The sequence below is a fragment of the Akebia trifoliata genome, chromosome 2 (genome assembly GCF_017979445.1).
Source record: "Akebia trifoliata isolate Shusen 1 chromosome 2, ASM1797944v1, whole genome shotgun sequence".
NCBI lineage: Eukaryota > Viridiplantae > Streptophyta > Magnoliopsida > Ranunculales > Lardizabalaceae > Akebia > Akebia trifoliata.
In genome coordinates, this window is record NC_141376.1 from 32049753 (window position 1) to 32121841 (window position 72089).

Consider the following 72089-nt stretch of genomic DNA (forward strand, 5'->3'; position numbering starts at 1 on the left):
ATGCATGACAAAGGAGATTCACTCTTTTGTTTGTAAAATCCAATGTCACACCAATTATAATGTTCCATGGAAGATTTAAGATATAGATGAGATCATGTTTTCATATGCTAAGGTGTCAGGTGAGGCGTTGGGATCTTCAATGCCTTGAAGCGTAAGTCTCATGCACATGAAATTTTTAAATAAATAATATGAAATATATAAATCGTTCATATTAAAAAAAATAGGATAACCAACACATATTTCTAATCTTTAAAATTCGAAGTTCCAATCCACACAATCATATTCAAGTTTTAATTCTTTATAATTAAGATTCAATAGTCAATACCCAATGTTAATCATTTCCACTATCCACCGTCTTAAAAAGTTCACGTCCACCGTTAAAAAACAATCTTAAGACCCAATCACTCTCAATCTTACACTTACAATAACCTAATTTTTTAGTATGAGAAGCATAGGTATATAATTACACTTAAATAGAAATAGAAATAAGTTTAAAATAAATTCTATTTACAACTAAAGCTTAGGCCTCAACAAAAAAAATAAAATTGTACACCTCAGTCATGCCTCGGCTGAGGCGTACGCCTTTTTAGTGCTTCATAACGCCTTAACAACGCCTCAGTCTACCTCCTCAGCACGGTTTTGATACGCCTCATATTGAGGTCCACCTCGAGGCTTCTGCTCTGAAAACATTGGATGAGATTATATAATGTATAAGATTTTCTTATATCCTTTAGAATTTGCTAGGTAGTAACTATTCCCTTTACTTTATATATAATTAAAATCTACTAAGATTCTTTTAATATAATCCAGAAGATACAGATTTCAATCCTTCTCAACTTAGTAAAAATAAATTCTCGTAACCCTAATTAAAGTTGAAACACAAACTAAGAGGGATGATGCAATTAACGATTATCGACATCAGAAAAGCAAACAGCCATTTACTCCATTTTTTCAATGTAACAAATTCTTTTTTTGTTTTTACATGCCATGCCCCTGTTTACTGTGATTTGGATATCAGATATGGAGAGGATAATAGATCTGTCCATGGTTAGCTTATACACGCATGTTGGATTTCTAGAGGCCCCTAACAAAATAACCAAAAGTAAAAGAAAAATGTAATTTACAATGAACAAGAGACATCAGACAAGCTACTCAAATCCAATATAAAGATTTACTAGGCATCATATCCATATAGTGCACTAAATCTTTAATTCTCTTGTCTTGATATAAGCAACCAATGTCACTAAATAGAGGAGCCATTCAAACCAACCAGTACAAAGAAAGTGCTTTATGTTTGGTACTTTTACACTTCTCTCAAATGCATCAAGAAAACTAATCTCTTGTAGTCAAGAGAATTAAGCCTAGATCCTACTATCCATTTATTTAAAGAGAAGAAGTGCAGATGATGAGGAATCATTTTTTAGTTCAATTTCCCTTTTCGACTCCACAAGTTCTTCCTTTTGTTTGCAAGTAAATGCCTGAGAAGGAATGGTTATTGTGAGATCAAGATTCAAATCGGGCACGATGTATCTGCCACCACTCACCAAGCTGCCTTTGTTGGATATCAGATCGTTGATACAATGGGATTTAACATGTTCATGACACATCTTACGAGCCTTGTTCTTCAAACCAGATGATGCGGTACTAGCAGTAGAGACCTGTTGAATTTGTGGATAGGGTAGTTTTTGGCTCAACCGATGGTTATCGGGATCAATACCCATTTTTATTAGCTTTCTCCTCATATGAGAATTCCAGTAGTTCTTCACCTCGTTGTCTGTACGTCCGGGCAATCTCCCAGCTATCAATGACCACCTGAAACCAACACACCTTACATGAATTATTACTATTAGTATGACAATATTATTTGCACAAAACATTATAATTTTTTTACATTATCAAGGAAATGGTAAGCATGCTTGAAAAAATGATGTTTTTTTTTTTTTCCTTTATTGCTAATCAAGAAAAAATGATGTTGAAATCTCAAGTGCAATATCAAAGCAAATGAAAAAATTAAAAAACAATTTTGTGCGCCCAAGAAAATATGATAATAATCAAAATAAAACATAAATCAAATGAGAAAAAAAAAATATGACACAAAATTTAGATGGTTCAACAAGATTGCCTTTATTGACATGAAATTAAGGTTGCAACCACTAGATTTCTCTTCTCTTAGAGAAATTAGAGAGATAGAAAATCCTTCATAAAAACCCTTAAACAGTTTGCTATGAATGTATAAATTGGAGGAAGTTGAAATAGCCCATGGGAAATTTTGTTCCAAAATTGAGTAAAAAGAGACACCCCAAAAATAATTAGGTTGGGGGCTCCGCCACTGAACCCCCAACCTTTACTGCGGGTCAAACTGTCCCCCTATAGCCCCCCAACCAGCTCAGCACAGATATGGATCTGTGGTATCTCCTCCTTGGTTTACAACCCCTTTCTTCCAATATAATATACCACCAAAGAATACAAAGCACCACAATGTGAAAAAATCCTATATTTGCCGGTCCAAGGCCGTCGAATTTCGTAAAATTTGATGGATCAAGGTGTCAAAATTTTCATTGTCAAATTTTATTTTTCGACGGATCAAAATCAACAAATTAATGGAGGATGGGAGAAATTTGTTGGCTCTAAGCTGTTAAATTGGGAAACATAAAAAAATTTCAATGGCCATTGGCTATCGAAATTCGGTTTCTAAAATTTGTGGGCTTTGGCCTGTCGAATTTTCTTGTCAAATTTTTAATTTTTCACATGGTGCACATACCTAACACCTAATATATTTTCAATAAGCTCTCGAAATTTAATTAAGCAGGAAGAGGGGGGGGGGGGGGGGGGGGGGGCATATCTAAAAAACAGTAAAAACTAAAAACTAATTAGGGAAAAAGGAACACCAAAAGAAGGTACCTAAAAATAATTAAAATCCTCAAAGGTCAGTCCAAACTCTTTAGAAAATGTGTGATGCTAGATTAATGCAAATTCCAAGCTTTTCAACAACTTTTGGAAACCTAGAAAAATTTCCCTTTAAGAAGCTGCAATCCTATGGAAATAGGTTTAGATTAAAAATTTGGAGAGTAATGCACAAGACTTTCGATGATAGTATTTGGTTCTTTATTAATTGCCTTTCCAGCACAATTGGGTCCTATTTACTTTGGTTTCTTCAGCTGTAGTACTTAAAAAGAAGAATTAATGATATTAGATTGATGATTCTTTTAATTGAATAGAGGAATCTTAAGTAGAAATAAACTCTAATATATAATTAAAAGGTGCCACTTAACTAATTAAGATGGTAAAAAACTTGAGAAGAATATCTCGTAGTCTCGTTCAATAATGATACCTAGATGACTCGAAACCAAACTAGTCATGAAAAAAAAATGTCCTAATAAAAATCTTTACAACTGTAACGACGAGATATTCTTTAATTTGATAAAGTTAGAGTTATTAAGAGAATTAAGGTGGAAAAGATGTTGCGTACCGATTTCCTAAGAGGGCATGGAGCCTGATGATAAGGTCTTCTTCGTCCTCGGAAAAGTTGCCTAGTTTAAGGTCTGGTCTTAGATAATTTGTCCATCTCAATCTGCAACTTTTACCACATCGAAGTAAACCTAATCGACAAATTAAAATTAAAATTAATGTTAGTTTTTGTTTCTAATGATAATGAACATATTTTAAGATGGGTAGATATATATATTTGTTAAATTACAAACCTGCAGCACGAGGGAGAGATCGCCAACAACCTTCACCATGGATTTGAATGTAATTAATGAGCTTTTGATCTTCTTGCTTCGACCAAGCTCCTTTGTTCTTATCTTGTTCATCACAACAGGGTTTCCTCATTGAAAAATCTTAATTTCTCATATACACAACACACAACACACAACAAAGAGGGAATATATATTTATATAAGAGAGAGAGAGAGAGTCCTACAAACTAAAATGGGGATGGGTGATGGCTAGTAGATGAGAGTTAATAGGCTTTTATTGAGAGTGGGTACATATGACAGTTGACTTGGACCGACGGTTTGCTCGTGTTGTTTGGGTGAGACAGATAGGGTTAGTTACAGGTAAATGTAATAAGTCTCCTGTTTTTCTACCAAAGAGAGAGGGAGGGGTTCACTAATCACTCCCAGATGAGATATGAGAATTTAAAAGAGTCAAACTAGCCTTACTAACTTAGCAAGATTTCAAATTTTACCAAGGGTTGTAGAACTTACATGAATCTGGATCATCATATTGGAAGTCAAACACCACAGACCTCTAGATTTCATGGAAAAATTGTAGAGGACTCAATAAGGAAGCACCACAGTTCAAAGTTCTTAGAATTTCTTCCTCTACATACCTATGGCATCAGATCGTGTATACTGAATGCCACTAGTTGATACAGTCAAGAAACTTTCCTTAGTAACTTAGTAAGAAAAGTGTGTTTCAATTTAAAAAGAATCAGTGATGATGCTTGTACCACGCTCTTAACGGTGTGCGTGGTGGGTACTTCACCACTCTTAATAACACGTGTTCCATACCTATTCACATTAAAGGCATTCGCCTCAACTATTTTCAAGTATTTGCGACACCTCTTAATATTTTGAAATCGATGGCATATGACCCCCTTGATTTTGGTCTTTCCATATATAAACTAACAAAAAGTGATCTCAAACTCATCATCATCCACAGTTTCGTTGCCATCATGCTCATGATCATCATCAGCATCATCAAGATCATGATCATTATTAACATCATCCATGACAATTCTTGCCGGCCTCATTATAATCACCACCACCATTAAAAAATAACCACAATGCCCTCTCATCCTCCTCATCATCATTAAGTGATCTCAATTCCACTACATTTTTCAATTGTTCTTCATCACGGTATTTGGGCTTTGCCTAGTCCATAGACCATATTCATGCCCAAGGATTAGTCCTGGGGCACGTGCAACAACCGCACATCACACACACCATGCGTCCTCGCGGGTGGCCTCCTGAGGAATTAATGTTCATACTGGGTATCAAACTCACAACCTACGAGCATTAATCGCTCATAGGTCCGAAATTGTCATTGAGCAAACCCCTCGAGGTTCACAAACCATCTTCTAATGCTAGTAGTTTTCATCCACATTATCATACAATCCTCGAGCTTGAATTTTTTTTGTGAATATGGGTCCATAGATTTAACGATGTATTCTATGATGAATAAAAAGAAACAGTCAACAAATACAAGAAAATTTTGACTATACCAATGGCCACAGATGACGGTGGAGGGGAGATTCATTATATATATTCAAAATATTACAATATGAATATATATAAATAAATAAATCCTATTCGAGGTAAAAAAAAAATCTATTGAGATGACCTTGATTGTGTGCAAAACTCTTTAATGCTAAGTCATCAAATTTTCAACAAATTAAGAGTTAATTGAATGAAAAAATACATATTATTTTTCTTTTATTTATAACATTATCGTTACATGACATTAATTTTCTTTAATTCCTACCACGACATTACATTTGAGCTCGGAAGTCGGGATTTTCGTTAGACATCTTTGATTTTGAACTTTATCATGCTCTGTTGTGTATGTGAACACCTTTGTGATGCTCGCTTAGTGATTTGATCAAACATCTATTGAATATTACACCAAACACCTTCTATGTCATATCTTCCAAGATCTTATTTGATAATGACAATGAAGGACAAACCCAACTAATAGTAACAAATGCAAAAAAGATAAAAAATATACAAAGAAAAAGTAAGAACACAATATCTACAACACGAGATTTTACGTGGTTCACCCAACGACTACATCCACGGAGGTATAAGCATTGGAGCTCAATTTCATTATGAAAAAAATGGAGTAAATTGATACAAGGAAACACCTTTATCACTTAGCTTCACATTTTTTAGATTTCTATCTTCTCAAACCTTTCAACCTCCTCCCTCTTGGATTTTCTCTCTTTTTCTACTCTCTTTTCTAGAAAAAACTTAGACTTACAACAAAAGAAAAATAAAATCATTTTTAGAAGCACCACATAAATAGGCCATTTACATAAGTTACAAGCCCAACCCAAATTACCTTAGACCGACTCAAAAACATACATACTTGGATCAGGCCAAATTGATTTTGAGCCATAACTTCAACAATCTCCACCTTGGTGAAAAAAAAAAAAAACAACCTTTCAATGCTTGGAAACATTAGAATCTCGACGTGTTTATAACACCTCCACCTTGATGAGAAATCTCTTATCTTTATGCACCTCAAGTGGGGAGGTGCCCTCTAATCTTAACAAGCAATGAAATTAAATAAGGTTAAATAATGCTCAAACTCATCCCTTGTAACCAGTTTAGTGAGATCTCTTTTGCTTGCCACTAGTGCAAAGTGTACTTCATCTTCCCATCCAAACCTTTGAGGTGGTTTGATGGTCCTTCTTGGCCTTTCATTTGCTAAGCTAGAAAACTCATCATGAACCCTCTCTTGTTCTTGTTCATCCCCACCGGATATGCTACCCTCTTCAAATTGAATTTGAAGTTTTTTCCCTCGTAGTTTTCTTTGTGATAGTAGGAATTTCGGCAACATTATCACCAACAAATGATTTCTCACTATCATTTTTCTTGGCTTCTCCCTTGGGTATGGAACTTTTATCATCTATACTAAAGATTTTATTCTTTTTTACCATATCTCAAAGCTTGAATCCTTTCACTCTCTTCTCAAATTCGAGGAAGATGGGCTCAAGTGACTTTAATTGTAATTTGTTTCTCTCATCACTAGGAATAAGAATATATGTATTGCATCTGAACATCTTTAATGTAGAGTATTCCACTTCTTTTTTTGCCCATACTTCTTCGACAAATTTAAACTCAAGTAACTTTGATACTAATTGATTAACCAAATAGTAAGTATGGTTAATAGATTCTGCCCAAAATTGGTCGGGCAATCCCGCATGTAGTCTCATGCATATTTTTTTCATAAGAGTTCTATTTATCTTCTCAATTGTACCATTTTGTTGAGGATTTTTCTTCACGAAGTAGTGCATTATGATGTTTTCTTCTTTACAACACTTCGAGAACTTTTCATCTTTGTACTTAACTCATTATCGTTTTTTAAATATTTGATGTTTTTTCCTGTTTGATTTTCTACTTCGGCCTTTATTTTATAAATTTGGCAAAGACATCAATTTGTCCTTCATAAAATAGATTCAAATCTTGCTTGAAAAAATATCCATGAAAGTAAAAAAGTAGCGAACTCCACCTTTTGATTTAGTGAGTGTGGGTCCTACACATTGAAATGAATGTAGTCTAGCAACCCCTTACTCTTAATTTCTTTGTTTGCAATCTTGAACGACACTTTATTTTATTTTTTCATCACACAAAACTTGTAAAATTCTAGCTTACATACTCCAACAATTGTCATCAATGTAACTCTTGCATTACTCTTTTGCTCATATAACTAAGTCTTAAATGTGAAGGTTGAATTTCATCATTTGCTAGAATTTTTCTCCGTGGATATTACAACTCTACCTAGAATTTTCCTTGGAACTTGATTCGATTTTCTTCCCTTCTTTTACCTTCGCTTTGTATTTTCTACAATATCTTTTGTAATGTCCCTTCTTCCTGCAATAGTAGCAATCCGTTTCTTTCTTTCTTCTAGATTTGGATCTGGGATTTTTCCTTTCTGATTTTCCTTTCTCTTTTGTTCGGACTCGTTCACTTGAAGTCTTTGCAATGAGTTATTCCCCTTGAACATCCTTCTCACCTGATTTGTTCATTATCACGTGAGAGATAAGGTCTTGAACCATCTCCTCAAACTTGAGATCTTCTTGCCAAACATAAGTGTAGTCCGAAATTTGAAAATGATCTCAACAAGAGCAATGTTTTTTCTTTTTCTTCAAACTTCACTTCTATTTTCAACAAATCACTAAAGTAATTATTGAACGTGATCATGTGGTCTATGATGTCTTTCCCCTCCTCTATTCTTAGACCATAGAGTTGGTCCTTAAGGAATAATGTTGGACAAAGTCTTTCCCATGTAAAGCTTATCAAGTTTGTCCCATTTTCCTTTAGTGTTCTTTTCTTCCATGACGCTATACATGACTTCATCAAAATTGTACAACTCAATGGAACTAATAGCCTTCAAATCCTCTCCTCTCATATCTCATTGGACATAATCTTCGATTTCGCTTCAATGCCCCAAATACAATTATGAAGCCCTTATTGGATAAGAATATTTTTCATCTTCCTTTGCCACAATGTAAAGTTACTTTTTCACCAAATGGGTTCACCTCAAACTTTATCCCACTAGATCTTCTGAGCATTGTGTCATTTTCTACCATTGCAAACCCCCTAGATAATCTAGGCTTTGATCCCACTTGTTGTATATGTGAATACCTTTGTGAAGCTCATTTAATAATTTGATCAAACACCAATTGGGTATTTCACCAAATACTTTATATGCGACAACTTCCAAAATCTTGTTTGATAATGGTAATTAAGAACAAATCTAACTAATAGTAAAAAAATGCAAAGAAGATAAATAATCACATAAAGAAAAAGTAAGAACACAATACCCACAACACAAGATTACGTTTACGAAGGTATGAACATTAAAACTCGATTTCACTATGAAGAGAACGGGGTAAATCGATACAAAGAAACACCTCTATCACTTAGCTTCACCTTCTTATAGATCTCAATCTTTCCAAACCTTTCAACTTCTTCTCTTTGAGTTTTCTCTCTTTCTCTAGAAAAGACTTAGACTTGAAGTTAGATTTACAACAAAAATAAATAAAATATTTTTTAGAAACATCACATAAATGGACTATTTACATAAGTTACAAGTCTAACCAAATTATCTTGGACAGATCAAAAAACACACATTTGGACCGGTCCTACTTAATGTTGGGCCATAACTCCAACATGCTATTGTGCAACTGATACCATCACCTGACTCCCAGTCAAGGAAAAGTGCATATCCTTCTTGACATAGATTATCTGGTCTCCTCTTGGGGAAGTCGGTGATTGTCTGACTCCCCTAAAATTATATGATAATCATTTAATGTGTTTAAGGCTTGCACATTGCCGCATGATTTTAAATCTCATCTAAGACTGAGATGACTCGCCCAAGTCATCTCGGTATCGTTTGTGAACGAGATGAATAGACATGGCGTCTCACATTTATAGAATCTCATGAGATAAACGAGTTGATTGGAACGACATTTTGAAGATCTTGACCAAGTCAATCGAGATTTTGTATGTTTTAATGAAATAAGTTTTTTTTTTTTTTTTAATATTTCTTATCTAAATAAAATATGATTTTATAATAAAACATCTAATCTATCCTATTTTATAATTTTTTTTTAATTGTCATATAAATTCATATGAATATTATAAGTTGGGTTAAATGGTTTATCTTGTTCGAATCAACTTGGTCTTGTCATGGACAACACATCATACCGAGATTTGAAACCATGCATTGCCCACTCCTTTCATTCTTTGCACTAGCCTACTGAGAGTGGCCTTGGACTTTGAATGGCCTCCGTCCTCTCAGTTATGAGACCTGAATTTCAAGATTTTTTTCAACCAAATGATTTTACTCATTCAAATTTCAAGGTAACAATTTTTCATGTTGAGCCAACCCTCATGTTTTCTAGGGTTTCTAGTGGAGAAAAAGTTTCTAAAATTAGATTACCCAAAATTGCTTAGCCAAACCTAGTATGGGGAAGATATCTATTGTCTTTGTTGAATTTTTGTGTGGAGAAATCTTACTTTGAGGAGTTTTTATTTCTTGAAATTTTTTCTCTAACCTACTTTTGGTCTTGAAATTAGAGTAGATCACACCAGGGCATTTTGGTTATTTTTAAGAAAATTTGATTTTTTGATTTTTTATTTTTATTTATTAAGAAAATGTCTCGTGTGTTCCTATACAAATGTTTCCTTTTCAGTCTCCTTGAGTAAGTTTTGGTCATTTTTGAGAAAAAAATTTGGTTTTTTTTAATATCAATCCAAAGGTTCATGATTTCTAGTATTAGATAAGGGTTTTCTTTTGCGTAGAAGGGTGTTCTAAAGGATCACAAAGAGATATAAAGATGATAATTAAAGTTAGTTAGGACTCCATTGTCATCCGATCTAATCAAACTAGACCAAGTGATTAAATAGTTATGCTCATTTGATTAAGATTTTAGGCTAATCAACCAAGTTAAAAATTGGATTTAATTTGATTAGAAATTAGAGATTTTATTTGATGACTTACTAATCAAATTGTGATAAATTTATGGGTCCAACTCAAAACCAATTGACAATGAGTGAAGAGACCAAGAGCTTATAAGGTGGGAGACAAGACGTGTCCGATGTGGGATTAAACTCAACACACCCCCGCATGTGTGAGCCAAGTTGGGCCAAAGCACGTAGAGATATGAATTGGGTGACGTGAAGGAGAGAAAGGCCCACTTTGATACGATGATAAATTTGAGGGTCCAACCCAAAACCAATTGGCAATGAGTAGAGCAGCCCAGGAGCTTATAATGAGGGAGACAAGGCAACACATGTCCGATGTGGGATTAAACTCAACAAACTGGGAGGAAATAATTGTTGTAGGAGAGAGATACTCTTGACCTTTCTGGACTCTGATAAAAATAAATTCTTAATTTCTCTAGAGTTTGGTTAAGAGATAATCTCTTAACCTCTCCTCATTTTGGGATGGAGAAACACATCACTTATTCATTCTTTCTAATTTCATCATATTAATTTTTAAAAAGTTAAGATTTTTGTGTTTACTTGTTAAAAGTTAATCTAAACAACTTTTTAACTATTAAAAGGAAAATAATTAATTTGTTTTAAGTGTATGCAAACGGGGCCTTATACCTAGATTGAAAGGCTACAAGAAATACATTATCATATTATGTTGAAGCTATGGTTGGAACTCACTGTGCATTTTCTTTTGGGAAAAAAAATAAAAAAATTAGATTCATGTGGTCCATGATGGGTTCAGTGAAAGTGGGTAGGAACCGTACACATTTTTTCACTCGTATCTTGATGAAAAGCATCTATGATTCCCACACACACTTCCACCTCATGAGGAAAGTAAGATATAAGGCACAATTTTTTAGCTCATTTCAGAATTATTTCTTTAACACACCTTGAATGGATTGAAAGCTATTTTTCTCATGGGAATCACACAATTCTAAAACCGCACAATTGGATTACTGATGGACCAATAGATTGAGAGAGAGAGAGAGAGAGAGTTCTAAGATCACCAATTCCAAGTGTTTGCACTTAATGGATTTTGAAAACCCACAATTGACATCTTATCTAATAGTTTGCTAGTATTATGATCTCCATTTAGTAAAGAAATAAAATTAGTAATTATTAGAATTAATATATAATATCCTATCTAATAGGATTAAATTGTATTTGATTAATTTATTTTTAATCTTATCTTCAGGAAGTAGACTATAAATAAAGATCTAAGAATTTAGACGAATGATAATCTGACTAAAAATTTTTCGTAGATATTTTCCTTGTGAATCCCAAAGAAAAAGATCTATGGTTCTATGCAGTTGCCATGTCGATCGTGTGAAAATTTTCGTTTCAAAATATCGTGACTCATTAAAGATTGAGGGAAGAGAGGAAATATTTGAAAAAAAAAAAAAAAATTTCTTCTTATTTTCAGGTTCGTAACATCTGGATTGAAAGGATGTAAATCAAGAACTAATCTATTGGACGACAACAACATTATTAATTCTTTGAGGTAAGGATTTCCATTCCTTTACGGAAATGGGTCCTACCATCTATCCAAACACCCTCAACTCCACAAAAACAAAATCAATCCAAAAAAATTAAAAAAATAACTCTATTGGAATTTGACCAGTTGTTTGGGGTTCCATCAAATTAAGAAATCTTCTAAATTATATAGTCAAGCATTGATATTAAGATTTGAGTCACATCCAATATCAATTGAAAACAAAATATCGTTTCAAGAAGAAAGTTACGTCTGGAGGTGTCACGGTGCTCTTAGTCTTAGATTGCTTTTCTTTTCTATTTTTAATGTCGGATATCCATTATTATCTTTTACATCTTTTTGTTGGTTTGATAGATCGGAGCCAAAATCTCCCACTTTTCAAGAGATTAACTTCTTAATTTGATATTTTGAAGGTCGAAGATCTTTTCTAGACCTATGAAAGTTAATGACTTTCGAGGAATTTCCACAGTGATCAGCTTTGAGTGCAATGGCAGTACTGTGAATTACATGTATTTTGGATATGATGAAAAGAGGAATTTACAACTCATATGTTGAGAGACCTGAAAATTATCAGGATAATAAAAGTTCCAAAATATTTAATTTTCTACTATGGTTAAAATTGATACTTCTCCCTATTTAGCAAAACCACTTTTTTATCAACCACTATTACGCAATATTGTGAACCAGTAAGAAGCGAACTACCCACCACGTATTTCAAAATATTAGAGATACCCATGTTTTGAAAAATATAGAATCCCTCAAGGTTCATGTCAATACTAGAGAAATCCCTGTATTTTCAAATTAATTACACACCCCCAAACAGAGTTCGTTTTAGAGTGGCGAACACTGAACAACCTGAATTCGAAGAAAACATAAAAAATTAAAACTGAGGGTGTTTTAAAAGGATAGTTGAGATCTGTTTGTTATTAAATTAGGTTGCATGATTCTACAATGGTATTGCAGTATTACAAATAGATGTCTTGAAATTGATTGAGAATTCCCAATAAGATGTTTTAATTTTATTCACTGAACCATTAGGATTATAGAAATGTTTTATCTTTTTGTTTAATTTAAAAAAAAAGGAGAATTACAATAGGAAACTGAGTAGGCCAGCAACTTGGGTGGACCAAACACGAGTACGATGGGTCCAACCCAAAATTGGGTCAGCTTTAGGCACAATTATCTGGGGCTTGGGAACAAAATTTTGACCAAATCAAATTGGCATGGGTTTGGGCATAGACATTGGATTGTCCGAACCCAATTTAATATGGTTAAAGTTTATAAATATCTTTGTTTCTTGCTCATTCACAACTTTAGTTAACCATCATCATCTTTTTTAAGACAGATAATTGTAAATTTTATATTTTTTACATACTACTTATCTTTATATAACTAATTATTACAAAATAATCTAGTATTAATTAGGAATTAGCCAACAAAATCAACCCAACTTGGGTCGGGCTTCAGTTGAGCATTTTCTGCCTGAGGTCAGGTTGGGCACAGGTTGGTATTTATCAAGTGTGGGTTGGGTACAGGTTTATCCCCAACCAGCCCGAATTGCAGCCCTACGTAGGGGTGGTATTAGGCTAGATTAATGTTTGACAACCCTAGTAGAGAGAAACCACCTTAGGGTTCATGAGATAGCCAAAACCACACCTCAGGAAGTGGATCCCCCCTTACAGGCCACCATCAGGAATTTATACCAGAAATTATCAGGTGCGGGTGGTGGTGGGAATTGCACGAGCCCTAAGGATTAGACATGTGCTCTAAGAGAGGCCAGGATACTTCAGTTTTTAAAAAAAAAAAAGATAATACTAGAGAAGTAGTGTTGTGTGCAAAAGCTGAGAATTTAAAACTTAGGTTTAAGAGGGATGTTGAAAATTAAATCTAAAAGTTTTAAACTTTATAATTATAGATAGTTTTGGAAGAAGTATCTAGTGCGCAAGTATTTATATAGGAAATGGAGAATGTTAATTTGTTGAATTTCTCTCTTGGAAATAAAAATATGTATGATTTCCAGAATCCAAGTCAAGGTCATAGTGAAATAACTAAAGCCGTCTTAGAAATGTTTTGACACTCATATATATATTAGATTAGGCATCTTTCCTTGAAACAGTAAAATAACAAGGTTGAACTTTGAAGTGTTTTTATAACGTGACAATTGAGGGGTGCCAATAGAAACTCTCTTGTTTTTTCTTTTCTAGATTACTATATTTTGGGTTTAGGATTTTATACAAGTTTAATCATAATTGTAGACAACTACTGAAATTGTTTGATCGAGTGTTATAATGTTCTGTAACATTGAGAGTATAATTTGAGCCAAACCTTTGTAATATTTGAAGAGTGTGTTTTAATCTTTAATTAGGGTATGATAAATACTTCAAGAAATAGGAGTGTAATAAGTAAAAGTTGCGGTGCCAATAGCAGCTCTCAAAAGGAATTATAATCTTTATAGAACGTTTCTGGTTAATGTAAAGCTTTCTTTCCTTCATTTCAAACAATGGGTACAAAATCGATAAAAGAAACAGTAATCAAGAAATAAATGTGGTGTTGGAAGCTACATAACCGTTAGAAGAAGCTGAGACAGAAGTGCACCTGATGTTTGTAATTCCATTTCTTCGGAGGGAATTTGGGTCTACTCCAGCCTTATGAGCTGCAATGACACCTATACCTTCCCAATAGTTTGCAACTTTGATCTGAAAAAGTGATTCTCATTTCTTTAAGACACATATTTGTTAAGAATTAAATACTAGAAGCTAAGGATCTCAGATAGGAAGTGTAGGCAAATTATATAATGCATACCGCTTCAATTCCGAGCTTATCAGGTGTATCACCAAGTACTGTTTCGTTTTCCTCCACAGCAATTATCAGAGGCTGTAAAAAAATTCAGTGTTTTTTTCCCTTTTTTGGAAAGAACTAAGGAGAAAAAGAGGAAAAAAATAATTGACTGCAAACTGATAACATAACCCTTCGGGTTTTGGTATATATTTGAGATACCCCTGGATTTCAAAGTGGTGGCATACCCCTTGACTGCAGTATTCTATAATAGACTCTCATAAAATGACTGGAACACTCTTATTTTCCACCTCGTGCCAAAACCCTTGACCCCCCTCCAAAAAAAAACCCGATAGTCTTCAATTTTGATATTCTGAGCAAGGGCTAATGACCACCAGAGAAATCAATGGGAAGAAAATAATAAAATCCTAGCTTATACCAGAGAAATCAACGGTTGAAGACAATGGATTTGGGGAAATTTTAATTTATTAATATATATATATATATATATATATATATGGGAACGGATTAAGGGACATATGAAAAAACATATGTAAAAACAATGTAACATTAATAAATTTTCAAAATATGGGTTAGAAGTTTCAGATTGAGCTGCTTTTTTGTGAGGATGATCTCTATGATGGGAAGATCATTCGGAAAAAAAAATCAGTCCAATCTGAAACTTCTAACCCCATTAAAAGTGATTTAGAATGTGGACCATCGATTTTTTGCCAATAATTTGTAAATCACTTTTGATGGATTTAGAAGTTTCAGATTGAGCTGATTTTTTGTGAGGATAATCTTCTCATCATAGTGACCATCCTTGCAAAAAATTAGCTCAATCCAAAATCTCTAATCCATATTACCATTGTTTTTACATATGTCCCATGAACCGCCCCCATATATATATATATATATAGTCTTTTTTTTTTTTTTTTTTTTTTGGGGGGGGGGGTTCAGAGGAGGGGAGCATTTTGACTTCTTTTTTTCTTTTCTTTATATATATATACCAAGTGTTTTTTGGTTGAAGTCTTGAACAGAAGCACACTCATTAGTCTCTAGCAGAAGACCTTAATGAAGGAGTACATTATCAGTTTGAAAATCCGAATATGCACACCAAGAACCCGGCAGGGTATGTCAAAACTACCTTTCTTATGGGTATACTCCACTTGAACTAACGACCTCTTAGTAGCATCACACTATGTAAACTATTTGTGTGTGTTCAGCCTGATTATGCTTCTAAGAATGAGGTCTTAGTCCCATAGCTCAATTGGTTGGACACATTGCAAAGCAACTTTGAGGTCGTGGGTTCAAGTCCAGCTTACCTATCTGAAAAAACAAAAAAAATCTTTCTAAGAATGAAGGGAAGAACAATGGCAATAGCATCTAAGGCATTTTTACCTTTCTTCTTGGGCTCCTTGCAAAGGCAAGAGTACCGTCCCCTCCACAAGTATCAATAGGAAGAATTACACTGTCAACGTCACTGGCCAGTATGCAACCTTGATCTGAAGACCCAGAGTTCCTAACTACATACTGAGGTGCCCTGCTTAACCCAGCAAGTACACATGGCAAGAACGTGTATCCTATCTGTTGCACCACAAATAAATATATAAACTTGGAGAGATCATATTTGTGCATACATTTCCCAAAAGAGAAACTTTCCTAGAGATATATTACACTTGATACTTCACAAAGCTTGGAATCTCGTGTCAGATACATGTGTTTGCACAAAATATTGCACATGACACGACACATCATTTAAAAGGAAGTTTTCATCTTCAGACAAGCAAGAAATGAAACAATAAAGACATGCATACCGACACGATAATAGAGTAAACAAAACCTATAAATTTCTGTTCTTTACATGGTTTATATAATGTATCGAGGGGCTCATTTCAGTAATATATAGTCTCAAACTGGGTTCCCACCTAATAAGGTGTGGATCCCCATGCCTATTAGGTTATGTATTGTTTCACATTTCTGTGTATGAGCCATGCGACTACCAAAAAGTTAAGAAAAAAAACTTAGAAATTCATTGATCAGATAAAAACATGTTAGTTCTTGGTGCCATGCTCCGTAGGATACAACTCCTTTAGATTTACAGTATCCAAGTGAAATCTCCATGCACATGTAACCTCTCTAAAGTTCTCAATAGTTTTTCTTGAGCATTCAGAGTCACGTCAACGAGGGGGTGTCTCTCATCTTTCTTTTCATCATCTACACCTTATACCAAATATGTAGTCAGCAATGTGAAGCTCATTCTTCCATCTAGAGCCATATCTTCAGTCAAGGCATGTGTCTTCATATCTTTTCTTACTACCTTTATCCATTTCAATTTCAACCTTCCTCTCTACCTTTTAAAGCCTTAGTTGCACCAGAATGCTCTTTCACCCTAGTACAACTATTGGCCTTTGTTGTTCATACCCTTACCATCTCGAACAACTTTCCTAAACTTTATTTCCTGTTGAGACAACTAAATTTCCATGAATGTACCCATTTTCCCCTTTGGTTTGGTAGACACATGACGAACAAATAATAATCAAGTACTAATTCAATGGGGGTATTAGAAAATCCAAAATTTCGGCTGCAACACCATATGGGATTCAACAAGCCCTTACTCAATTCGTCTTAATAGGGTTGCACACCCATTAGAGACCTTTGAACCAATTCCTCTAGAAAGAGCCCAGGGATAAGCTCCTAAAATAATAAGATTAGACCACCATTAATTCGACAATGTTCACTCTTGCAAGAACAAAATCTCAAGTTCCAAGAATTTGGTCATAACAATATTCTCTTTTACAAAATAACAACAATGTTATGATCTGCAAGCAATCATCAACAATTTCAACCTTTGTAAAAAAGAAACAAAAAGAAGAAAACAAGGAAATATATTAGTTGTAGTATTTCTGGTATAAAAAAAAAAAACTTTTCCTCTTTGTCCTCCATTTAGAAATCAAGGTTTCAGAACTTGGTTTTCTTTTTGGTTAAAAACCTTACCTATACTTTTTTCCTTTTAGAGATCAAGGTATCCAGGCCTCTTAGAGCACTCAACTAATCATAGGGAAGTGCAGTCCCCTCCCCCATGCACACCATGCAATTTCTCCAATAAATCCCTGAGGTGGCTGCTAAGGGGGATTCGAACTCAAGACCTCCACTTCCTGAGGCGTGGTCTGGCTTTTTAGGGGGTTATTTGAAAGTTTGAATGGATATTTGGAGTGCCAAAATCTTGCTCCCAAGATTATTTGACTTCCTTTGAGATAATAGTTGTTATTTGAAAATTTGAACGATTTTTTTATATCTTGTCAAGCAACTGTCATTATTTGAGTTCTTTGATGAACTAGCTGTCATGCGCTGATGGGACCAGGAATAATGATCAAATAAGTAGCCTTGTTAGACTATACTAATAAATTAAGAAGGTTAGAAAAGTCCAATTCGTCTAATTGAATTTATACAGGAAAGTCCCAAAGGACCCTTAAATGTTTAGATACATGGTAACATGAATACAGAACAATCACCAAATGAGGTATGAATCAACCGCTTTCTAGAATGAATAAATGTTTGCAAGTAACTAGCATATATAAAATTCAATGTGTTAACTCTGGTTTCTATAAATAAAAAATTCCACTCACCTCCTCAGCGGCCGATCTTGGGCATAATGATGAAGTTAAAGGAGGAGGTGTCAGTGCAGGTGAATGTGCGCAAGGGATCTGGAACTCCTTAACTACCAAATGGCTTATAACTGCCTCTACTCCAGCCAACAAATCTATACCCTGCAGCGTAAATTGCATTGAGTAATATCTCAGGTTTAAGGTAGCAAATGCTACGAATGACATCTGGCCTGATCTTCACCATTTCCAGGGTTGCCATGCCAGGGATCATTCTTCTGAAGTTTTAATAGGTTGCATGGAACTTCTCTAGGTATGAGGTAAATTCAACGATGGGTTTTGTTAACATGTGCCCCAAGCTTACACGTTAAGGTGCATTAAATACACCTTGGAAACCAGCTTTTGAGGGTACTTTTGGAAGAAGAAAAAAAATTTGAGGGCCTTTTTGGTAGGAAATTAAATTTTCAAGGTGTATTTAATGCACCTTAACATCTGCTCTTAGAACAAAACCCTTCAATGATAAGGCCAATTTAAATGCAACATGATACGTAGCTTATGATGGGAAGACATTTAAAAAGTCACAACCCAAGCCATATTTTTAAATATACTTCAACTACAATGAGTTGGGTTAAGATCATATTTGAAATGGGAAACTACTAAGGTAGGATAGAACTGAAGCATAATGTAGACAATAGACAGTACCTTCCCCTGCCGATAGTCATCCATTTCTTCAATATCATCATCCGGAAACCGTCCCACAACTGCAACAGCATCCACTTGGGAATAGTTGACTAAAGTGTTTACAGCTCTCAGTAGTGAATCAGGGTGCTTAATCCTCCCTGTAGATTTCCCACATTTTGGATCAACCCACATCTCAACCTGCAAAGATGTTGAATCTTAAGCCATCATAGTAAGTAATCCTGCTCTTATTGTCCAGAGCCCATGTGTGCAGCTCAAGCTATCTGCAATCATGTAAAATGTAGCATGGAAATTATGAAGAAAAATAGAGTAATGCGGGATGAAGTAGCTGAAGACATTAAGAGAGCAACAAAAGAGCACCTTGGGGAATGTGAACTAGAAAAGTTTGCCACAATTGTGATAGCAAAGCTTTCTCTCTCATAATCATATTTGCCTACATTAGCAAGTATTGAACTCGATTGATCTTGTTTTATTGCTCTTAATATTTGTTCTTTATGCCAATAATAATTAACTAGTATACTTTCATTCTTGCTTTGTATTACTTAAATAGCAATGCATGTCACTAACATTTTTCTAAGACTTCCATAACATTTTCATAGTTTTCTAATTTTCAATGGAATATTATTATTTGAACGGGGAACAAACAATATAACAATATTGAAGTTCAAAAGAGTGTATTAGAGGATGATGCTATGTAATGACTAATATGATTACCGTAGGAAAGGATGAACTGAGGGTATTAGAATCATTTTAGAAAGGGAGTCTTTTTTTTCCCAGTCCTTGGCCTCGTCGTGATTGTACACTAAGTTGGATGACTCTCCCATATATACCCCTTAAGGAGGATATTTTTAGTAAGGCAGCAGGGGATGACACATGGCACCTAGGGATCCGAGTGGATCTAGGAAATTCAAGCCAACTAGCTCGTACGAGTCCGAGTGATTGGGCAAGTTCAGTTGATTCGGTCCCAACCTCAACTATGTGTTTAGATGTTGGTAGGTCGGGGTGTTATTAGGTCCAACACGCGTGGTAGAGCCACTCAATCAATCCAAATCCCTAAGAATCAGGGATTGGTGATCAGGGTCTAGATAGTGGTTTCTAGAGCCCTTATTGCATAAACTATACGGGTAAATTATATACTAAATCCCCCTATTAGATATAGTTCATTGTTAGTCCATAATAATTGTTGTTTTCCATAAAATGATATATTTTGATAACTAATTATTATTATTTTCGTGTAATAGAAAAATGTTGTAAATTTTCATAAACAAATCAGGAACCGGCAGAGTTCTCCTTGATTACAAAGCTTCCACTTTTAAACAAAAACTAAAAGAAAAACAAGAGAGAAAATTCTTAAATTTCTAAATATCCCTAAACTCTGGTCTGGTCTCCTATTTATAGAGACCAGATTAGAGTTTCTAGGGTTCGGGATCCTTTTGTAAACACAAAAACTTCCAAACCTTAATTCAATAAGAATTATAATCAACCCCAAAACTTATGCACAAATCTCGAGGTTTCTTTCACCGACATCACCGCGCCGCCCATGTTGACAAAGGCGCCGCGGTCCATGTGGGCCCAATTGACCTGGGTCTTGGTCAGTTGACTTCTTTTGAATCGTTGATCGCAATGGCTTCTTCAAATTTTCTGATTTGTTTTTGAAAATTTACGACATTTTCCTGTTACACGAAAATAACAATAATTAGTTTCCAAAATATATCATTTTATGGAAAGCAATGATTATTATGGACAAACAATGCATTATGTCTAATAAGGAGATTTAGTGTGTAGTTCATCCGTAACGTTTATGCAATAAGGGCTTTAGAAACTATTTTCTAGACCCTGATCACACCCCCAAACCTAGATTTTGCTAATCCCGAGCAAAAATAAAGTAAGAATTAAACCACTTTCGTAGGTTACACAATTGCATTTAACGGATGCAACAAGCCCTTAAACCCCTAGGTTACCCCTAGAGGACGAGTTTGACTCGTGAGGGTTTGCCATGAATATATCCACAAAATTCTAACATTTTACAGAAATATCAAAATCAAATTATGTAAGACTAACATAACGACATTTCACAAATCAATCAAAGGTCCTTTACGTTTGAACCCATTCCTCACTTTAGAAAAAATTTCAAAAATAACTTGAGTGCTTGTGCCATTTTCTGATTTTTCTTTTAAAAAACATATTTTTCAGGAACAAGATTTCACCTAATAACTACTAAGAATGGTCGGTTTTACATAAGTTCTAACTCGAAACTAAGCATCCTGTTTGGAATTGTAAGAGGTGTGGATGTTAACTTTAATACCTCTAAAGGGCTTTATCTGTGATATTCTAGCTTACTCACATTTTTACCATTGACGGCTATCAAACTACTGAAAACACTTTATTTGGTTTCATTGGACTCTTTTCTTTTTGCACTTTTTCAGTTCTAGCCTTTTTGCTTTACTTTGATCTTTTTCACATCTTTCTGCTTTTTATTTTTTCAACTTTTTCACACATCACCATTTTTCTGGTGTCTTTTTTACAAAAAGCAGGTAACCAATCTAATCCTATAGTTGCTACCTAAGTCATACTAACCCAGTTTTATTTTTCCTCTAACCAACCAACCAAAGGACAAGGAAGTCATAGTTCACTAGACTAGGTTTCCCCTAACACTCTAAACAGAGAAGAGGGTCAACTCTTATTCAATAAAATCTTATTTTTCCAATATTCAATCAGAAGTGTCGTGAATTTTTCAAAGTAATCTTTTAATTTTCTTGATGAAGAATAAAAAGAACGCATGTTCAAAATTTTTTAGGACATGAGCTTGAGATTTAAAATTCATATGTAAACACTACATACAAGGAGTTTGAAGACAATATTTTGAAAATGTTAAATATTTTATTTTTTTATTTTTCTATTTTTTTGTAAACTTGTAAACTTAACAATACATTTGCAATACAATTTTGAGCTAACCCAATACCCCCAAACCTAAACGAAATATTGTCCTCAATACTAAACAATAAAGAAAAAGAGACAAGGATAGATCACACCTGAAACGATTTAGCATTAATCGGCATTGATGTCACAACTTATCTGCAAATATTGAATAGCTATAACATATGATCGACGAGGAATTGCAGAAAAAGAAATCCTACCTATGAAAAAAAAAGCATCATAACTAGAAATTAAAAATATCCTAACCTAAAAAAATACATTCAAATCAGAATCTAAACTCGTAGCCGCTTGTGCACTTGCACGTGCCTTCTGTTCCTCAATATAGACCATTATCTATCTCTGCTGCCCAATCAACAAGTGTTGACTGGTTTGCAGATCCCTGTAGCGTTGGTTGACTTTCTTGAGTCCCTTAAAAATTTTCTCAAAGACAATGCAATGCCCATTTTGAGGTATTTGATCAAGTCATGAAATGTCCTCGAAGTCCGATCTTCGTACTCGGTCCTTCTCAGGTTGTTCTTCCTCAAATTCTTCTCCTGGGGGACCCATAGCCATGGGGGCTATCGTGCTCATCCTCATTGATTCCTGGGGCCCAAAAGCTCTGCACGCAAGTCTTTAAAGTTTTTTTTCCCTTAAAGGGTGGAAGTCACTCTAGGCCACCATGATCAAACTAGACATCAGGACACCCATCCATCGTTGGAAAATACGATAGACGAGATGAGGCTATGCAAACAATCGGCTCTGATTGGTCATCACATCGACCAATGTCTCTATAAGCAAATGTACCAAACAAAATGTCCGATCACATGTCTGAATGACGTGCATGATGTCAAGATGCTTGGTATACATCTTTGTCGAGTGTTGTATATCGAGCACCTTGGTTGTGATCCAGTGTCAACATAGGTATTGTTTTTCGTAAAAACACTTGGATTTCAATGTAAATATCTTGCTTGAAGAGGTCGAGGCTTGTGATGTAGTAATCAAACCCAAAATCGGGCTCACACACGCCATTTTCCACCGATTCGATTCCTAAGATCGCATTGATATCGGAAACATCGATCGTGAACAAAATACCACGAAAATTGATGGTAATCGAAGGAGTGGAGGAATCGACAGAGACATACGAGACATAAAATCCCCGTACTAGTTCTTTTCTAAATTTTTCATCCCCTTCATAAAATAATTGACTCCAACCACGCGCGAGGAGTTCATCGCGAAACCACGAGCCTTGGGGAGTGTCAAATGCATCATAATAAACCTCTTCGAAAAAGATTGATCGGACTTTTGGGGCCATGGCTCGAAAGAGGTAGAAGAGGAAATGTTTTGCCGAAAAGATGCAGTCTGAGGGCCCTAAGATCACCGCGGTGCCGTGAATGGGTAAGGCAGCGCGGTGGTACTGTTGATGATGGTGGTACTGAAACCGGAGATAGGAGATAGGTCGGTTTGCACAAAGAATTTGATTGAGCCAATTGGATTTGATTTTTGACAATCGGATTTGTGTCGACCGAATTGTTGAGAATGGAGTGAAAATTGAAATGGAGACTTGGAGAAGATGAAAAAATGAGAAAGAAATTAGGTTTGGGTTCTTTTAAAAGGGTGCACAATTTTCCAGGAAAATAAATTTTCTAACTTAGAAAATCCTTGGAAAATAAATTTTCCAAGAAAATTTCAAGATGAGAAAAAAAAAATCTAGGAAAATTTTTTAATAAAATTTTACAAAATTTTTACCCTTTTTAACCCTTAATAGTGAGTCCAGATTGAGAAAATAAAGTGAAAAATTGGTCTTATGTGGCTACAAAAATACTTTACGAGCCTTTTAATCAAGGGTTGTCTCCCCAAAAACACTAAGTTTATTGTCTTCCGCCAGACAAAGACATAAGTCTAATCTTGGTACACAAGATCACTCAAAAACAAATTTTTTTCTTGGGACGTTGGGAGAGGAAGGTAAGGTTTGTGAGATAAACTACGTATGTACCTTGCTGTACTAGGAAGATAGACTACGTTTGTTCTAGACGAAGAGGTGATTTAAGAATGCCTTTGCTCAGCATCGTGCACCACCTCTCATCTAGGGATTAAATTGGTTGATTTCGATTTTAGAGAACTGGGTTGGAGGCTCAAGTTATCCCTTTGAAACAGTTAGGAGTTGTTTAGACTATAAAATCCCAAAAAGCACGTATAAATTCCTCCCTACTATCTATGTGCATCCTTAGTGTATATTAAGTAGGAGATCGTAGAAAAATCCGTTTGAACCATTTGATCCTGAGATCACAAGATCTTATCCACTTCATAGGATTATAAGAGAAATCAATTCCTCACCTACTCCTCAGACACTCGAGAGGATCAATGAACTCTACATGAGTTATTCACCCCTATTACAACCATCCCCTCCTTCTTGTATTGCCTTGCCAGCAACCAATGTGGCACAATTCAAAATTAGGGCAACTACCATCAATATGCTCCCTAAGTTTCATGGGTTCGAAAGTGAACAACCTTAGAACCATCTCAACAAATTTCTAACCCTATGTCAAACTTTTAAAAATGGCAACTTAAACGAAAAGAATATCAAGTTGAGGTTGTTCTCCCACTCTCTAGAAGATCATGTCGTAGCATGGTTAAACTTTTTGACCTCAAACTCAATCATCACATGGGACGAGTTATCAAGAAAATTCATGACCAAGTTCTTTCCAATAGGAAAAACAAAACAATTCAAGAATGTCATTAGGAACTTCAAAGGGAAACCCATTGAAGAATTTTCCCAAACCAAGGAAAGATTTAATGACCTTCTGGTGAAATGTCCACATCACGGGACAGATAAAGCCCAACTGGTCAACTTCTTTTATCGAGGTCTTCCGTCAACCCAACGTATTCTTTTGGAGTCTATGCATAAAGGAAAATTCATGAATCAGACTCTGAATCAAACTTACGAGTTCTTTGTGAAACTCGCTGAGAGTGCTCGAAACTGAAGCACTAACTTAAAAGATTTTGATAAAGGTGACTTGGGAGCCAAGAAACTAGGCATGTACGAGATCAAAAGTGATCCTGATCTCAAAAACTTAATGACTAGCCTGGTTAATAGTATGCAAAATTTGAACAAAAAGTTTGATGCTTTCAGTATCAATGCTAACTAACAAGAGGCTACCCCAATTTTGCAAGTCACCACAGAGATACCTCCTACATGTCTCCTATGTGAAAGCTTCGACCACCCCATTGAGAGCTGTCCAAGTCTACCCATAGTAAAGGCAGAACAAGCTAATACTATTGGGTCAAATAACACTTTTAGGAAACACACTCCCAACTCTTACAGTCAGACATACCTCCCGAATAATAGGTTCCACCCCAACTTTTCATATCATCAGAACAAACCTATCCAATAGGGTGATGCTCCAGGTTTCTAGAAAAGTTACAACAGGCAGCCTTACTCCAATGCGAACCTATCTTTGTATCCGCAACCATCTTACTCTTTACCCCACAATTTTGATCAAAGGGCGATTGTCGTCGACCCTATAACCAACTACTCTCCCCTAGTTGCTCAAAAAATCTCTTCATTAGAATCAATGATAGCAAAGTTGTTAAAGCAACAACAACAAATTATGCAACAGCAGATACAGACCAACCAGAACCAATCACAAATCAATCAAATTAATGCGCAAGCAATTAACGAACTTAAGGTTCAGTTAAGTCAACTAGCTCTCTCCTCGGGAAGAGAAACAAAGGGCAATTTCCAAGCCAAACAATGCCCAACCCAAGAGGAACTGCTCCAAAAGGGCAATATGAAATTGCAAGTCAACCTGGTCCTTCTAACGACTCTGTTTAAGCAGTCCACACACTACGTTCTGGTAAATTAGTGGATAACCAGGTGCACATGCCCAATGAGGTCTTGACATAAGAGAAAACCCATAGTGCCCCTCCTACAGAAGAAGAGGACCAACCTAACGAACTTAAAGTTCAGTTAGGCCAACTAGCTCTATCTCTCGGGGAGAGAAACAAAGGGCAATTTCCAAGCTAAACAATGCCCAACCCAAGAGGATCTGCTCCAAAAGGGCAATATGAAATTGCAAGTCAACCTGGTCCTTCTAACGACTCTGTTTAAGCAGTCCACACACTACGTTCTGGTAAATTAGTGGATAACCAAGTGCACATGCCCAATGAGGTCTTGACATAAGAGAAAACCCATAGTGCCCCTCCTACAGAAGAAGAGGACCAACCTAACGAACTTAAAGTTCAGTTAGGCCAACTAGCTCTATCTCTCGGGGAGAGAAACAAAGGGCAATTTCCAAGCTAAACAATGCCCAACCCAAGAGGATCTGCTCCAAAAGGGAAATATGAAATTGCAAGTCAACTTGGTCATTCTAACGACTATTCAAGCAGTCCACACATTACGTTCTGGTAAATTAGTGGATAACCAGGTGCACATGCCCAATGAGGTCCCAACACGAGAAAACCCAAAGTGCACCTCCTACAAAAAAAGATGACCAACAAAAGAAATTACTCCACTACTAGAAAATCAAATAACCATTCCCAAGGTCCCCTTTCCACATAGACTAGTAGACAACAAAAAAGGAAAACAATTAGAATGGATTCTAGAAGCCTTCAAGAACGTTCATATTAACATCCATTTTCTGGACGCAATCCGTCAAATCCCTTCCTATGCCAAATTTCTCAAGGATTGCACTACGGTGAAAAGGAAAACCCCTATGTCGAGAGAGGCTGTGATGACAGCTCAATCTTCTTGTCTGATCCAACAGACTATTGTACATAAATTCAATGACCCTGGTTGTCCTACAATTTCTGTGCATATCGAGAAAACAATGATCGAGAAATGTCTATTAGATCTAGGAGCCAATGTGAATCTTCTCCCTTTTTCTATTTACAAAAAACTAGGTTTGGGGGAACTCAAACTTACAGATATCACTTTAAGTTTAGCAGACTAATCTGTTAAGGTTTCCAAGGGAATAGTGGAAGATGTAATCATCAAAGTAAAAGACTTATATTTTCCTGCCGATTTTGTAGTTCTTGACATTAAACTTGTCATTAACCCAAATAACCCTATTTTGGTCATCTTGGGCCGACCCTTCTTAGCCACATCTGATATTGCTATCAGATGTCAGAATGGGATCATGAAATTGGCTTTTGGAGACATGAAAGTGAAAATGAATGTCTTCCACAACAAGTTCTAACCACTGATACGGATGATCTGGAAGAGATCAATATGATTGACACTTTGGTCAACAACACATTTAAAGAAAAGGAAAAAACTACCCGCTAGAAGAGTATTTAGGCCAATTCGACCTTAATTTTGATGAAGAACAATCCATTAGGGAGGTAAACTCCCTCTTAGAATCCATCCATGAGATGGATTTTCAAAAATGGCAACCTAAAATCGAGAGTCTCCCCACCCCTTCATTTCCACCTTTAGTTGGAGAGACTCCCAAGCCTGAATTGAAACAGTTGCCCGACATGCTAAAATATGTGTTCCTAGGGAAGGCTGAAACCTTCCCCGTTATCATCTCGCCCGATTTAGAAAAGTCACAAGAAATCTAGTTACTAGACATTCTGCGCGAACAGAGAAGTTATTGGTTGGACCATAGCTGATATCAAGGGCATCAGTCCTTCTGTGGTCATGCACCAAACACACCTAGAGGAAAATTCCAAACCTTCGAGAGAACCACAGAGGAAACTAAATCCGGTCTTAAAAGAGGTAGTCCAAGGAGAAATTTTCAAATTGCTAGATGTGGGAATTATATACCCCATCTCAGATAGCAAATGGGTGAGTCCAGTTTAGATGGTTCCCAAGAAATCTGGCATCACAGTCGTGACCAATAAGGACAATGAACTTATACCTACATGCATCCAAATTGGATGGCAAGTTTGTATCGACTATAGGAAGTTGAACTCTATGACACGTAAAGATTACTTCCCTCTCCCATTCATTGATCAGATGTTAAAACACCTAGCCAGACATGCCTATTATTGTTTTCTTGATGGATACTCAGGGTACAATTAGATCTCGATAGCCTCTAAAGACCAAGAAAAAATCACGTTCACGTGTCCCTTTAGGACTTTGCCTATTGACGCATGCCCTTTGGGCTTTGCAATACTCCTACGACCTTTCAAAGAGGTATGTTGAACATTTTTTCCGATATGGTAGAAAATTTTCTTGAAGTCTTCATGGATGACTTTGCGGTTTTCGAATCCAGCTTTGACGATTGTTTAAATCACCTAAAATTAATTTTAGCTAGACGCCGCGAGAAGAATCTTGTGCTAAATTGGGAGAAGTGCCATTTCATGGTCACTACCTAGATCGTGTTGAGACACATTGTATCCCACAAGGGGATTGAGGTAAATAAGGCAAAAACGACCTTATCGCTAATCTACCTCCCCCTAAAACTTTGAAGGAAGTCCGTTCTTTCTTGGGGCATGTAGGTTTTTACAGGCATTTCATTAAGGATTTTGAAAAGATTTTCAAACCCCTGTGCGACTTACTCACTAAAGACGTCACTTTTGACCTCTCAGCAGCCTGTTTAAATGTGTTTGACAAGCTCAAAACTGAGTTGACCACAACTCCCATCATCCAGCCACCCAACTGGGACCTTCCCTTTGAGGTGATGTGTGATGCATTGGACTACACAATAGGAGTTGTTCTGCGGCAATGAGTTGACAAACTCCCCCATGTCATTCAGTACGCAAGCAAGGCGTTAAATGATGCCCAACTCAACTACTCCACCATTGAGAAAGAACTACTAGCAGTAGTTTTTGCTCTGGATAAATTACGCTCCTATTTGATAGGATCCAAGGTAGTAATCTTCACTGACTATGCAGCACTGAAACACTACTTGCCAAGAAAGATGCAAAAGCAAAAATCTGATGGATCCTCCTACTTTAAGAATTTGATCTCGAAATTCGAGATAAGAAAGGATGCGAGAATGTGATTGCTGACCCCCTATCCAGACTAGTAATTGAAACAAGTTCTGACTCCCTCCCCATCTCCGAGAATTTTTTAGATGAACATATAATGGCAAACTCTAATCTGGACACACCATGGTATGCTGACATTGTCAACTACCTGGTGATAGGGCAAACACCTATGTCATGGAATAAACAAGAAAGAATGAGATTTTTCGCCCAAGCTAAATGATTTTTCTATGATGATCCGTACTTATTTAAGTACTACCCAGATCAAATAATTCGCCGGTGTGTTTCTAACAACAATCAAAAAGTATTCTCGAGTTTTGCCATAACTACTCTTGTGGTGGTCACTTTGGAGGTAAGAAAACAACAGCAAAAGTACTGCAATGCAGTTTCTACAGGCCAACGTTTTGTCATAATGCCCATCTTTTCATAAAATCTTGTGATCGATGCCAACGTTTAGGTAAGATTAGCAAAAGAAACGAAATGCCTCAACAACCAATTTTGATTATCGAAATCTTTGATGTTTGGGGTATTTACTTCATGGGACCCTTCCCCATTTCACACGGATTCTAATATATCTTAGTCGCAGTCAACTACGTGTCTAAATAGGTTGAAGCAACAGCGTGCCGAACCAACGAACATAAGGTCGTTATTTAATTCCTCAAAAACACCATGTTTGCACGCTTTGGTATTCCTCGTGCCATCATTAATGACGGAGACAAGCATTTTTGCAATCGAGTCTTTGAAAGCCTAATGCGTAAATATGCCAGTACTCACAAGGTCACCACTCCATATCACCCACAAACAAATGGGCAAGTAGAAATCTCTAATCGCGAAGTGAAATCCATTCTTGAAAAAATGGTGAACCCTTCTAGAAAAGATTGGCCTTTGTGTTTAACTGATGCCTTGTGGGCTTATAGAACGGCTTTCAAAACTCCGATTGACATGTCCCCCTATCGTTTCATCTTCGGTAAAGCTTGTCACATTCCGGTCGAACTTGAACACCGAGCCTATTGGGCTGTCAAACATTTAAACTTCGATCTTGCCAAGGCAGGGGAGTACAGAAAACTTCAACTCCCCGAGTTAGAAGAATAGCATAACGACGCATATGATAGTGCTAAATTGTACAAGAATCGTACAAAAGCCTGGCATGACAAGCATATTCAGAGGAAATCCTTCCATTTAGGTCAAAAGGTGTTACTTTACAATTCTCGCATCCATCTCTTCCCTGGAAAATTGAAATCTTGATGGACAAGACCCTTTGTGGTCCATAACATTCATCCCCATGGCAATATTAAGATTCTCAATCCCGCAGATGACAGTATTTTCCAAGCCAATAATCAAAGGCTCAAACTTTTCCTTTATCTCCCAACATCCCAAGAAAAATATTCATATTTGAGTGATCCTGTGTACCAGGATTAGATTCACGTCGTTGTCTGGTAGAAGACAATAAACTTAGCGCTTTTCAGGAGGCAACCCTTTATTAGAAGGCTCGCAAAGTATTTTTGCAGCCACATAGGACCAATTTTTCACTTCATTTTTTCAATCTAGACTCACCATTAAGGGTTAAAAAGGGTAAAAGTTTTGCAAAATTTCATTAGAAAATTTTTCTAGAAAAAAATTTTCATCTTGAAATTTTCCTGAAAATTTTATTTTCCAAAGATTTTCCAAGTTAGAAAATTTATTTTCCTGGAAAATTGTGCACCATTTTAAAAAAACCCTAAGCTAATCTCTTTCTCATTATTTCATCTTCTCCAAGCCTCCATCTCCATTTTCACTATATTCTCGACCAACACAAATCCGACTGTCAAAAATCAAATCCGATTGGCTTAATCAAATTCTTCGTGCAAAACGACTTACCTCTGATCTCTGCACAACCATCACCAACAGTACCACCACGCCGCCCTACCCATTCACGGCACCGCAGTGATCTTATGGCCCACAAACTCCATCTTTTCGGTTAAGATTTTCCTCTTGCACCTTTTTCGAGCCACAGCCCCAAAAATCCAATCAATATTTTTCAAAAAGATTTATCATGATGCATTTGACACTCCCCAAGGCTCTTGGTTTCGCGATGAACTCCTTGCGCGTGGTTGGAGTGGATTATTTTATGAAGGGGATGAAAAATTTAGAGATGAACTAATACAGGGATTTTATGGCTCGTATGTCTCCGTCGATTCCTCCGCTTCTTCAATCACCATCAATTTTCGTGGCATTTTATTCACGATCGATGATTCTAATATCAACGCGATCTTAGGAGTCGAACCGGTGGAAAATGGCGTGTGTGAGCCCGATTTTGGGTTCAATTACTACATCACAAGCTTTGGCCTCTCCAAGCAAGATATTTACATCAAAAATGGCGGGTTGAAATCCAAGTGCCTTTACGAAAATCAATACCTATGTTGCGCTGGATCATAAACAATGTTCTTGGTACACAACACTTGACGGAGATGCATACCAAGCATCTTTACATCATACACGTCGTTCAAACATGCGACCAGACATTTTGTCTGGTACGTTTGCTTATGGAGACATTGGTCGATGTGATGACCAATCAGAGCCGATTGTTTGTAAAGTCTCATCTTGTCTATCGCATTCTCCAACGACGGATGGGTGTCCCGATATCTGATTTGATCACACAGGGTGGCCTAGAATGACTTCCACCCTTTAAGGGAAAAAGAGCTTTAAAGACCTGTGTGTAGGGCTTTTGGGCCCTGGGCATCAACGAGGATGAGCACGACAGCCCACATGGTTATGGGCTCCCAGGAGAAGAATTTGAGGAAGAACCTGAAGAGGACTGGAACACTGAGTCCGGACTTCGAGGATATTTCATGGCTTGATCAAATACCTTAGAAAGGGCATCGTACTATCTTTGGAAAAGTTTTTAAGGGACTCAAGAAGGTCAACCAACATTACACGGATCTGCAAATCGGTCAACACTTGTTAATTGAGCAACAGAGACAAATAATGGCTTATATTGAGGAACAAAAGGCACGTGCAAGTGCACAAGCAACCGTGAGTTTAGATTCTGATTAGGATGTATTTTTTAAAATTATAATGTTTTTAATTTCTAGTTAGGATGCTTTTTTTTGAAGGTAGGATTTCTTTTTCTGCAATTCCCTGTCGATCATATGTTATAACTATTCAATATTTGCAGATAAGTTATAACATCAATGCCGATTAATGTTAAATTGTTTCAGGTGTGATCTATCATTGTCTCTCTTTCTTTATTGCTTCATATTGAGGACAATATTTCGTTTATGTTTGGGGGTATTAGGTTAGCTCAAAATGTATTATTAAGTTTACAAGTTTACAAAAAAATTGAAAAATCAAAAAAATAAAATATTTAACACTTTCAAAATATTGTCTTCAAACTCCTTGTATGTAGTGTTTACATATGAATTTCAAATCCCAGGCTCATGTCCTAAAAATTTTTGAGCATGCGTTCTTTCTATTCCAATCAAAAGATTACTTTGAAAAATTCACGACATTTCTGATTGAATATTGGAAAAATAAGATTTTATGGAACAAGAGTTGACCCTCTTCTCTATCTAGAGTGTTAGGGGAAACCTAGTCTAGTGAACTATGACTTCCTTGTCCTTTGGTTGGCTGATTAGAAGAAAAATAAAACTGGGTTAATATGACTTGAACAGCAACCATAGAATTAGATAAGGTACCTTGAAAAGGACTACCTATTTTTTATAAAAATAACATCAGAAAATGGTGATGTATGAAAAAGTTGAAAAAATAAAAAGTAAAAAAGATGTGAAAAAGATCAAAATAAAATAAAAAAGGCTAGAACTGAAAAAGTAAAAAAAGAAAATAGTCCAATGAGACCAAATAAAGTGTTTTCAATAATGTGAAAGCCGTAAATGGTAAAAACGTGAGTAAGCTGGAATATCACAGATAAAACCTCTAAAAGGTATTAAAGTTAACATCCACACTTCTCACAATCCCAGATAGGTTAGTTTCGAGTTAGAACTTATGTAGAACCGACCATTCTTAGCAGCTAGTAGGTGAAATCTTGTTCCTTAAAAAGATGTTTTTTAAAAGAAAAAGCAGAAAATTGCACAAGCACTCAAGTTATTTTTGAATTTTTTTCTAAAGTAAGGAATGAGCTCAAACGTAAAAGAACTTTGACTAATTTGTGAAATATCGTTATGTTGGCCTTACATACTTTGATTTTGATATTTTTGTAAAATGTTAGAATTTTATGAGTATATTCACTACAAACCTTCACGAGTCAAACTCGTCTACTAGGGGTAACCTAGGGGTTTAAGGGCTTGCTACATCCATTAAATACAGTCGTGTAACCTACAAAAGTGGTTTAGTTCTTACTTTATTTTTTCTCGGGACTAGCAAAATCTAGGTTTTGGGGTGTGATCAGGGTCTAGAAAGTGGTTTCTAAAGCCCTTATTGCATAAACGTTACGGATAAACTATACACTAAATCCCTTTATTAGACATAATGCATTGTCTGTCCATAATAATCGTTGTTTTCCATAAAATGATATATTTTGGAAACTAATTATTTTTATTTTCGTGTAACAGGAAAACGTCATAAATTTCCAAAAACAAATCAGAAAATTCGAAAAAGCCACTGTGATCAAGGATCCAAAAGAAGTCAACTACCAAGACCCAAGTCAATTGGGCCCACATGGACCGCGGCGCCTTGGTCAACATGGGCAGCGCAGTGATGTCGATGAAAGAAACCTCAAGATTTGTGCAGAAGTTTAGCAACTAAATATAATTCATATTGAATTAGGGTTTGAAAGCTTTTGTGTTTACAGAAGGATCTCGAACCCTATAAACCCTAATCTGATCTCTATAAATAGGAAACCAAACTAGAATTTAAGGATATCTAAAAATTTAAGAATTTTCTCTCTTGTTTTTCTTTTAGTTTTTTTTAAAAGTGGAAGCTTTGTAATCAATGAGAACTCTATTGGTTCTAAAAGCAAGATCAATAAAGAAAATTTTATGTTCTCTCATCTTCATGCTCTCTTTCTTTTACTTTTATTTTATTATTCTTGCAATGACTATCAGCTAAACTCTCCATAAGATTGGTCGAGGAAGCCTGAGCAAGTTTCTGTTAATCTATCCCTATTGTTTTCATAAGAATGCTTTATCGTTCTATTGTGAGAAATCTTAAGTAAATATTATCAAAAACAATATTACTTGTTCTACAGTTTGATGGTTTACACTTTGATAAGTTCAAGATAAATCATACTTCCCAGAGAACATTTAATATTAATCTTATAATATTGACTTAATAAGTTAATCACATAATTTGCAATCCTTTTTTAATATAAATGATTAATCTTCCGATCCACAAACATTATTTTTGTTTAGATCAGACCGATCTAAACTCTTCCTTAGTGATCTAAATATTTTATTTTAGTATTTTTTTGGATAGTTTTGTTTTCAAAAACTGTTTTTAACTTAGTAAATCTGAATTAGGTTTGAAGTATAAGGAATATTAAATCAGCGTTGTCTCTGTGGATTGATCCTTGCTTGCCAAGATTTATTTTTGTTCATTATTTTATCATCAATCTACACCGAACAATTGGAATGAGTCAAAAACAGTTAGAATCTTGATAAAGAAAAATCCTAAAAAAAAAGATTGAATAAGGAAAGGATCTTGATTAGATACATTCCTAATCAAGATCCACCTTCTAAATTGGATAAGGATCAAATTGGGAACGAGATTCAAGGGAATATTAGGACTTAACCTCTATAAATACATGGATTAAGACACCAAAAGGTACTCATTCTCACTCCCCCCTTCCCCCCCCCCCCCCCTCCCCACACACTATTATTCCGTCATTTTTATTACTTGTCTGGCTTGGACGTTGGAGAGGTCGTGTTGCAAGCACACTTAGGAGCACAGGAGGTGAGGATTGTAAGCCATCCTCACAAATGTCAAAGTACTGCAAGTTTTTGCTTCTACACCCCTTAAAATTGATATCCTCACTATCAATCAAGTCTTTTATGCTAGTTTTCTAGAAGCATTCCACCTTTGGAAAATTCCATATTGTTGAGTTGCTAGACAATGTGAACGACGTTAGAGGTATTCAATACCCCTAGTAAAACCTATAGATGTCCAGTTGAATCTCAAAGTTGGCTTACCAACTCTTCCAACTCAGTTGTAGATGATATTAAAAAATTGTAAACTCAGAAAAAATTGGCATTTTGCAATACAAGTGGGATACCTACTTACCAATAACCACATTTGGTAAGCACCTCCGACCTAAGGTATTCCAAAAGATAACTTTGTTTGGACAATTTTATTAGTAGGTCATAGCCACCAAAAATTGAACAGCTAAAATGAGGAGAGAAAAATGAAATAATAAATGTATCCTCTGTTGTCAAAAGTTGCGCCTAGACCATCCAAGCGCCTTACCCACTTAAAGCACGGTTTCAAAACCCAAGGATAATAAAATGACAATTTTATGAAATAATTTTGTATAAATTGTGTTTTAAAGAGTATTTATGAAATTTTAAATATAAATGGTCTCAAATGTTTAGCTAATTTATGAGATGTCACAAATTAAAAAAACTAGTAGGTGGCATGTGCAAACATATTGCAAAGTTTAGGTTTTATGAATGATTAAAATTTCTTCAAAAAATCATTTTTTTTATTTTAAATTAGATAATCTTATATTTCCATCTTTTATCATTTAATATATTGTAAAGGTCTTTCTTGTCATTTAAAGTATTAACTAAGGCTATTTTAAAGATAACGTAATAAATGATATTTCTATTATTTAAAAAAAAGTAAAAACTAACAAATGTGGTTATAAGGTCCTGGGATCGTAATTTTATTCATTTTGACAAAGAGACCTTGATAATAATACCTTAGATGTAAAGTTGGGGGTATTTTTTGTCTTCCAAATTTTGGCGTCAACAAACACCTATTCAGCCTTCTTTTATTATGACAATAAAGATGAGGGGGGCATCAAATTACTTCAATATTTGTGGTTACATGATTGATTATTAATGCTATTCAATAATCCATATGCAAATGTTGTAGAATTTGATTAATTTGTTGTGCGACTTAATCTAAGTGTAATGAACATAGATTTATATAATTCAGAAAATAATAATATAAATGAAAGAAGATGTATAAATTGATGATTACCTGTAAAGGGGAATCAGTGACAATATATTCAAGAATAGGCAAACCTAGAGAAGCCCTTGTTGCATCAGCCACTTGTAAATGTCGAATTCGTAGCTCCTCCTCTATTCCCGCATCAAGAACCAAACCCACCTGTTGTTCTAAATCATTTTAAATGATTTATTCTACTATTTTAAAATTAAAATCAATAGAGAAGTTAATTAATTAATTAAACCACCTTGTTTTGGTGAACAGGTTGGAGAGCCCATGAGCCTTTAGCGAACTGGTCAAGAGCATGACCTTCAACGTATAGTACATTAGGAATGGGCCAATAAAGCATTGCTGCATTAAGCACCTATTATTATTATGTTCAACCCAAAATAAGCTTATAATAATAATAAAATGTTAGAACTTTGAACTTAGAACTTAGAACTTAGAAGAGAGAGAGAGAGAGACGTTAGGATGAGAAATGAGGCAATCAGCAACAGTTGAGAGGGTTCGAGCAATAGGAAGAGCATCCCCTGCATATCCACCAATGGAAGCACCAACACCAGTTGGAACTATCATCACACACGTGTAAGGCCTCTGGAACTGGATATTCAAAAATCAGATGTGTGTGTCATACATTTTATTCAAATTAACATTTAAAAAAAAAAAAAAAACCAGAGATAAAGGAACTGAAACGGACCTTGTTGGAGTGAGAAGAAGAAGAAGAAGAAGCACTGGAACATGAAATCCGTAGTTGACTACTTCGAGAAAGGGTTTTGGTGATTGAGTTTTGTGATCGAAGACTCAGAATTAGTTCGGTTGAAGGAAACGAACGGCAGAGATTAAGTGCCATTATCGTTTCTCTTCGCCTTCTCTACTCTTCTTCGATACGATTCTGCAGTTTCAGGAAGTTAAAAAAAACGGATGGATAATGTCTCCCCACTCTCAAGAGTCTGTCTCAACTCTCGAGTCTTGGTGAATATGAATCTTTTAGTTTATCATGGAGTTACTATTGTACCCCTGTCTGTGCTTGGCAATTACATTATAGGTAGTGTTAAAAGCATCCCAATTATTACCAAGGGCACCTTACATCATAATCAATTTTTTTTTCTGTCTTTTTTGGATTAAAAATTTAGCTTTTTTGTGAAGAGGATCTATAAGGTGAGAAGATCATCCCCATCAAAAATCAGTCCATTTTTTAATTTTTAATCCCATCAAATGTGATTTACAAAAAGAAATGAACGATTTACAATTCTTCAACCTGTTTGAATAGGGTTAGAAATTTTGGAATGAGTTAATTTTTGGTGAGGATATCGTAAATATCATCATCACCAAAAGTCATCTCATTGGTGTGGGGTGCCTATAACACTATCCTTATATAATTATTATTATTATTATTAAGCTTTGTTGCAAAACAAGCTCGAACATCCAAGGGTCATTTCTAGGATGGGAGGTGACTATTTTCACCCAATGCACCATCTTAAAAAGTCAAATGATGAAATATCCAAACTTAAATAATAAATAAAAACTCTCCTCACCTAGTTAAAATAAGCAATAATCTACTTAATCCTTTCAAGTAAATTTTATAGTTTAGATTTTACCAAATAATTGTTAAAAAATTCAATGACCTGTCAAATGAAGCTTCATTTTTTACCTAATGAAATTTCCATCCAACCCCTAAACCTAGAGTTGAGGTTTTTATGGTCATCTCAACCATACTTTTGAAGTTCTAATGGTATTGCTTTTTGTATTATCAAATCTTCATTGAAACCTTCGTAAATGCAAAGAAGAAGAAAAATGGGATAGAGAAAGGCAAAGGGCAAAGAACAAGAAGGAGATAGAGGCAAGGAGAGGGAGAGAGAGAGAAAGAAGAAGAAGAAAATCGAATGAAGTTTAATTTCTATAATGAAGAATAACAAGTGGGTGCAAAGTGTAAGAAGAAATGTGGGTGCAAAGAGCATTTATCATATTTGGGAGTGATGCATGGAGTAAATGGCTGTAGAGTGTGCAAATAACATGACCTTTTAAAAATCTCCAATGAAATTTGTTTGGGGAAATTTGTATTTCTCTTGAACCTTGAGATACCATACTTGGAAGATACCATCATAGAACTATCACCACGGATGTTGAAGAGCACGTGATAAGAATGAAACTTTTAATCATGTTTTTTCATCTTTCAAGTTGCATTCCTTGAATTTAGCAACTCATTACCCTGGTTGTTGTAAATCCTTAATGATGAATGAAAATCCAAAAATTTATACATTGCACTTAAATTTATTTCCAGTTTCTTAGACTTTTTTTAAAGAACAACACTCCAACAACTTTCTCATATATAGAATCTCACATGCATGCATGTAGGGATGTATAAATTACCCATTACATGAATATTGAATTGGAACCAAATCAAAAAATTGGAATCGAAACCAAAATGGACCGAACCAAAAAGTTTTGGTCTACGTTGGGCTTCCACCCCTTAAATTGGACCAAACCTAAACCGAACCGAGTTTTGACCAAAACTTCAAAAAGAAAAATATATATTTCATTTGATTAATATATTGTATAGTTTTTATAATTATTTATTTATAAATACCTCAAATTCACACATCTCTCAAATTCTCTCTAAGTTCTAAAATTAATCCAAATTATCCTTAAATTAGTTAATTTCCTCCAAATTCATCAAATAAGTATCAAATTTTTTTTTTTTTTTGTTTTTTAAATTGAGACATTGAATTCATCATCATCATCAAGATCAAGAATGTGGCATCCGATCAAATTTGACACGTGGCAAGACAACCGGACAAATTTCAAGTCATCGATCAAATTGACACATGACAATTCCAAATTTCGGATTTCCATGTAGTTTTTTTTATTCTATTTACATACTTGTCATAGTCTCTTCTAAATCCTCTTATTTTTTTTCAATCAACCATTTTATTAGATAATGGATAATTTCTATAATTATGATTTGAATCAATATAATGACCCTATCCAAACTCCTAATCCAAATGAAAATTATTCTTTTGCAAATATTGGAGAAGCGACTAGTAATGAACCCAAATTGTCTAGTCGCCCTCTAAAAGGCAAACAAAAGTGGTCAACAGTTTACATTAGTAGAGAGTTTAAAACCCGACAGATATTAACTTAAAAACATTAATTGTAATTATTTTAATAAATCTTTAGTTTATGCTATCGGGATTGGAACTAGTTCAATGAAAAAATATGTTTAAAAATTTATCAACCTAATCTTAATCAGAATTTAATTAGTCAATCAAGTGTGGATAACGTAAGCATGTGCTCTTATTTGGAAGACGTAACACAATATGAAACAGTAAAATTATTTATTAGGGAAGAAATACCAATTTTAATTGTTAAAAAAGATAGTTTTAAGGAATACATTTAAAAATCTTATTTTTCGAATCATTCGGTTATTTTTAGAAATACTTTTAAAAGAGATATATTGAAAACATTTTTTTTTAAAATGTAAAATATTTTACAAAATGTACCCAAAAAATTTGTTTAACTTCCGATTTATGGTCTTTCGACCAAAATGTATCTATCTATGTGTAACGACACATTATACTGATTATAATTAAGTTATTAATAAAATAATAACACATTTTACATTATTATCTTCAAAACATAGTGGGATCATATTTGGTGAAACCATAAATAATATTATAAGAGAATATGAAATTTTTAATAAATTTTTTACAATTACTTTGGAAAATGCAACAAAAAATAATAATAATAATGTAGTTATATATTTTCTTAAAAATTATTTATTAAATGAAGAAATATTACGTAAATATATTTCATGATCGTTGTGCCACCCATATTTTAAATTTAATTGTACAATATGGTATTTCATATATAGGTAAAATAGTTGAGAATATTAGGGAAGATACTATTAATCTTATTAGATTATCACATGTTAAACAACAAAGATTTAATGAACTTTGTGAATTAAGTCATTTAAAACCTATTAGATTATCATTAGATGTGTCATATAAGTGGAATGTAACTTATACTATGTTTAAAAAAAATAATTCTTTATAAAAATCCAATTAATATTTTATTATTTGAATTACATAATGGAATATAACTAAATGATGAAGATTGAGAAAATGCTTCAAATATTTGTAAATTTTTCATTGGTTTGTTGGAGTTACCATTGCTTTTTCGGGAGTAAAATACGTTATATCCGTCAAAAAAGAATTATAAGTAATTTCAATTAAAAATCTTTTAAATCATAATTTTCATAATCCTAAAATGTTTAAATTGATTAAAAAATTTAATAAATATTAGGGTACAATTCCTACAAACTTGATATTTGCTTTAATTATGGATCCTACGTATAAAGTTAGAGTTTTACAAATTATTTAGAGTTTAAATCCTGAAATTGATGTTCAAAGATAATTGTATAGAATTAAAAAAGAATTATTTAATTTTTATAAACTTTATGAAATCAAATTAAGTGTACATAATTTATCATCTCCACCACCACCACCATCATTACCATTACCATCTAGTGGTTTTCAATAGATTTTTCAAAGATTATTAATAGAAACACCTATAACATTTTCCCAAAATATTCTAATATCAAAATTACAATGTTATTTGGATTCCTATCCCATAGAAATTGGGATAAGAGTACATATAATTTATTAGATTGGTGGAAGAACTATAATGTGTAATATCATGTACTATAACCTATATGTGATGACACATGATTTACTAATGATTCATGTCTCTACAATTACTTCAGAATCTACTTTTATTGCGAGAGAAAGAGTTTTAATTTCGTATAAAAGTTATTTAATTTTGGAGATGTGGGAGGCTCTTATTTGTTTAAAAGATTGGTGGGAGGTTGAGAGTAGGGAACAAAAAAATGAAAAATAAGCACAATTAAAAGAAACATTTGAAAATTTTGACATTTAAATTTTTTGGATTGAGTTGTGCATATAATAGATAGATAAGTGGGTGCTAACCTAACTCAGATTATAGTGATGCAATACCTCCTCATTTTTCTTATTTGGTTTTACAAATAATGTTATGCACTTACTTTTCAAGTAATTTTACATTTTTATTAATACATGTATGGTTCAAATTTTAATTAGTCATTTTAAGATATCTTTTTGATTGTTTATAATTAATTTTTTAAAATTATATCTTATGATAGAATATCTATAATAAAACACAACTGAGTTGGAACATTTTTGTATGAACTAAACACAAATACAAAGATAAACATCTATATAATAAACATAAATATCTGTAAGGCCAACTTACTACAGGTGTACAGGGGGATAACGTTCTAGGTGGGTCTCATATTCTATTATCTTAAGATTTCATTATCTCACCTTCTCGTCGTTTCATTTTCTCACCTTTTCCTCCCCCACCCCTCTGTCTCACAGAGACCCGTCTCATCGTGGGTTTGGTAACTATCTTAAAGACCTCTCAATCCCTCTTTCTCTCGAAGCAACTCCAAGGGGTGTCTCTATTTTAGCATATTCTCACATTTTACAGATGATTCTCTCCTCCGAACCTAAACGAACTCCAATGGATTACAACCTCTAAATCATTATTCACGTCTCTAAGTCACTATTTGCATGATAAAAACCAATTAAATTTAATATTGGCAACCCAACTTTACTTATTACACCCCAAGTTAAACATATAAAGTTTGTTATTGGCAACCCAACTTTATTTGTTACACCCCAAGTTGAATATTAAAAAAAGAAAAATTGTTATTCGCACCCAACTTTACTTAAATATATTTTTTTTAAAAATTACTATTGGCAACCAAACTTTACTTGTTACACCCAAGTTAAACATATTTATTAAAAAGAAAAGAAAATTGATATTGGCAACACTTTACTTGTTACATCTCAATTTAAATAAAAAATAAAAATCCACCAATTGTATGAGAAACCAAATTTGGTCTGATCATGTTTAGTAGAAAAATATAAATATCTACATTTATTTTAAAAGAAATGAATATTCATGATTAAATTGATTTTTTATTATAATTTTTTGTCGAATTTGCTGAACAATTGATTAAATCTGAGTTTAAAATATTTAATTAAAAAATTAAAAATATTGAATAATAATAATTGAAAATAAATAAGGGACAAAAATTATATTTAAAATATGTTTTTATTGAAAAAGGATATTAAGAATGGTATTTATGTAAAATAATGGAAATAAAATTTGTATTTATGCCAAATGAATAGTGAAACAGAAAACATCTCTATGTTTTTTTTTCTTCATCTCGTAATTTAGGCCCCGTTTGATAATGTTGTCACAATTTGCTGTCAGATTATGTTGTAAGAAACAATATCAGAAACAATTGTAAAAAGCTAGAACACTGAAAAGTTTATTTGATAGAGTTTTGTAAAAGTGTTGTGCTGTTTACCAGAATTTGATCATTATTATTTGATGCAGTTGTTGGATTCTGCTGTATTCTGATAAAATGACCAAAATACCCTTAATGTTGATAATGCACAAAAAATGATTAGAATACCCTAATAAATATATAATTACACTAAATATATATATAAATATATTAAATTTATATTAAAAATTTATAAAAATAATTATTTTAATTTAAATAAATTTATAAATTTTATAATTCTATCGAAATTTCAATAGCAACTCCTCTAAAAAATAGATATATGAAATTTTTTTGATAAAGAAAATACCTACATAATACACAATTCAACATCCACATAACATCTTATATACATAACACATCTATATAACATCTCATTTATATTCTGACATCATTTAAACATAATAACCATAGTTAATATAATAAGTAGAATTGTAATAAATAAAAATATGAAAAATATGCATCCAACAAATGCGTATAAAATATATTTTTCATTCTTTTTACTTACCTTCATTCAAACAAAATTGTTTACATACTTCCCCAATATTATACCTCTCTGAAACATCAAAATCAATCCCAAAACCATCACCAACTTCCTTATGATCTTACTTATTTACGAAACTTAGCTAACAATTATTCCTCCACTACCCAAATCTACCATATGGATAACACTCACCATGAGGAGTTAAATGCTTCTCTAGAGTATGACAACACCACACAAAGGGTAACACTCATCCATACCATCAAAACTATTTCCACTAACCACATTTTCAACCTCGATTGACCAATGACACACACACACACAATGGTGTATCACTAACAAAGCCAATTAAATTTATACATCCATACCATCAAAACCATCCTCACTTACCGCATTTTTAGACCTCTATTGATCATTGACGTGTCACCTAACATGAAAACCCAAAACTTGGATCATCACCTCACAAACAAAAACAAGTCCTAATAAACTAAATGCACAAAGTTCTAATGTCATTCATAAGTCAACTAAATCAATAAAAAAAACATGTTCTTTGATGAACACCATATAAGTCATTTGCAATAGTTAAACGAACTATAAAGTCACATGCTTCATACATAATCTAGCAAATTCTTATTTAAATTATAAGATTTAAACCCTAATTTTGCCCCTCAAGACATATGAGGTGTCACCAGCTATTTTAAACAAACTAATTCATACACAATTCATCAAATTCATGTTTAAATTGAGAGATTAATTGATTTGCCCACTAAATTAAACATATAATTAATATGTACTTTGAGGAGTTCATTGGATTCGAGGCTTTCGAGGAACGACGTAGCGACAGAGGAATTAACACCAGACTTACCCACTTGGCATTTAAGCTTTTTTCCTAGGTTGTGAGCGTAAGATGTTAACTCCTTCTTTTCTTTTGCAATCAGACTTGACAATTTCGTTATTGAGTTGTTACTAGAAGAAACCTTCACAAATAATTCAAGTTATTGTTCTTGTTTATGACAGAAAAACAAGGTTGAAACCTTAATTTAAAAGAAAAACTAATTTATCCAAGATCATACATGTCAAATCACCGAGAGAATGAAAGACGAATATGCGGAAGCATACCTGAATCCATAACGACCAATCACTCTTTAGAACCAAGTGGTTGGCCTTCCAAATCAACACGTTTTTCTTAGAGAATCATTTTATTCTTTTTTTTTCTTTCTCTCTCTCTCTCTCTGTTGATGGGAAGTCAGAAAGAATAGAATGGGACATGTGATTTGGGGACCATAACTACTATATATAAATAACTAACCCCTGTTATCTTTTGGTATTTCTATTTTAACTCATCATAAAAATAGAAATTACCCTTAAGCCTCTGCACATTAAAGGTCAACACCCTATCAGATACATTAAAGCCCAAATTACTTGAACCTTAATAGATCACTTTTAAAATAGGCTTAACCTTATATAACAGTCCGTAACACATAATTATTGACATATAAGCCTAACGTTGGATTAAGGATCCAACAATCTCCCACTTGGGCTATATGTGTAACCTTATAATTATGCATTACAAAAAAATAATCGTATGAGCTCAACTTTGTTGTCATTACCGAAATGTATCTATATCCAATCTGGTCCATTAATCATATCAACATAGGATCAAAATGACATTTGTTACATCTGTTGTAACTCGACCCATAAATGGTCACGTATGCCGATACAACTGAATGAAATGGATCATGATGCGGAGGTGTAGCGTGGAAATTTCATGCAATATGATCTTAACATACTTATTTCCAACTAGTCCACCCTTAAACCATAATAATATCAAATCATACCAAAATCAAAGTGTAAATTAAACCAAAACTTTATTTCTATAGAGAATAATCTCAAAATATCCATAAATTGAAATAAATTGAAAATATGTCTATATCAAATAAACATATAAATTACAAACTCCCACTAAAGTTGAATATCCTCAAATGACATGACACCCATATAAGTAGTATGCTTATGAAACACCTTGGGTGGCAATCCCTTAGTAAGCGAATCTACAACCATGGAGTTTGTACCAATGTATTCTATAAATATCTATCTACTCTGAACTCTTTCCTTGACAACTAAGAACTTGATGTCTATATGTTTTGACTTCGTTGAGTTCCTGTTGTTAGTGGAATACAGCACTGCTGACTTATTGTCACAAAATAACTTGAGTGGTCTTTTAATACCATCCACTATGCACAGTCCCATGACAAAATTTTGTAGCCAAATTTCATTATTGGACATCTCATAATATGCTATAAAGTCTGTTGTCATGGTAGAAGAGGCTATAAAAGACTGTTTAACACTCTTCTAGGAATAGCACCCCTAGTTAGCAGGTAGACTTAGTCTAACGTAGATTTCATACTATCTTGACATCCAACAAAATCAGAGTTAGTATACCCAACGATCTCAAGTTGATCCGACTTTCGATACGTGAGCATGTAGTTTTTGTTCTCTATAAGTACTGCAAGACCCATTTGACTGCCTTCCAATAGTTTATTCTTGGATTGCTTAAATATCTGCCCAACATCCCAACAACGTACGCAATATTTGGACGCATACAAACCTGAGCATATATTAGACTCCTTATTGCTGACGCATAAGGAATCTTTTGCATTTCTTTTTCCTCAAAATCATTCTTAGGGTACTGACTGAGACTAAACTTGTCTCCCTTAGCCACAGGGGTATTACCTGGTTTGTAATCTTGTATGTCATATCTCTTGAGGACCTTTTTGATAATCCAAGAATACCTCAAAAGCAATCTGATGTATCTATATGCCTAATACAAAAGAGGCATCACCAAGATCTTTCATCTCAAAATTCTTAGCTAGAAATCTCTTGGTTTCTTGTAATAAGCTTATATCATTGTTGGTAAGCAAAATGTCATCGATATACAAAACTAAAAAAATGTACTTGCTCCCACAGAACTTATGGTATATGCAATCATCGATCAAATTCATCTCAAAACCTAATGAGATGATCACTTGATGAAACTTGAAATATCATTGTCGAGATGCTTGTTTGAGTCCATAGATGGATTTCTTAAGTTTGCAAATCATATTCTTTGAGTTTCCCAATACAAAATTCTTTGGTTGCATCATATAGATCGTCTCATCAATGTTACCATTGAAAAACATCGTCTTTACATCCATTTGATGTAACTCAAGTTTGAAATGCGCCACTAATGCCATTATAGTCTTGAAAGAGTCTTTCGAAAAAAATAGAGAGAAAGTTTATTTATAGTCGATGCTTTCTTTCTATGTAATGCCTTTTGTGACAAGACGGACCTTGTACCTTTCTACATCATTTTTTGAATCTCTCTTGGTCTTAAATATCCATTTACAACCAATAGATTTCGTATATTCTGGTAATGTGACAAGATTCCACACGTCATTGTCTTTAATAGACTTAATCTCTTATTCATGGCATCAATCCACTTCTGAGAGTTAGAGCTTTCCATGGCTTGACAGAAGTTGATCGAATCATCTTTTATCACTCCAATATCATCTCAAGTTCTTGGAGAAATACAATGTAATCATCTGGCACTGCACTTCTCCTTTCTCTAGTGGATCTCCTTAATGGCACATGTTCTTAAGGTGGTAGAGTTTGTTCTTTTGGAACAAGTTCTTGAATAAGAGGTTCTCCTACATTGTCTTGATCTGTTGTGTCTTGAACAGAGTCAGGAATGGGATCCTGATCAATGCCAATAGCACCTATGGAAATATCAACATATTCCTCTTCAAAGACAAGTCCTTATCTGTTTATCCCCCTGCAAACTTGACATCCTCAAAAAATTGGGCATTTCCTGACTCAAAAATCGACTTAGTCGTGGATCATAAAACTTTTAACCCCTGGATCTTTCAGAGTATCCAATAAGATAGCAACTCACGTCCTTGAGTCCAGTTTCTTTTCATTAGGCATATAAGGTCTTGCCTCAACTGGATATCCTTAAACGTGTAAGTGCTTTAAACTAGGCTTTTTACTTGTCCAAAGTTCATAAGGGGTTTTAACAGTTGCTTTAGTTGGAACCCTGTTAAGGATATATGCTACAGTCTTAAGCATTTCTCCCCAGAGTGATACTGGTAAGGTAGAATGACAAATCATACTCTCCACCATGTCCTTAAGCGTCCTATTTTGTCTATCAGCAACACCATTTATAATAGGTGAACCACATAGTATACTGTGGGACGATACCACATTCTTTTAGGAACTTCGCAAACGGTCCTAGATGTTATTCACCTGAATCATCATATTTACCATAGTACCCACCACCATGATCAGATCTGGCGTTTTTGATCCTTTTGTTGAGTTGGTTTTCAACTTCAGCCTTATAATTTTTAAACACATCCAACGACTGTGACTTTTAATGAATGAGATATATATATAGGGTCGGGTTCTGTAGACACATATTGCGACTCACATTGTGACACATCGTTTTGTCTTATATGGGCAAAAATGTTTGGAATGGGTTGATTTTTTGTGAGGATTATCTCTATGGTGAGGAGATCATCCTTGCCAAAAATCAGCTCATTATGAAACTTCTAGCCCCATGTTTACAAGTTGAAAAATTTTAGACCATCCAATTTTTGTAAATCAATTTTGATGGGGTTAGAAGTTTTGGAATGGGATGATTTTTTGTCAGGATGATCCCCTCATCACAGAGATCATCCTCACAAAAAATCAGCCCATTCCTAACATTTTTGCCCATATAAGACAAATGGTGTGTCGCAATGTGAGTCATAATAGGGGTCGTAATAACGCCATCTATATATATATCTTGAAAAATCGTCTATGAATATTATAAAATATTGTTGACCATTCCAAGCAACGTAGGGAATAGCCCACAAATATCCGTATGTATAAGTTCTAAGACGTTCAAAGTCCTATTAGCTTCAAATCTCTTTTTATTGGTTTGTTTCCACTTTATACAGTTAACACAAACATCAAAATTTGTAAAATCTAAGGGGTCTAGAATTTCGTCTAACACAAGTCTCCCTATTATCTGTTTGGAGATATGACCTAATCTCTTGAGCCATAACACAGTTGAATTCTCACTAATTAATTTTCTCTTTATACCTTGTGTACTTAATTGCAGGGATTCATTAAATGAAGCAATTGTATCAATTAAATAAAGATTATTGTAACTTGATAAAAACCCAAAACCAACCAATTTTGAATCATGAAACAAACCAAATTTTTCATTCCCGAATGAACAAGAATAACCAGATTTGTCCAAAGTAGAAATAAAAATCAAATTCTGTCTAAAAGATGGTACAATAAACGTCTCATTAAGATTCGAATAAAATCTAGTCTTTAACAATAATTGAAAATTTTCTATTGCTTCAACTTTAACCGTCTTGCCATTGCCCACATAGATGTATCTTTCATCACTTAGTTTTCGACAACTCAGGCAACCCTTTCTTAGCACGCCATACATGATCATTAGGTTTTTTTGAAGTACCGTATCTGCAGCTTCCTTATCCTTTTTCCTTTCATTTCTCTTATCTTTGTCTTTAGAGGTTGAGGCCAGGTAAGCACTCTCTGTCTTATCTTGTTTCAGCATTTCCTCTTCTTGAACACAGTGAGATGAGTTCATTCAGAAATCAAGTCTCTTTTTGACAGTTGTAACTCACCTTAAACTGGCTAAACTGTGCCGAAAGGGATATCAAAACCAAATGCACCAGTAAGTCCTCAAAGAGTTCTAGTTTAAGTGATTTCAGCTAGGAAGCAAGATGAGACATCTCCATGATGTACTCCCTGATATTGCCTTTACCCCTATATCTCATTGTGATTAGACTTATCAAGAGTGTACCTATTTCAGCCTTTTCATTATTGACAAACCTCTTTTCAATGCCCATAAGGAACTCCTTAGCCGTAGTGATCTTGTCAGACATTGTGCCCCTGAATGCTTCCGGAATGGCCCTCTTCATGATCATGATACATATGCGATTTGATTTCTCCTACCTTTCCAATCCCTTTTTTCATCAAAGGTACTCTTATCCATAAGAAGTATAGGAGAACCAACCCTTAACACAAGGTCGAGATCCATGACTCCTAGAACTATCAAGAGGTTCTCTTGCTATGACTTGAAGTTAGTGTCATTTAACATAGGAATATAATTGATGTTGGCAGTAATATTAGTAAGATTATTCACAGTTGAATCCGAGAACAACCACCAAATAAAACAAGCTCACATGAATCTAAAAAATAATTATAAATTCAAATAAAGGTAAATCCCATCTCAAGTTACCGAGTACTCCATTAATATATTGTCTTTGGATAAAAATATTAACTTGTAAGTGATATCTTGGTATAGTAATCAAATATTGACAATAAGAACATGTCGAACAATAAATCTTCCTTTGGGCCAATTTATTGTTCACATGTAAAATCAACAGATCATCACGCGTTTATTATCGCAAGTGCACATGCAATTCTATTAAATATCTACCTTCCTTTGGGCCGGTCAATATTCACATAAGTTATATGCATGCAACCGTTTTAATTCAAAAATAAATTAATTTCCACAAGAGAGATCACTTTGGTGACATGTTATTTCAATTAATTCATCTCAAAAAATATATAAACATACCAATATTCGAATTAAAATGAAACTTAATCACAAAAAAAATAAAATGATTTTCATCAAATAAATAAATAAATATATATATACTGAATATGAAAATTTGGGTCCAAAAAACTTAAATAGGGAACTAGAACAATAAAAAAAAATTCCCAATAAAAAAACTAAATCCAAAAGGCAATAATCCAAAAGCCTAAATATTCAATATATATAAAAGTTTGATCCGAAACATTGAATATATACATACAACAATATTCCCCAAAAAAAAAAAAAACATAATCTAATTTAGGAAGAAAATTTGACTCTCAATGGCTTAATATGGAAATTGCTCTGGTACAACTTGACAGAAAAACAAGGTCGAAACCTTAATTTAAAAAAAAAAAATTAATTTATCCAAGATCTTCCATGTCAAATCACCGAGAAAATGAAAGACAAATATGTGGAAGTGTACTTGCATCTATAGCGACAAATCACTCTTTAGAGCTAAGTGGTTGGCCTTCCAAATCAACATGTTTTTCTTAGAGAATCCTTTTATTCTTTCTCTTTGCTTTCTCTCTCTCTCTCTTTCTCTGCTGATGGAAAGTCAGAAAGAATGGAATGGGACGTGCGATTTGGAGACCATAACTACTATATGTATAGATTACTAACCCCTATAATCTTTTGATATTTTTATTTTAACCTATTATAAAAATAGAAATTATCCTTAAGTCTCTACACATTAAAGACCCACATCCTATCAGATACATTAAAGTCCAAATTACTTGAATCTTAGTAGATCACTTTTAAAATGGGTTTAACTTTATATAACAGTCCGTAATACATAATTATTCACATATAAACCTAACGTTGGATTAAAGATCCAATAGTTTAATGTTTTGGGATTTGATTTGTTGGTGTTCTTGTTGAACGATTTCATCGAGTTGATATCGGATGTGTTGTCTTCATTAAGCAAAGAGGAGAGAGAGAAGGGTTTTGAAGATATGTGGGAGAAGATGAGGAGCAAATGAAACGACAAGGGTGTGGTGATGGAGAAGAGAGAGGATTGTACGTAATAGGATATCTCCAGATTATTCTTGATTATTCTTGACTTACTAGATTAATCATGTAATCTTCTAGATTAGGATAGTTGAGACTTTCTAGATTATTCTTATAATATTCTAGATTAGGATAGTTGTGACTTTCTAGAATATTCTTACAAACTTCTAGAATAGGATAATTGAGACTTTCTAGATTATTCTTGTAATACCTATAAATACCTTATTGGGGCATTTGTAATAACCATCTAATAATTCTCAATCAAATAAGATCCTTACATGGTATCAGAGCTTTAAGGCTAACGCCACCCATTTCTTAACGCTAGCCGATCACACCTTTACCACAAAAATTTTCTTTCTAAGTCATGGCCTCCACTCCAACCACATCGTCATCTACCACCCCCACCCCACCGTTATTAATCATCTAGACAACACCACACACCTCATTGCTATTAATGTTTCGACACAAGCACCTCTAAAACTCACATCCACAAATTACACCGCATGGAGGCTCCAATTTCAAACGCTTCTCATCGACTACGACTTACTCGGATTTATTGATGGAACAAAGTCATGTCCACCTTCCATCATCATGCAAAACGGTGTCTCATCACCCAATCCGGATTATTTCTTATGGATCAGTCAAGACCAACTCTTACTCAACGCTATCATCGGTTCTCTCACACCGTCACTAATCCCATTCATTGCTACTGCAAAAACATCCTATGATGCTTGGACGACTCTTTCCAACACCTATGTTAAGCCAACTCACGGTCGCATTCTCGGTCTCAAGAGTCGCCTCACCAACCCCGTCAAAGGTACTCAGTCTATCACTGAGTATATGCAAGGTATCAAAATCACTGTTGATGCATTAGCCCTTATGAACATCTCGGTTGATTCTAAAGATCTCGTCATAAAAATTCTTAATGGCCTTGATGAGAACTATAAAGAACTCTCTAACGCTATTCAAGCACGAGAAACATCCATCTCTTTCGATGAGTTACATGAGAAACTGCTCAACCATGAAGCATAATTGGCGGCCAAAATAGATTCATCTTTTCCTATCCCTGCCACAGCTTTCCCTGCTACTCGGTCTTCCCCACAGAGTTATGCTTCATCGCCCCAACTATCGCGTGGTCTTCCCCGCTCCTTTAACCAAATTCGCGGTCAGTCAGCCCTATCGTCACATGTCTCCTTGACATCTCGACCTCCATTTCCCGTCGACAATCAAGGACAACTCCCGTATCTCGGTCGCTGCCAGTTGTGTAAACAACACGGCCATTCCGCAAAACGCTGTTCCGTTTTCAAACACATTCCATGGACTCCCACTGTCCAACAGTTACGTCCCTGGCCTCGTCCAGCCTATACGCCGCCAAGTGCTCACACGGCCACTCATCCATCAGCTTCGTCAACACCATCTGAATGGATCCTAGACTCGGGCGCCTCTCATCACGTCACTACTAATCTTGCGAACCTTTCGCTTCACTCTCCTTATGATGGTTTTGATGACATTGTCATTGGTAATGGGAAAGGCCTGGTCATCACTCATACTGGCTCCTTAAATCTACCCACTTCATCCTCATTATTCTTCCCAAATACTCTTTGTGTTCCAACTATGACAAAAAATCTTATCTCTGTCTCCCAATTATGTAACACTAACAATGTTATTGTTGTCTTTTCTATGTATGGCTTTCAAGTGAAGGATCGTCAAACGGGGGCCCTTCTTCTCCAAGGACCGCATAAGGATGGAGTTTATTATTGGACGATCATGACGGGCTCGTCAGCTCCACCACGTGCTCTCTTGTCTGTCACTCACTCCCTGTCTTTGTGGTATTCCCGTCTTGGTCACCCATCTCACAAAATTATTCGTTATGTAGCCTCATCTAACGTTTTTTCTTTATCTTCCCGTCTTCTATCAAACTTTTCTTGTAATTCTTGCAAAATTAATAAAAGTCACAAGCTTCCATTTTATGAATCTACCCTTTCATCTTCAACACCCCTTGAATTAATTTTTTTTTATGTGTGGTCTTCTCCTGTTCTATCCGTTGATGGATTTAAGTACTATGTTGTTTTTGTTGACCACTTTACTAAATACATATGGTTATATCCTCTAAGGCGAAAAGCAGATGTTCTTGAAACCTTTGTCAAATTTAAGTCTCTTGTGGAAAACTACTTCAAAACTAAAATAGTTACCTTATACACAGACAACGGGGGGGAATATATTGCACTTCGTACCTTTCTTGCATCTAGTGGGATTACACATCTCACAACACCTCCACATACTCCCGAACACAATGACTTTTCAGAACGTCGACACCGTCATATTGTCGATACCGGTCTCACTCTCCTCCATCATGCGTCTATCCCTCTTACTTTTTGGCCCTTTGCTTTTGTCACAGCTACCTACCTCATCAACCGCATGCCTAAATCCAATCTCTCCATGATATCTTCATTTGAAAAATTGTTTGGTCATCCCCCTAACTTTCAAAAGCTTCGTGTCTTTGGTTGTCAGTGTTACCCATGGTTGCATCCGTATACCGCTCATAAATTGGAACCTCGATCTTGTGCTTGTGTCTTTCTAGGCTACTCCTTAACACAAAGTGCATATATCTGCTATGATCAATCTTTTTCCAAAATATTTACTTCTCGTCATGTTGAGTTCGTCGAAGACGTTTTTCCATTTTCCATACCCGTCTCATCTCTCCCACCCTCGAGTCTTTCGTCATCTTCTCCTATTTTCTTTAAAGCCCCGTCTACCTCACGTGGTGGTGCTGCCAGTTCGTCTCTCTTGCTCAATGATGAACCCTTATCCTCGGTCTCGCTCACGGCCTCCAACGATGATTCCTCACCACCGAACTCTTCCTCTGTCCCTCCCATTCCCCCTATCACTTCCACCTTGCCCAGACCCATCTCCAATAGCCACCCTATGCTCACCCGCTCCAAAAATAACATTCACAAGCCGAACCCCAAGTATTGCCTTATCTCTTCCCATCTACCTACTGACTTTGAGCCCACAAGTATAACTCAAGCCCTTGCTAATCCACGATGGCGCTCTGCTATGTCCACTGAGTTTGATGCCCTCCTCAGGAATGGTACGTGGGATCTTGTTCCTTCTAGTAACTCGCAGAATATAGTTGGTTGTAAATGGGTGTTCCGAATCAAACGCAATCCTGATGGATCTATTGATAAATACAAAGCTCGTCTTGTTGCCAAGGGTTTTCACCAACGACCCGGCATTGCTTACTATGATATTTTCAGCCCGGTTGTTAAGCCCACTACTGTTCGTCTTGTTCTGAGTTTGGCACTGTCACGTGGTTGGGCTCTTCGGCAATTTGACATCAATAATGCTTTCCTCCATGGTCATCTTGATAAAGAGGTCTATATGGCACAGCCACCTGAATTTATTGATGCCAATTTTCCCTCTTATGTTTGCAAACTCAAGAAAGCCATCTACGGTCTTAAGCAAGCACCTCGGGCGTGGTATCAAGAACGTCGTAGCTTTTTGCTTCAATTGGGCTTTGTTCATGCCCAGTCGGACACGTCTCTCTTTGTGTTCAACCACAATGGCCTCACTGCTTACTTCTTGGTATATGTTGATGACTTAATTATCACGGGTAGCGATACTATTTTTGTTTCTCGCGTCATTGACCAGTTGGCTGCCATGTTCTTTATCAAAGACTTGGGATCGTTATCCTACTTTCTCGGTATCGAAGTTCTCTCGCACAAAAACTCATGCTTCCTTTCCCAACGGAAGTACATTGTGAACTTACTTGCGCGACACAACATGCTCTTTTCTAAACCGGTTCAGACACCTCTTGCAGTTGGTACTATACTTTCATTTTATGATGGCTCTCCCCCCACGGATGCCACTTTGTATCGACAGGATATTGGAAGTCTTCAGTACCTACTTGTCACGCGTCTAGACATTACCTTCGCAGTTAACAAACTCTCACAATTTATGCATACACCGTCTGAACGTCATTGGGGTGCTGCCAAGCGTCTACTCCGCTATCTAAACGGTACTCGTGATCTTGGACTTCGCCTTCGTGCAAGCTCTTCTATGTCCCTTCACTGTTTCACCGATGCTGACTGGGCGGGGAACTCTGATGATCGCACATCTACAGGGGCCTATGTAACACCCAAAATTTTTAATTCGTATCTCGAGGAAAAATAAATAGTGGAATTTTAAGAAAATCTTGAAAGTGGGACTTAGGGTAAAATTGTGGGACCTTGTTTTGATAATTTTTAATAGAATCTGACCTCACCATTAGATTCAAAATGATCGAAAAACATAGTTTAGCCTATAAGCACGCTCAAATGCGAGTCCGAATATAAAAGTTGCAAAATCCTCGATTATCGGGTCGGACCAGGCTAAAACAGTGACTTTTTGTTAGAGGAATAATTTTAAAAATTCGATCATACCATTGGGTTCATAACGAAAAATTATTGAATATGGACTATTTATTTGTCATTTTTGTAGTCCAGATGGCCTAGTTATCGTCGGTTGAAACAATTGATAAAATACCGATTTCGTCCCAACTTTTATATAAATAAAATTTAATTTTTTTTTTATAACTCATCTTCCCCCAACGCGTCATTACAACCGAGACATATACGAAAAAAAAAATTAAATTGTTTTTCCTCCGATTTTCCACTTCAGATCTCTCGCAAACGGTCCACTTTCGACGATCGCCGTAGAAGAGAAAAAGATCCGCAGCCTCGACATCTACAAAACCCACCCAACCTTTCTTTGTTTCACTTTCTATTTTACCCGATATCGTCAAAAATCATCCGTATTTGGATACGAAAATTTCGAAACTTTGACCTCGGATTTCGTCCGTTTCGGGGTCAAACCTTCTTCCGACGCAGAAGGGAGAAACGTTCGCAGCCTCATTCTCTAAACCCACCCAAATTCTTTCCGTTTTCTCGTCTTTTTCACCCCGTATAATAAAAAATCAGCCGTATTTTTATACGGAGATTTCGTAACTTCGACCTCGATTTTCATCGGTTTCGGGGTCAAACCATCTTTTGCCGTAGAAGGGAGAAGAGACGAGCACATCGAGATCTTTGAAACCACTGGGCCAGTTTCAAAAATCAGCCATTTCGAAGTTCGGTCCGTCTCGATTTTTGTGCCGATCACCTCGATTTCCGCGCTCGTGCTACGATCGTTTCGCCTGAAGATTGTAAGGAACTCTCAATTTCTATTAGTAATCTAGATTGTGACAATTGCATTTAGGATTTTATCGAAAAATTTGAATGTATTTTTAAAATATAGAATTATTTTATTATTTTAAAAATTCACGCCAAAAATTGCATCTTTGATATGTTTAATTGTATTTTTAATAAATTATACGTGGGTAGGGTATTTTAACAGGTTATTGCCATAAATATGGTCTTGTGCACTGCTCGGACCCCGTTTTGATATGAAATTTGTATTTTTTTTCAATATTATTGATAGAAATAAATTCTATAGTTGAAAAATGTGATTTAATATTCAATGAACTCATATTGAGTTGATGAATATCAGAAAATGGATATTTTATGAAGAGATTGAAAACTGTAAAAGTCGAAAAAAGGGAAAAAGGGTATGAAACGGTTAAATGTCAGAGTCACACCCGAGGGGTGATGTCTGCATTTTACGTTGTTGTGTTGTATGCAGGTTGGTGAACGGATATCTAGGGATAATGTTACTGGTTGCATGTTTATTTACTTTCTGTTAACGCGAGGCGCTCTGTTATGTTATTTATTTTAGGCCGAGTGGCCACACTTGCATGGTAGGAAACTGGATATCTATTCTCAACCTTGTATTGTTAATTTCTCTTTTGTTTTCAAATGAAAATAATATATATAAGTAGCTATTTTGTGAGCTGTTAAAGAGTTTGTGAATGCCTGAAGGGATAGTGAATCATATCATCCGGAGTGGTGTACTATCCTGGGATGTACGATAGGGACCACCAAACTCATACGTGATATGGGACGCGTATGAGAGTGGAGTCACAACTAGAATCCGGGTTTATTCCTCTCTATCTTTACCAGTGAACTTGTAATGTAAAGGTGGTCGTATACGAATGGTTTGTATATTTGAGAATCACATGTACGCCTGATAGGCATAAACGAAGATGATTAGTCAGTGATCACTAACAATCTATAGTAGTCGAACATTCTGACACATCGAAAAGAGACCCATTGCTTACGGTCACGTCAAACGGCCAGTCTGAGTCGGATAAATGGTCAATCAAGCGTGGTAAACAACAACCAGCCACAAAATCAGGAACTAAAAGCCCGAGAAGAATTGTAACATTATGTCCCGACTAGGAGCGATCCAGTCGTGAATCCCAACTCTCTAATTCCAATACTCCACCATTGTGTATTATGTATCTGTTGCTTATTTTGATATATAAGATGAAATGCATGTTTATTATTTCCATTTGATCAATTAGATTTGTATAAAAAGAGAATGTTATAGTGAGTACTGCTGATCGATGTAATGTGAGTTTTAAAATGTTTAGTTGCTCATCCCTGGCTATATGTACCAGTTAATCGTAGTTTTCTTCTGTAAAATTTTGTTTATTTTAAAATGATTCAGTATGTTTATTCGTTCATATTAGGAGAGGTTATTGGCAGAAATTGTTGCTTCCTTACTGGGTAACCCTTGTTACTCACCATTTTCTTCTCCATTTTTTTTAGTTTCAGATCTGAAGCTTGGCGAAACAAGTGTAGAAAACGAATGAGGATCATCTGGTTGGTCAGATAGACAACTAGAGTCCGTCACCTGGTAAGTACTAGAACTATACCCCTTAGTGGTGTCAGTTTCTCAAAGTAGTCTTATGGATTTGTCTTGAGTGTTAGGAATTCTGTCAGAGTGAGGAATTTTGTATAATCTTGTATATAATTTTTCTTCTTCCGCACTCTGATCTATTGAATATTATTAGACATATATAGGCTTCCACTAGTATTATATTTTATTTGTTATATGCAGGATTGTATGTCGTTTATCAGGTGCAGGTTGAATCGTCTTGGAATGCTAACATAAACAGAGGAGACCATGCCGAAATTTTGAGGTGCCACATCGTACCTTGAAATCTGACATGGGGATTTGTGTTAGTGTTCGGCGGGGCGCCACAGCCTAGGTTCTCTTTCTTGGTCCTAATCCCATCTCGTGGAGCTCGAAGAAGCAGCGCTCTGTCGCCCGCTCCTCTACTGAAGCTGAGTACAGAGCAATTGCCTCTGTTGCATCAGAAATTCAGTAGGTTAGGTCTCTACTTGCTGAACTTGGGGTCTCACTCCCCTCGCCACTAGTTATTTACAGTGATAACATTGGTGCAACGTACCTTTGTGCTAATCCCATTTTTCACTATCGCATGAAGCACATCTCCATTGATTATCATTTTGTCCGGGATCTTGTTCAACGCTCTATGCTTCGCATGTCCCATGTTTCTTCCACTGATCAGCTTGCCGACGCTCTTACAAAGCCTCTTTCTCGGACTCGATTGCGTGACTTAGTTTTCAAGATTGGTGTCTCCTCTGGATCACTATCTTGAGGGGGCCTAATAGGATATCTCCGAATTATTCTTGATTATTCTTGACTTACTAGATTAATCATGTAATCTTCTAGATTATGATAGTTGAGACTTTCTAGATTATTCTTATAATATTCTAGATTAGGATAGTTGTAACTTTCTAGAATACTCTTACAAACTTCTAGAATAGGATAATTGAGACTTTCTAGATTATTCTTGTAATACCTATTGTAGATGCACGAATTGGCTCTACACTTTCCTTCTCTTTAAGCTCGGGAGGACCTGCAAATCAGCCCACTCCGACGATCAAGTTAGACAAATTGATCAGTGTAATGTTTTTTGAGAAGAAGAATTCCAACCTCTTTTTACTCACAGTTTTCTTCTTTATATAGGCGTTCAACTTGATCGTTTTCTGTGCCACCCCTTGAGGTGACCTAGGGTAGTTAGCCTACTCTCTGACATGTCAGCTGCAGGAGTTGTTGCAACTGCCCTATCATTTCTGAGAAAATTGGAGTTGGTCTGACATGACGTGGGTTGTCAGGACTGACTGTCTATCACTGGCACACCTGTCAAATCTGTCCTACCGACCTAGGAGGCAGTTGCCCGGACCACTTCACCGGCTGATGGCTTAGTTCCGAGCTAAGAATCCATGCATTCGTCGGGGTTAATAAACCGAGCATGAGTCGCGATTCGTCCGACCTTAAAATCATTAATCTCTGGCCCTTATTTAAGTCACGTGTCTGTGCTCAAGAATTTTCCCCCACAATACCCCCTCTCGAGGGCTCGGTCAGAATGTTCGGGTACTTGAGAATATTAGTAATAAATTAGGCAACTGACACGCGGGTACCTCTCATTGGGTCTCAGCTAAGATTAATGATGTCTTTATGGCGAATCGTTACTTAACCTTTTCACTTTTCGAGGGCGGCGGTCGGTTGGGCTATTATCGCAGTTCGCGTCCTGTCTGTTGGTTTAAACGGCGCAATTATTGCATAGAGTACACGTGGCGCCCGGGGAATGGCTCGATTCGCGCGCAAAGGGGTGAACGGTCATATTGGGTTTCTCAGCGTTTAATGCCTCATTATTGACCTGAGAAAACCCTGTCCGTTGATTCTAAGCGCGCATCTCGAGGCCCTCCTTGTCTATAAATATCCCCCTCATCTCCTATTTTCATTTTCACTCTTGCTCTCCTTGCTGTTACGCTGCCCATTTGCCCTCTCGGGCATCTTCCTTGCCCTTTCTCGTGTGCCTGCTTCGGCCTTCGCCGCGCCGCTGCACGACCGGTGACCAGAAGCATCCAGTCTTCTCGCAAGGGAAGAAGTCAGAGAGGAAAAGAGAAGAAACAAAAAAGGTACAGCGGCCAGGGCCCCTTCCCCTCTCCTCCTAATCTCCTTCACCCCCTCCCTTTCTTTCTTAAAATGGCCAGGGGGAAATCTCAGTCCCCCGCTCGCCCTCTGTTGGAGGTGGTTAGGGACTCGTTTGGTGTCCCTGACTGCGTCACTATGTCCTATGTGGACGAGACCGTGCTGCTTAGGGAAGGTGCCCCTGGGACCATAGTGGTTCACTGGGGGCAACTTAGGGCAGGCCTCAAAGTTCCCCTAAGTGGGTTGACTCGGGAGGTTTTAAATTTTTATAGGAGGGCTCCTGGCCAAATGAGCGGAAATTTCTTCCGACTCATTAGTGCTTTCGAGCATATGAACGGTAGGTTGGAGGACGGCCTCCAGCTTGGGCTCTGGGACATCAGGGCCCAATTTGTCCTGAAGAAGTGCCCGAACAGGCCGGGCTTCTTCTATCTATCCAAGAGGAGAGGGAAGCCGTCCTTGATCGAGCTTCCTGACTCGGACAAGGAGTGGTTTTTGTACCCGATCCAACTGTCCGGTCAGTGGGAGAGTAATCCATGCGACGAGCTTTGGCTATGGTAAGTTTCTTACTTTTTGTTTCTGACTTGATACGATTTTCTTACGTTTACGCCTTTCTAATACTTTTTTCTTTCTTCCTGCTAGGCCCAACATGCCATGGCCAAACTCGTTGAGGCTAGCGACACCTCCGCGCGAGACCTCAAATCCGCGGAGGGTCGCATTTTTCAGCTCCAGGCTGAGAGGGACATGGCTGCAGCCAGCTCCCAAAAACTCCAAAAAAACTTGGATAGCGCACTATCCGAGCTGGAGTAGAATAAGGACCGCCTGGCTCTGGCAGAGGGGAAGATTTCATCACTGGAGGAGTTAGTCAAGGCAAAGGAGGCGGAGCAAGAGAGAGCTCTTCAAGACCAACTTAACTCCCTCCAAGCCCAGTTGGATTCCTCGGAGGAAGCTTGGGAGGCGACTTACAACAGGCTGAAAGCGAAGCTGAGGAAAGCCGAGGCTGCCGTGAAGAAACCCGAGGCGATTCCTGAAGTAGCAACCGTCGCAGCCCCCGAGCCACCTGTCGAAGATCCAGCTGCTCCACCCGAGGAACAAGGCCTCAATGAAGCCGAAGTCACGCCCGATACGAATGCCTAATTTTTCTCTTTTTTTTTTTTTGTAGCACAATTTTGTAGCTTCGTATGTAATCCCAATGTAAATATATAAATATACATATTTTTCGTCGACTCTCGTGCCTTCTTGCTTTCTCTTTTCTATTTTTATGTTAAGGTATATTGCTTAAAAAGAACAAATGGAATAATTAACTATACCTAACTCCTTAGGCTCATGCCAGCGAAGATCCGGAATTCTGACTCTAAATCAGATTCCTTATTATGGACCAGGTTTTTAATTTCAGACGAGTTCCTCAGCTAGGCTCGGCCATTTGGACAAACTCCTCAGTTGGGCTCGGCTCCTATGGAGGGGCCGAGGCTTTCCTTTAACCCGACTCTTCTGTTGGGCTTGGTCCCCGTGGTGGGACCGAGGCTTTTCCCTCAAACCAACTCCTCAGTTGGGCTCGGCTCCTATGGAGAGGCCGAGGCTTTTCCTTAGACCAACTCCTTAGTTGGGCTCGGCTCCTATGGAGGGGCCGAGGCTTTTCCTTAGACCAACTCCTCAGTTGGGCTCGGTCCCCGTAGTGAGACCAAGGCTTTTCTTTCAAACCAACTCCTCAGTTGGGCTCGGCTCCTATGGAGGGGCCGAGGCTTTTCCTTAGACCAACTCCTCAGTTGGGGTCGGTCCCCGTGGTGGGACCAAGGCTTTTCCTTCAAACCAACTCCTCAGTTGGGCTCGGCTCCTATGGAGGGGCCGAGGCTTTTCCTTAGATTGCAGGCATAGGCGCAAAGACGACTTTATTGGTAATATTTCTTTAAATTAAATACATTCCATGGTGATGAAATTTCACCCCCCGCCGGTGTCTCCAAGTAGTACACACCTGTTTCCCCGATTTTGCGCACCATGTATGGGCCCTCCCAGCTACAGCCGAGCTTCCCGCTATTGACTTCTTTGGTGTTAGAAAATACCTTTCGTAGAACCATATCGCCGACTTTGAACTCTCTGTGACGTACCTTCCGGTCATAAGACCTCTTCAACACCTGTTGGTATCGTGCTAATCTTTCTATGACCCTTTCCCGCGTTTCATCCAACCAATCCAAATTTCGAGCCACCATTTCATTGTTGGACTCTGTCTCGGCCACTAGCGTCCTTGTTGTAGGAACCTGTATCTCGGTTGGAATAACGGCTTCCGTTCCATAGGCTAGTGCGAACGGAGTGAAACCTGTTGCCCTTCTCGCCGTGGTTCGGTACGCCCAGAGGACACTGTGTAGCTCGTCTACCCATCTTCCCTTGTGTTCCGCCAGCTTCTTCTTCAAGTTCGCGAGGATTGTCTTGTTTGATGCTTCAGCTTGGCCATTTCCTTGTGGATATCTTGGTGACGATTGCAGTGATCGGATTCCGTATTCCTTGAAGTACGATTGCACACGGTTGCCCTTGAACTGTGTTCCATTTTCAGAGATCAATGCATAAGGGATCCCAAAGCACGTTATGATGTGCTCCCAAGTGAATTTGATGACTTCCTCTTCCCTGATCCGTGTGAGGGGCACAGCTTCCACCCATTTAGTAAAGTAGTCTGTAGCTACTAGGATGAACAGCTTACCCCCCTTTCCCCGAGGCAGAGGTCTAACAATGTCCATACCCCATATCGAGAACGGCCAGGGTGATTTTATGGGATGGAGTTCGCTGGCTGACTGCAGATGCATGGGGGCATGTTTTTGGCATTGATCACAGGTCCTTACATACTTCTTACAGTCTTCCTGCATCCTAGGCCAAAAATAGCCCTGACTGATAACCTTATTGGCGAGCGACTGTCTTCTCGAATGATTGCCACAGATTCTCTCGTGGATTTCCACCATTATGAGCTTGGACTCTTCCTTAGTAAGGCACTTAAGAAGTGGTCCCCCGAAGGACATTCTATACAGCTCCTCCCCAACGAGAGTGTACTTACTGACCTGCCGAAGTAATTTTTTGGCTTCCCCCTTATCTGTCGGCAGAACCTTTGTGTGGAGGTACCGTGTGAACTCCTCTATCCATCCCGAGGTTCTTCCAGCTTGCGCGCACTCCTTTTCCTCGTGTTCAATGCTTGCTTTTGACAGGTATTCCACCGGTAACGACCGTCCTTCTGTTTCTCCTAGCATTGAGGCAATGTAAGCCAACGAGTCTGCATGCCTGTTCTCATCCCTGGGTATCTGGCATATCTCCACCTGGTCGAACTTCTTAATCTCCCGTTTAACTGAGATCAGGTATCTCGCCATGCGTTCGTCCTTTGCTTCAAATTTTCCGTTGCACTGGTTTGCTATAAGTTGGGAGTCGGTACATAGCTTTACCCGGCCGATTTTCAACTCCCTTGCCATTCTCAACCCGTGGATGACTACTTCGTACTCAGCTTCATTATTTGATGGCCCATACTCGAATTTGACTATCTTTTCCAGTCTATCATTACTTGGTGTTACAATTACTATTCCCACCCCCGAACCTGAGTAATTAGATGACCCATCCACGAAAATTCTCCACCCTGCCTGCTTATCCCACAACTCTACTTCTTCCGTCCCTTCGTCGTCGTTCTCCAACTCTTCCCAGTTCGGATCCTCAACCGGGAAATCCGCAAGGAAGTCTGCCAGGACCTGTCCCTTTATTGTTGTCCTGGACTCGAATTGTAAGTCGTATTCACCGAGGATTACAGCCCACCTCGCCATCCTCCTCAACTTTTTGGATCTGTGCATCATCTCTTTCAACGGGGTGTCCGTCACAACTCGGATGCGATGTGAAAGGAAGTAAGGTCTGAGCTTGTGTGCTGAGTAGACGAGTGACAACCCCACCCTTTCCGTCATGGTGTACTTCATCTCCGATAAGCCCAACGTTTTGCTGACATAGTAGATGGGGTATTCCCGTCCCATATCGACTTTAAAGAGAACCGAGCTTACTGATGACGAACTAGTTGCCAGGTAAATTCCCAACTCCTCTCCCTCTTCGGGAGAGCTAAGGATCGGTGGCTGCCCTAAATATCTCTTCAGATCGTTGAACGCTGCCTCACATTCCACACCCCAGGCGAAATTCTTCTCTTTTTGCAACAACGTGAAGAGCGGACGGCATCGATCGGATACCCTTGAGATAAACCTGTTCAGCGCAGCTATTCTCCCTGCCAACTTCTGCACCTGCTTCTGGTTAGCGGGGCTCGGCATTTCTACCAACGCCCAGATCTAGTCTGGGTTTGCCTCGATGCCTCTCCTGGTGATAATGTGCCCGAGGAATTTCCCAGAGGAGACGGCGAAGACACACTTCTTCGGATTCAACTTCATCTTGAAACTCCTCAGTCGATCAAATGTTCGCTTGAGGTCAACCAGATGGTCCCCTGCTCGCTTGCTTTTTACCAATAAATCGTCGATATACACCTCCACGATCTTCCCGATCAATCCTTCGAACATTTTCGTCACGAGTCTCTGGTAAGTTGCCCCGGCATTTCTCAAGCCGAACGGCATAACCTTAAAACAAAATAATCCTTGCTCGGTGATGAATGATGTTCGTTCCTGGTCCTCCACTGCTAGGGGGATCTGGTTCTACCCCGAGTATCCGTCCATAAATGACATTCTTTCATGACCAGCAGTGGCATCGACCAACCTGTCGATCCTTGGCAGCGGAAAACTATCCTTTGGGCACGCCTTATTCAGGTTCGTGAAGTCAATGCACACTCTTACCCTCCCATCCTTCTTCGGTACTGCCACTATGTTCGCTATCCATTCTGGGTACTCCACCTCCCTGATAAACCTGGCCTTCAAAAGCTTCTCGATTTCCTCATTTACCCCCTGCCTGAGGCGCGACGACAGCCTCCTTGGTTTCTGTCTAACAGGTCGGAAGCTTTTATCAACATTTAATCTATGACACGCCACCGACGGGTCTATCCCAGGCATGTCCTCCAATGACCACGCGAATACGTCCTTGTTTGCCCTCAGAAGTTGGAGCAATGCTACCTTCTCCTCCTGCAACATTGTGGTACCAATGCTAACCAGCTGTCCTCCATCATCGCCGAGGTCTACGGCTTCGACCTTTTCGACTGTTACCTGCTGCTCTCGCTGCGGTAGTTTCTGTAATTGCTACGAAGCTTCATTCCCAGTTGGAGGTACCTTTATCTTCTTTGGAAGGACGGCCTCGGGGCCTAGGTCTTGCTTCAAGGCCAAGTGAAAACACCTCTGCGCCATCTCTTGATCTCCCCTGATTTCCATTATTCCTTCCTTACCCGGGAAACGAATAACTTGATGATAGGTTGACGGGACTGCTCTCATCTCGTGTATCCACCTCCGCCCTAAGATTGCGTTATAGGCCGAGTCTGCATCTATTACCACGAATCTTGTCATTACCATTTTGGACCCTGCAGAGATCGGGAGCGTAATTTCTCCTACCGAACTGCTAGCGGCACCGTTGAACCCATAGACGAGGGTCGGCGTTGGCTCCAAACTACCTGAAACCCCCATTCTCTTAGCCGCGCTTAGGAAGAGAATGTCCACCGCGCTTCCCGAATCCACAAGTATTCTACGGAGCTCGACGTTTGCTACTGGGAGTGCGATTACTAATGCGTCCTGATGGGGCCCTGCCGTCCCCCTTAGATCACTTCCGTGAATACGATTGCTTGGGGATCTGCTCCGTGGTTTGTCGTTCAAAATGCCCGTACTCCTGATGCCACACTGTTAACCCTGATCATATGTCGGATCTTTTTTACTTTCTCTTGAATCTCCCGCCTAGACGGCACTTCGGCCCCTAATAATCCTGTGATGGTATGAACTATCCTGCGCTCTTCCGTCTCTCGACGCCCTCCTTTAGTTGGCCTTCTTTGCTCGGGCTTTCGTTCGGCTCTCTCGGTAGTCTCCCCTCCTCTTCTTCCTCCCGCGGAGACATAACCTTTGAGCTTCCCTGCTTCGATCATATCCTGGATGATATGGCGCAGCCTGTAACAGTCCTCAGTAGGGTGATCCTCAGCCTCATGATACTCGCAGAATGGTTTTCCGGGTTTCCCCTTATACCCCCGTGGCGGCTGAACGAAATCGGGCTCCCCCCTTATGTGCCTCAGTATCACGGATAGTTTTTCATTGAGCGGGGTATACGTCCGGCCTCTCTTCCACCATGACTGCTCGTTCGAATCACTCCGCCTTTTCTTACTTCCTTCCACTCCAGGGTGGGTCGGTACCTTTGCAGCATCTATTCCTCCTTCGCTGTTGGCCACTGTCTGAGTGCTTCGTCTCCTGCCCTTCACAGATTCTTCCACCAGGATGTACTTTTCCACCTTCGCATACAAATCTTCTAGACGAGTAGGGTCAGACTTGATCAAGGACTCATGCAACCGTGTTCCCGGGATTACCGCAGCGATATACGCCGCGCATGCTGTGGCCTCGTCCATGCCTTCTACATCCAGGGCTCTTGTTCGAAAACGAGTTACGAATGACCTAATACTCTCCCCAGGCTCCTGTCGAAGGTTAAATAGAGTGTTAACTCCAACCTTCTTCCTTCGCAGGTGTACAAACTGCCCAACGAACGTTTCTTCCAGCTCGGAAAAGTTCGTAATGGACCCAGCTGGTAAGGCCTGGAACCACATCATGGCCCCGAGCCTCAAGGTTGACGGAAACAGCTTGCAGAGCAATGGATCATCGTTCTGGTACAGCACCATTTGACTTTTGTAGTGCAGTATATGGTCCATAGGGTCTCGCGTCCCGTCATAAGTTTCAAACTTTGGCATGTGGAACGATCTGGGTGGTTCCGAATTCATTATTCTTGAAGAGAATGGTGTCCCTTTGAGTTCCCGAATTGCGTTCCGTACCTTTTGTGCGGGATCCTTTCCTCGCGCGAATTCCTCATCCCTTCTCTTGAGCATTTCCTCCACTTCCTTCCTCGTCATGGTTTCTTTAACTTCAGAGCTTCCTTGCTGCGTTTTGACTGTCGCTGAGTCTTCAGTCCAGTCCGCCTGCGTCCGTGCTGCTCGGACAATGTGGTCGCTACTTTGCCCTGCACCCAAGCCTTCTTCGGTCTCCGCACGCTCACCTAGCCTTTGCCTGAGCTCCTCGTTTTCCCTCCTTATGGTCATTATCATCATTTTGTTTCTCTAACCCCCTGTGCATTTCCTCTCTCATCTCCGTGAGTAAGTTGTACATTGCAAGCATTGGGTCCGGCGCGTTTGGGGGCGAGTCTGCTGGTAGTGGGTTTGACGGCTCTCCACGATTTTCGCCTCTAGCTCTTCCCATCTTGGTCGTTTTTCTCCTTGTAAGATTCCCACAGACGGCGCCAAATTGTAGATGCACGAATTGGCTCTACACTTTCCTTCTCTTTAAGCTCGGGAGGACCTGCAAATCAGCCCACTCCGACGATCAAGTTAGACAAATTGATCAGTGTAATGTTTTTTGAGAAGAAGAATTCCAACCTCTTTTTACTCACAGTTTTCTTCTTTATATAGGCGTTCTACTTGATCGTTTTCTGTGCCACCCCTTGAGGTGACCTAGGGTAGTTAGCCTACTCTCTGACATGTCAGCTGCAGGAGTTGTTGCAACTGCCCTATCACTTCTGAGAAAATCGGAGTTGGTCTGACATGAAGTGGGTTGTCAGGACTGACTGTCTATCACTGGCACACCTGTCAAATCTGTCCTACCGACCTATGAGGCAGTTGCCCGGACCACTTCACCGGCTGATGGCTTAGTTCCGAGCTTAGAATCCATGCATTCGTCGGGGTTAATAAACCGAGCATGAGTCGCGATTCGTCCGACCTTAAAATCATTAATCTCTGGCCCTTATTTGAGCCACGTGTCTGTGCTCAAGAATTTTCCCCCACACCTATAAATACCCTATTGGGGCATTTGTAATAATCATCTAAGAATTCTCAATCAAATAAGATCTTTACAGTACGGAAGGGTCTAATAAAAATAAATGAAGAATAGGAGGAGGAGATGTGAAGAGCAGATGGTACAGCAGCAAAGGATAGTCACCATTACTACTGCTGGATATACCATGATGGATGATTGTAATTTGTTGGTGGGGAAGATAGACGCTGAAACTAGTTTGCTTTCTTTGAACAGAGAGAGAGAGAGAGAGAAGAGACGCTGATGCAGGGTATTGAAGTCATTTCCTAAGGACCGGTTTATGGTGATTCAGCTCGCGCAAAAACTTAGGGGGCGATTGATTGCGCTTGTAAACGCAGATTCACGTGCGTTTGCGTCAAAACGCCGAGATTTGCAATAATTCGCGCGCTTGATAGCGCTTCAAAACTCTGCGTTTTGAATTTGAAAACGCAAATTCGTTAAAAAATGCGGTGAAATGAAAAGCGCGTGAGACCCGCTTCACGTAATTGCGTTTTAAAACGCTGAAGTGAAATGACGAAATTACCCTTCGTCATTTATCCTATTTCCACGCACAGTCCGCGATATAACCTTATACGTCTTCGTCTTTATCACTCTCTCTCTCTCTCTCTCTCTCTCTCTCTCTCTCTCATCGATTTCAACCGTATCAGTGAACCCACCTCGACGTCGACGACGACCATCTTTCCGATCGAAACCCATCGACGACGGTGACGTGCTGATCGTTAAATCAAAACCCATCGAAGACGACTGTAAACAGCAACCTTTCGAAACCCATCGACGCCATTTCTTGTTGAATCTAACTCCGATCAAGACAGCGACGTCGATCGAAGCCATTGAAGCCATTGAAGACCTCGTTTGCTATCTAAGCCATTGACAACAACGATTTGAAGTTCGATCCAACGCAATATCTCTGTTTGCCCTTTTTTCCATTGACGACTGTGAGCATTCTCTCTCTCTCTCTCTCTCTCATCGATTTCAATTATCATGATTAATTTTTGAGTAAATTTCATATTAATTGTTCAATATGTTTTCTTGTATGTATTTAAAGTTAAATTGATTGTAGAAAGTTTGACCCTAACAATGGAGAAAGATTGATTAGAACTATAACAAATAGGTGTTTTAGGAGTTATTGAGAGTAGTTTGCTTTGATATTTTATTTCTCTGATAAAAATGGAAAAGTACTTTGAGCATTTGGGCTCCTAACACAAATCGATTCGAGCTATCGAATATGAGAATTTAGGATTTTCATTTATAGATAATTCAGATGGTGGTGGTGGTGATGTAATGTGGAAAATGATCTCCATTTCCATTACTAACTTTGCTGTTTGCATTGGTTTTACTCTGTAGTAGTTGTAGAGAGTAGAGACTATATGGGAAAAAGTAGAAAATTAAATCAAACTTCAGGATCTTGAATGGGTTGTGCATCAGTTACTGGATTTTCTAATGGGGTGGGGTTGGGACGAGGGGAGGAGGGGAGTGGGGCTTATTTTGGGTTTGATTGTTCTGTTCAATTGAACCATCTATGGGATCTACGTAGGGGCGAGCTTTAGATTTGGTGGGAAAAACAATGGAACATTGCCTTGGAGCTCTAAGGTATACTAATACTTGAAGAGGATAAACTATTATTAGATATTTATTCTTGACTGATGATATAGATTCGGATAGTGTTGAATGAAAGAAAATTGGAGTTATGTTGCAGACCTCGATATTTGGGATAAGGTATAGATGACAATGATGACGGCGATTTAGAACATGTATTGCAAGATGAGTTTGTTTTCTCTCATAATATTGTTGGTTAAATTATGTGAAATTTTTTTTGAGAGATGTTGTTATAGGAAATTTAGTAAACCTTTCATTTCGTAATGGTCCCTCATTTTTTGCGAACTTACCGCTTTTTTATTTATTGTCGAACTTGACGCCTTTTTATTTAGTGTTGAGTTCATGATTTTTATTGTCGAACTCACCACTATTTTTACATTTTAAACACATTTAAAAAAAAAATTTAGTTGTTTACAAGCATTTGGTTGGTTTTTATAATTTATGGTTGTTTGTAATTTGGTTTATTAACCTTGTTTAATGTGGATTACTCGTGCCTTAATTTTGATGTAATGATTTAATTTTTTTCAAGTGTCTTATTCTATTCAAAAGATAGTTGATGGTTAATTTTTTTTTAATCATAAAATATATAATTATGTGTGGAAAAATGTTATTATGCATAGATAATCAATAGTATTATTTTTACTCAAACATATATTGAAAACTTGTAATGAATGTCTAACGTATTATATTTTTTTTCATAATTCTATATATTGTTTATTTTTATTTTTATATTTCTCTATATTTAGTGACTATATATTTTTTATAGGGGTATTTTTGTATTTTTGATGCATTCTGTGTACATTATGTTGGATTGTGTATTAAGCAGGTATTCATTTATCAGGAAAATTTTATATGTCTATTTTTAAGAGGAGATGCTGCCGAAATTTCTATAGAATTATAAATTTTTCTATAATTTTTTATAGATTTATAAACATTTTAAAATTAAAATAATTATTTTTTTATTCTTTATATAATTTTATTATATTTATATATATATTTAGTGTAATTATATATGTATAGGGGTATTCTGGCAATTTTTATGCATTCTGGTTGCATTATCAACCTTAAGGGCATTCTGGTCATTTTACCCTACTACAGCAGATTTTAGAAGCTGTATCAAACAGTCCACAGTCAGATTCTAGTCAACAGCACAGCAGTTTTAAAAAGCTCTATCAAACAAGTTTTTCAGCTTTTCAGATTCAGACAGTAGAATCAGACAGCAGATTCAGACAGCAGAAGCTGACAGCAGTTTTAAGAAGCTGAATCAATCGCCCCCTTAAAAAAATAACATAGCACTTTTTCTGCGCTTCAAAAAACCGCGGCATTTTGCGACTTTTAAAATCCCGAAAAACCGAAACAAACACTGCCACTTTCCTTTTTGCGCTTAGAAGCGATAAAAATTGCGAAAAGCTGCATTTTGAAGTCGAAACAATCACCGCCTTAGAGGTGTGTCAGAAATTAAGAGAGCGGTCGGAGCTTGGTTAGGAAGTCTCAATGGAGTTGCTGTCATGAATCCTCCCATTTGTCGCACCTCTTCGCCTCTCTCTTTCCACGGAGGTTTGGTTCCATAGCTCGAGCATCATTTAATTTCAAGAAAAGAGAAAGGGTTTGGGTCTATGTTCGTTGCCATTGCCATTTGAGTTGCATCGACATGTCTCACCTCACCTTCTTAGAAAGTTGAGGGTGATCTATGTTCGTTGCCATCTTCTTGAACTACAAAGAGAGAGGGTTTGGGTTTGTGTTCGTCTGGGTTTGGACAAAGAAAAGAGAGCGATGAGGGTCATCTGTGATTTTACGATACTCTGCGATAACAACACCATCGGAACGCCATCTTCTTGCCGCACTCTTCCTGGAAGAGATATTTTATTGCAGAGAGGTACGTATTTTCTCTCTGTTTATGTTGATTTTTTTTCCCTTTTTGTGGTTGATTTTTATTTTCTTTCCTTTCTTCAACAATGTCATTATGTTTGTGATTCAGTAGAAACATGTTTGGAGAGCCCAAACATCAGTTAAGCCAACCCATTTTAGTACTTCACCTTGGTGTTTTGTGTTTCAGTTTCTGGGTTTTTGTATAATGTTTATGTTTTGTTTTTGAGTTTTTGGGCTTTTTAGTTTTTTATTTGGTAATTTTAGGATTAATTTCGTTATGGAAAAAACAAGTTGATCCATCTCATATTATGAGAACAGAGTGTTACCAACAATTGGCCAAGGAACTATATGTTGTTCAGCTCATTGCAATTGTTAATGCTTTTCATATACTCTTTTACATTTAATTCTGGGTTTTCGTATTTGGTTTGTGAGTCTATTTCCTTTCATGAATTTGGTTTTATTGTTTTGGTTAATTGGAATTTTTTTGTTTCGTCCCCTTTGTATTTCATTTCCTATCTAGATATTTCTATTTGTGGAAGTTATGGTTCTGTTGTTAAGTTGTATTTATTTCAAGTTTTGGTTTATGCAGCCCTTGACTATGCAACCCTTGAATCATTTTTGTGAAAAATACTTTGCAATCTTAAAACATCCAATACTTTGCCATCTTGAAGTAAAATCCTACTATGGTCCAATCAAATTGACAAATTTTGGGTTCTCAAAACATTGGTCCCAATACTTCCATCAAACGTCATTAAAGTGTGAAAATTTGAAGAAAAAAACATATGCACCTAAAAGTATTGGTTTACTCAAAATTTGTTCAAAAGGTTTCAACGAATTTTAGTACATTTCACATTGGTGTTTTGTGTAAGAAAACTTGGTTTTTGAGCCATTGAACGTATTTGACATTCTAGGTATTAGTTTCATAGAAATTGCCATAAGTATTTATTGTGGTTTAGATTAAGATTTGAACTATTTATTATGTTTTTGAATTTCTATCTGCGAGTTCCTATGCTATTTTCTATTTTCTAATTACCCCATAAAAATCTTACAATTACGCAAAGTATCATCAAGATTCTCTTAAATGTCTTTCTCATGTATTCTAGATACCTCCATAGTTACGAATGTGAGTGAGTCCAACTTCTTAATCGAGCGTTTCTCAAGTTATCCATTGACATAGTGAGTCACTATTATCTTCTCTGAACAATGGTTTGGTTGAGTGATTCTAATAAGTATTTATCATGGTTTAGCTTAAGACTTGAACTATTTATCATGTTGTTGAATTTCTATATGTGAGTTCCTATGCTATTTTCTATGTCCTAATTACCCCATAAAAATCCTAATGTATTCTAGAATTGAGAGATTCCTCATCTCTTTACAATTTTGATACCTCCACAGTTGTAGCTACAAGTGAGTCCAACTTCCTAATCAAGTTTTTCTCAAGTTATCCATTGGAATAGCAAGTCTCTATTATCTTCTCTGAACATTTGTTTGATTGAGTGATTCTAGACCATTGAACAAGTATCCAAAGTGGTGCTCCCTAACAT

The 72089-nt window shown here is 36.9% G+C and overlaps 3 protein-coding genes across 6 annotated transcripts; all 3 read right to left on the bottom strand.

Annotated features, from left to right (window-relative positions):
• Nucleotides 1-1181: 1181 nt before the first annotated feature.
• On the bottom strand, nucleotides 1182-4029 carry LOC147410169 (MYB-like transcription factor 4). 2 transcript variants are annotated; one of them, XM_086432410.1, is made up of 3 exons: nucleotides 3702-4029; nucleotides 3470-3599; nucleotides 1182-1827 (listed from the first exon to the last, which is right to left on the bottom strand). In XM_086432410.1, exons 1-3 carry the CDS (start codon nucleotides 3829-3831, stop codon nucleotides 1380-1382), a joined length of 708 nt encoding a protein of 235 aa, XP_086288536.1. In that variant the 5' UTR covers nucleotides 3832-4029; the 3' UTR covers nucleotides 1182-1379. The 2 variants fall into 2 exon arrangements, with proteins under 2 accessions (XP_086288536.1, XP_086288537.1); XM_086432411.1 differs by having other exon boundaries at nucleotides 1182-1812; nucleotides 3702-4013.
• Nucleotides 4030-14143: 10114 nt separating this feature from the next.
• Nucleotides 14144-36706, bottom strand: LOC147410170 (uncharacterized). Of its 3 annotated transcripts, XR_015175659.1 has the most exons (10): nucleotides 36444-36706; nucleotides 36212-36346; nucleotides 35994-36110; nucleotides 35780-35908; nucleotides 18803-18979; nucleotides 18125-18265; nucleotides 15897-16082; nucleotides 15643-15820; nucleotides 14523-14594; nucleotides 14349-14416 (listed from the first exon to the last, which is right to left on the bottom strand). XR_015175659.1 is itself a non-coding variant. In XM_086432412.1 (9 exons), exons 1-9 carry the CDS (start codon nucleotides 36594-36596, stop codon nucleotides 14252-14254), a joined length of 1275 nt encoding a protein of 424 aa, XP_086288538.1. In that variant the 5' UTR covers nucleotides 36597-36705; the 3' UTR covers nucleotides 14144-14251. The 3 variants fall into 3 exon arrangements, 2 of the variants coding, with proteins under 2 accessions (XP_086288538.1, XP_086288539.1); XM_086432412.1 differs by lacking the exon at nucleotides 15643-15820 and having other exon boundaries at nucleotides 14144-14416; nucleotides 36444-36705; XM_086432413.1 differs by lacking the exon at nucleotides 15643-15820 and having other exon boundaries at nucleotides 14144-14416; nucleotides 35994-36017; nucleotides 36194-36346; nucleotides 36444-36705.
• A 27095-nt stretch (nucleotides 36707-63801) lies between these two features.
• Nucleotides 63802-64713, bottom strand: LOC147410171 (uncharacterized). Its single transcript, XM_086432069.1, has 2 exons — nucleotides 64366-64713; nucleotides 63802-64314 (listed from the first exon to the last, which is right to left on the bottom strand). Exons 1-2 carry the CDS (start codon nucleotides 64711-64713, stop codon nucleotides 63802-63804), a joined length of 861 nt encoding a protein of 286 aa, XP_086288195.1.
• Nucleotides 64714-72089: the final 7376 nt, after the last annotated feature.

Excerpts from the sequence above, each read along its gene's own strand:
- LOC147410169 (XM_086432410.1), bottom strand. The coding sequence starts at position 3,831 with ATGAGGAAACCCTGTTGTGATGAACAAGATAAGAACAAAGGAGCTTGG. Across the intron at positions 3,600-3,701 it reads ATCTCTCCCTCGTGCTGCAG|GTTTACTTCGATGTGGTAAA; the intron begins GTTTGTAATTTA and ends TTTGTCGATTAG. Across the intron at positions 1,828-3,469 it reads CATGCCCTCTTAGGAAATCG|GTGTGTTGGTTTCAGGTGGT; the intron begins GTACGCAACATC and ends AATTCATGTAAG.
- LOC147410170 (XM_086432412.1), bottom strand. The coding sequence starts at position 36,596 with ATGGCACTTAATCTCTGCCGTTCGTTTCCTTCAACCGAACTAATTCTG. Across the intron at positions 36,347-36,443 it reads CTTCTTCTCACTCCAACAAG|TTCCAGAGGCCTTACACGTG; the intron begins GTCCGTTTCAGT and ends TTGAATATCCAG. Across the intron at positions 14,595-15,896 it reads CAAGGAGCCCAAGAAGAAAG|CCTCTGATAATTGCTGTGGA; the intron begins GTAAAAATGCCT and ends ATTTTTTTACAG.
- LOC147410171 (XM_086432069.1), bottom strand. The coding sequence starts at position 64,713 with ATGGGGGTTTCAGGTAGTTTGGAGCCAACGCCGACCCTCGTCTATGGG. Across the intron at positions 64,315-64,365 it reads TCCTTCCAAAGAAGATAAAG|CGAGAGCAGCAGGTAACAGT; the intron begins GTACCTCCAACT and ends AAACTACCGCAG.